The 71727-nt window shown below is 43.9% G+C and overlaps 1 protein-coding gene and 1 long non-coding RNA gene across 3 annotated transcripts; one reads left to right on the forward strand and one right to left on the reverse strand.

Moving 5' to 3' along the window:
* Nucleotides 1-28633: 28633 nt before the first annotated feature.
* Nucleotides 28634-31399, reverse strand: LOC121832395 (uncharacterized). The gene is made up of 2 exons (XR_006076053.2): nucleotides 31112-31399; nucleotides 28634-28993 (listed from the first exon to the last, which is right to left on the reverse strand). It is a non-coding gene; the product is annotated as an uncharacterized LOC121832395 (long non-coding RNA).
* A 109-nt stretch (nucleotides 31400-31508) lies between these two features.
* Klf5 (KLF transcription factor 5) lies at nucleotides 31509-52419 on the forward strand. Of its 2 annotated transcripts, none has more exons than XM_076545455.1 (4): nucleotides 31509-31707; nucleotides 38251-39121; nucleotides 40295-40354; nucleotides 50611-52419. In XM_076545455.1, the coding sequence occupies exons 2-4, from the start codon at nucleotides 38263-38265 to the stop codon at nucleotides 50787-50789; spliced, it is 1098 nt and encodes a 365-aa protein (XP_076401570.1). In that variant the 5' UTR covers nucleotides 31509-31707; nucleotides 38251-38262; the 3' UTR covers nucleotides 50790-52419. The 2 variants fall into 2 exon arrangements, with proteins under 2 accessions (XP_076401570.1, XP_006978067.1); XM_006978005.4 differs by lacking the exon at nucleotides 31509-31707 and adding an exon at nucleotides 35483-36065.
* Nucleotides 52420-71727: the final 19308 nt, after the last annotated feature.

Below are 71727 nucleotides of genomic sequence, written 5' to 3' on the forward strand. Positions count from 1 at the left end.
TTTTAAAGGACTTATTGATTTTCGTTTTGTATGTTTTATTAGTGGTTTTTCCTGGATGCGTGTATGTGTACCACATGCCTGCCTGCCACTCACAGAGCTCGTAAGGAGGTGTCGGATCCCCTGGAGCTGGAATGACAGAAATCGTGAGCAGCCATGTCGATGCTGGGAAGCAAAACGAAGGCCTCTGCCTCAGCAGCAGTGTTCGCCACGGCTGAGCTACTGCCCCAGCCGCAGGCTCGTTTGGTTTTCCAAATATGAACGAGTGAGTATTTCCAAACACACAAAAGAGTAGAGGGCAGTCTGGAGGGACGGGATCACTATCTCAATTACGGTGCCGGTTTTATGGGTGTAAAATCACCAGTGCTCAGTAAAGGGTCCTTGTTTGAGGCGGAGGCCTCTGGGGATGAGGAGAGCTTCACACAGGCCCTGTACCCCTGGCTCACATCCCCAGACCCTAAATTACAACTTTTTTTTTTCCCCAACAGTCTCAGGTAACCCAGGCTGGCTTAGCTGAGGCTAACCCTGAACTCCGGCCTTCACCTCCCAAATGCTGGAATCACAGGCCTGTGCCACCACGGCTTAGATCTCACCTTTTAAAAATGTGAACTATTTTACTCAATGAGGATGTTTTTCAAAAGGAGGAGAAAGTATTTGGGGCAATCACAATCCATCAGGTCCTGACAAAGCAAACGATTTGGGTAACTATTACCAGGAATGCTGGAACAATTAGATAAAGGCTATCAGAGACTCGGTATCACCTGACTTCCAGTCAATCTTATCATCACTGAAAAGGAGCCAACCAGAAATGACTCGGGGTTCGATACTGTCAACTTGAAACCAGCACCTGTAAGTATCCTTGCAAAATAGTTTAAAACCGGCACAAATCGCCGGGTGGGGGGCGGGGCACACATTTAATCCCAGCACCCGGGAGGCAGAGGCAGGGGGATCTCAAGTCTGCAGGTGAAATGTCACTTCCAGTCTTCAGACAGAACAGAAGGCAGAAATGCCGAGTTCGTGGCAGGAGCTCAGTGGTGGAGGGTTGGTTAGCAGGCCCGGGGCCCTGAGTTCTAGCCCCTCCATGCAGAAGTCTGGCTCAGTGCAGCTGCTGTAATCCCAGCACTCTGGAAGTGGAGGCAGGAGGATCAGGAGTCCAAGGTCAGCCTGGGATAGATATGAGTTCCTATCTCAAAAAGAAAAGGAAGGGCGGCGGTGGAGCACGCCTTTAATCCCAGTGCTTGGAAGGCAGAGCCAGGAGGATCTCTGTGAGTTCAAGGCCAGCCTGGTCTACAGAGTGAGATCCAGGACAGGCACCAAAACTACACAGAGAAACCCTGTCTCAAAAAAAAAAAAAAAAAAAAGAATTTACTCAAAAACGAAAGAAAGAAAAGAAAACCAAGCTAAAAGATACTAAGAGGAGGCAGCTTATTAAATACAGACCATGGAGCATTCTGAGCAGTGATAATTCTGATTTTATTTCATTATTTCCAGTCTTTTCCAGTAGGCAGAGCCATGAGATAATGAGGTTGTTAGTTAATGGAGAGAAGAAAATCACAAGTTCCTAGTAGTGTATCCAATCCTAATTGGAACTGAAAAGATTCCAGCTCTTGGGTTTTATATGTGTGCCTCATTTCCTACATGTGAGTTCCCAACACTACCCCAGGCCATACCACCACACACTCCTCCCTAAACTACCCCAGTCGTTTCTGTTCGCTTTCTTTTCCTGTAACAAAATACCTGAGAGAAATCCACTCAGAGGAAGAAAGGGTCTCTTGGCTCCCAGGTCTCAGAGCCCTCAGGCCATGGCCAGTTGACACCGTTGGCTTTGGGCCTGTGGTGAGCCCAGCACTCTGGTGGGGTCACATGACCGAGCCAAGCTGACCACCTCAACACAGCCGGGAAGCAGCGCGAGGGTCGCTATCCCTTCAAGTCCTGCCCTCAGTGATGTGACTTTTTCTTCTACCAGACCCCACTTCTTAAAGGTGCCATTGTCCCCAATGCTGCCACAGGCTGGCGATCAAACTTTACCACTTGACATTTGGGGACTTAAATTTGATGATTCTGACACGCTACTCGCTGTATGAGTGGGACACCTAGGACTTAAAATTTAAGGCATAATTGCCTCCAAGTGTTCCCTCTGGAGCTGTACATGACATTCTCTGCAGCCCTATAACATTTCTTTTTCTTTTCTGTGTTTCCTTTGTTTGAGTTTTGTTTACTTGTTTGAGACATGGTTTCATGTGACTGTTACTGGCCTTGAACTCTCTATACAGCCGAAGATGGCCCCGAACTCCCTGAACCTACGTCCCAAGGGCTGGGGTTATAAGCACTATGTCACCATCCCTGGCTACTTTTTTTTTCCTTAAGTCTTAACTATTTTTTAACTAATATTTTTGAGGATTATCTGGGAAAGTTGAAACCCTGATCAGAATATATTGTATAGAAAAAAAATACCTTCAATAAAAATGTATTTATTCTTTGAAAAGTATATATACTTATAAATAAATATGTATGTATATTGATCATCATTACCCTCTACTCCAGCTCCTCCAGTGTCCTCCCAACATGATCTCCCAACATCATATAATCACAGTTTCCACTGCCTTTCATTATAAGAAATGGATTGGAAAAAATAGAAAAAATACAATCGAAGTAATTATAGGATGAACGCCAGAGGGTCGTGTTTTAATAAATAAAATTCAAACTCTTTAGCCAGGTAAGGTAGACACACCTGTAATCTCAGTATTTCGGAGGCAGAGGCAAAAGGATCACTAGTTTAAGACCAGCCTGGGCTACACAGTTTAAAAACAAACAAACAAACAAACAAACAAAAACCTGTATGTGACCAGACAGACGAGCCTGGCTTTTCCCCCAGCTTCGTTTTTCATTGGTGTAATTACTGCAATCTTATCGTTAAGTTGTCCATCAGTGACAACTTTTTCAAATCATTTACTGTTTGGCCAGTGAACTCTTTTTCGGCAACACTGAACAATTCAATCCTCCCCCGCCAGAGTCGAAGTGCCGGGGGCCTTCAAGGCTCCTGTGCCAGGGAAGCCTTATCCTTCGAAATAAGTCGATTACAGTCATTGTTCTACCGGTCAGCCGGGGTGCTACACACCTGTGATTCCAGAACTCAGGGGACAGAGGCAGGACCGGTACAAGGATGAGGACAGCCTGGGCTACAGTGAGACACTGTCTCAAACATCAAAGCAAGGGCACATGAGATGACTCATTGGGTAAAGGTGCTTGCGGCCAAGGCCGGTGATGAGCTGGTCTACCGTGACCCTGGTGACCTGAATGGTGGAAGAAGAGAACTCTTTTCTAAAAGTTATACTACTGGTTCGTTTGTCAATTGGACACAATCCAGGGTCATCTGGGAAGAAAGAACTAGAATGGAGAAAGTACTTCCTCCATCAGACTGGCCTGTAGGCAAGTCCGTGAGGGTTTCTCTTAATCATCAGTGTGGCAGGGCCCAGCCCACTGTGGGCAGTGGCACCCTGGCATGTGGTTTGGGGTGCTAGAACAAAGCAGGCTGAGAAAGCCATGAAGACAGCAAGCCAGGAATCATGTGCACACTGATTCTAGCACTTGGGAAGCTGAGGCCAGGGGATATTGATTTCTGGACCAGCCTGAGCTACATAGTGAGAGTCAGTCTCAGTAACACAAACAAACAAACAAACAAACAAACAAACAAACAAACAAACTAATAGGGGTGGTGAGGAACCTAGTAATACCAAGATTTTTCAAGCATTATATACATACATACATATATATATACATATATATGCATATATATGGAGAAAGAGAGTATAATTTTCTTTTGTTTTTAAAAATGCTGTCAGACTGCTCTAAGGGAGCACATTCCGGTCTCTTTGAAGTACTAGCTTGCTAACTACACTCCTGCTCAGACTGTGAAATATATGCTCTATCATATGGAATAAAGAAATCATGAGCACGCGTACCAAATGGACTTTGCAGGGAACAGAGTCTTGCATTTAGGCCACGGTGGCCTCAAACTTCCAAACCTCCTTCCTGTTTTCTGAGTGCAGAATTAGAAGGTGCTGGGCCATCACACTCACCAAAGAACGCTATACGCCCACGCCTCTACTTGAGACTGAAGCTGAGCTCCAGAGAATTCAAGATCCGTGCTCTACCTCCGGCCTATAGCCCCCTCCCCTTTGAATTGAAAAAAGAACGTTAGAAATTTGACCACAAAACGTGAGTGTGAGCACGCCTTTAATCCCAGCACTCAGGAGGCAGAGCCAGGCGGATTTCTGTGAGTTCGAGGCCAGCCTGGTCTACAGAGTGAGATCCAGGACAGGCACCAAAACCACACAGAGAAACCCTGTCTTTTTTTTTTTTTTTTTTTTTTTTAAAGATATATTTATTTATTATGTATACAGAAGAGGGTGGCAGATCTCATTACAGATGGTTGTGAGCCACCATGTGGTTGCTAGGAATTGAACTCAGGACCTCTGGAAGAGCAGCCAGTGCTCTTAACCTCTGAGCCATCTCTCCAGCCACCAGAGAAACCCTGTCTTGAAAAAGCAAAAACAAAACAAAAACAAACCCCAAGTATGTGCTTGGCTGTTATGGTAGCAGAACACTTGCCTAGTATATATTTACCGTCATCTGCTTTACAGGCTCCACCAAAAGAGAGACAGACAGACAGACAGAGCTATAAGCCTTGCCATTTTATCTAAATACACTGAACACTTTTCGGTTCACAGAATTTTGGTCAAGCTGAAGCTAAACACAGGTCAGTAAACAGTTTTTGTCATAACTTCCAAAAATATTCATAAAACCCTTTTCACATACATATTTCTTTTATTTTTTAGGGAAGGGACAAGTCCCCATGTCGACCAGGCTGGCCTCAAACTCTTCAAAGCCGAGGATGACCTTGAACACCTGATTCCCGAGCCTCCACTTCCCAGACACTGAGATTGCACGCCTGCACCTCCAGGCCCAGCAGTGGTTATGATAGCGCACGGCAGCCCCGGCTTCCTGAGGGCTGGAATCACTAGAGCATGCTGTCACACTCAGCCTTTTCCTTTCTCTCCAAACAAGTGTTCACACATTTATTGGTAAACCAACCAACGAGGCAGAATGTGGAGGGAAAATCATATTCCCAGTAAAAGACGTCCAACTCTCCAAGATAATAGAGACGGTTTCAGCTCAATATGGGTGGATGGCAGGGGCCCGTGGTAACACCTTTGTGTGGGTAACACCTTTGTGTGGGTGCCCCCTCACGTGCATGCCTGTGGACGAGGCTTGCTTCTCTTGGAGGTGTGCCTGATGTGACCTCTGCTCTTCATCTGCTTCCATCAGGGGATTCTTGTGGAGGAATCCCTTGGGCCTGAAAGTCTCCTGAGAAGGAGGAATAGGGTCATGTGTCCACCAAACAATGGGAAAGGGATGGGCCCTTCTAAGTCTAAAGTGTAAACACCTCACAAATTTACCTTTCTGTTCTTAGTCGGCTCCTTTTTTGTTATCTGTCTTTGTTTGTTTGGCTGAGGTTCTGATTAACAAAAATTTTAGACCAGTAGACACTCTCCTTGGACTCATTGTTTCTGTTTGAAGCAATGGTTAGTATTCCCAATGAAAAGCTACAATGAACTAGTATTAAGGGCTAGCCTTTTTTAGAATGCAAATCGGTAGACAGTCTTTGTTTGGGAGAGCACTTAGCTGGTAGAAGTCCTAACAAAAAAAGTATATCAAACATAAAGGCATGTGTTTGTGAACGCTTGACAGCCACCTCCCAAGAGGACAGGTGCTGGTTTCCCAATATGGGGAACCCAGGTTGTCATGGGGAGGTGGAATAAAAGCTTTCACAATGACCAGCCTCCAGCCACGCAGGTGGAGCTGGGCGTCAGTGGGCACAGTGCACTCTGCCCTAGCTCGCAGCTTTGGACTCCAGGAGACAACCTGCTTTCCAAAACCAAGCCCCTTTCCAGGTCAGCCCCTCTGCGCTGTTCATTCCTTAAACTCCTCAGTCTCTGTTTTCCCTGGGTTCTTCTGCCCCTTCTGCAGAGAATGCCACCCCGTGCCTTCCATCTGGTTTCCCGTGGTCTCAGGCTGCCCTAGCACACACACAATGGGAGAATAGGAAGGACGTAGAACACGTCTGATCAAAATCAGGCTTTACAAAGCACTGTCTCCAGGACGCATGTTGCCAATGCAACGGTTCATTTCCTACAGTTCAGATGGACAGCCCTTCTCCTGCCTATTATCATCTTGGCTCTTGTTTCCTTCTCTTAGCTCACACATAGAGCTGAGCCTGGAGCCCAGGAGGCTTCACTCGAACTGACGTCACACATCTCCACTCTACTACAGCATTAGTTACTTTTCTTATCGGCATGAAGAAACCCTGACAAGGGCAGCCTAGGGAAAGGCTTATTTCAGCTCCAGCTTTGAAATTGTCCTTCACGGTGATGGAAAGCACAAAAGCAGGAGCCTGGGCAGCTGGTCACATTGCATCCACGGTCATGAAGAGGGGTGTAGGGATGTTGGCATGCAGTTCGCTTTCTTCTTTTTACGCAGCCAAGGTCTTCTAATCTCAAAGAACACAGTCCAGACACTTCCTCCAAGACGGGTCCAGGGGCTTGTCTCCATGGTGACTCTCCATCCTACCAAACTGACAATCAAGATGCAGCATCACACCCAGCAACCACTTTCTCCCTCATCCTTCTGTTGTTTTGTTTTGTGTTTTGAAATGGGGTCTCATGAATCCCAGGCTGACCTCAAGTTCACTATGTAACCGAGCGTGACCTTGAACAGAATCCTGCTGCCTCTGTGTCCTGAGTGCTGAGATAACACCTGTTGGATGCCATTCTCGGTTTGGATTTGTTGGTGGTGTTGCTCGCTCTTGCCCAGGCTACCCTGGAACTTACCTGTAGCCTAGGCCAACTTCCGACTCACCTCAGGCTCTTAGTTCTGGAATTGCATACATGAACTACCAGGTCTCATTTAATTCTGATATTTTAATATCCCGCTCTAAGGGATAGTACCTATAATATGCTGCTAAGTGTGGGATAACCCACAGTTCTTGTACCTGAGAAGTTGAATCAATAGGGTCATGAGTTTGAAGGCAGCTTGGGTTATAGAGTGAGGTCAAGGCCAACATGAACTATATAGTGAGACCAAATCCCAATTAACAACAACAGTAAGTATTACCAAAGTCATTAAGTATATGCAAAGTAATAGAATGTTTGCCCAACATATAAAAAGCCCTGGTTTTGTCTCATATGGCAAAGTGAACACCAGTTTTCCTTGTAATTAATTTATTTTTATGGGGTTTGTTTGTTGTTGATGTTGTGGGAATGGAAACCAGGGCCCCCTGTAGTAAGACTATCATTAGGCTACATCCACAGCACCGAAAATAAATAAGTACATTTGCACCCTAAGCATCACTTTACTCTTCACTGTGTACACGTTGACTCTAGGTCTTACGAGGCAAGTGTGGTGGCTCACACCTGCATTTCCAGTACTCAGGAGGTGAGGCAGGAGGACCACTGCAAGCTTGAGATCAGCCTGGTCTATATAGCAAGTATAAGTCCAGACAGGACTATATAACAAGACCCTGCCTCAAGAAGAAGGAGGAGGAGGAGGAGGAGGAGGAGGAGGAGGAGGAGGAGGAGGAGGAGGAGGAGGAGGAGGAGGAAGAGAAGAAGAAGAAGAAGAAGAAGAAGAAGAAGAAGAAGAAGAAGAAGAAGAAGAAGAAGAAGAAGAAGAAGAAGAAGAAGAAGAAGAAGAGGAAGAAGGAAAATTAATTTTAAAAATAGAATTTCTTTATACCATTTACATTTTCTTCCATTACACGGTTTTCAGGAATTCTATGGCATTTCTCTCTCTCTCTCTGTGTTTCTTCTCCATCTCCCCTCCTTTTTTCTCTTTCTCTCTCCTCTCTTGTAATAGTTAATTTTCATTGCTGTGATAAAATGCCATGACCAGAGACAAATTAAGGAAGAACAAGTCGATTTTGGCTTGTGGTTCCAGAGGGACATTCTGAAATGCTGAAGAAGGCAGAGTAGCAGATGGGTAGAGCAAAGCCAAGAGGTCACCTATACATTTGCATGTGTATACCGGAAGCAGAGAAAGTGAACAGGAAGTAGGGAAGGATGGAAACTCTGAACCCCACGCCTGGTGACATACTTCCTTCAGCACGGCTCCCCTTTTGAAAGGTCCCTTAACCTTCTCAAACTGTGCCAACCAGGGACCAGGTGCTCAAACCCTGAGCCTATCGGAGAGAGTCAAGCTACCACACCTCTCTGTATCCCCTCCCCCTTCCCTCTTGGCCTTTCTAATTTTCAAAACATTTACTTATTTTGATTAACTTATAATTATTGTTATTTATTTTATTTTATTTTTTTTTTTTTTTTTTTTTTTTTTTTTTTTTTTTTTTTTTTTTTTTTTTTTTTTTTTTTTGGTTTTTTCGAGACAGGGTTTCTCTGTGTAGCTTTGCGCCTTTCCTGGAGCTCACTTGGTAGCCCAGGCTGGCCTCGAACTCACAAAGATCCGCCTGGCTCTGCCTCCCGAGTGCTGGGATTAAAGGCGTGCGCCACCACGCCCGGCTTTTATTTTATTTTTTGATAGGTCTCTCTATTATGTAGTTCTGGCTGTCCTGGAACTACAAATGTTCCAGGCTAGCCTTGAGGTCACAGAGATCCACCTGCCTCTGCCTCCTGAGTACTGGGATTAAAGGCGTGTATTACCACTCCCAGCATAGTTACTTTAGTTTTTATTACGTGCACATGTGGGTGCAAACACATGTGGGTGTGAATGCATGTGGGCATGAGTGCACTAGCTCCAACACACATGTATGTGGGTGCGAGTGTGTCATGGTACACTTGAGATCAGAGGACAAGTAAGCAAGAATTGGCTCTTTTCTACCATATCGCTCCCCTAAATCCAACTCAGGTCACTAGGCTTGGTGGCATGTGCCTTTACCAACAGATACATTTTACCAGCCACAGTAGTAAATGGTTATTTTAATTAAAAAAAAGTAGGCCTCTGTAGTTAGGATTTTCTTTGGGCTGCCAGCTCACAAATAAAGACACAGAGACTTCTTATTAATTATAAAAGCTTGGCCATTAGCTTAGGCTGATCCCACTAGCTCGTATAACTTAAATTAACCCATGTATATTAGTCTACATTCTGCCACTTGGTGTTACCTCTCTTCCGTCTTGCACCTCCTGTTTCCTCTCTCTGTCTTGCTGGTGGTTCCACCTTTCTTCTTCCCAGAGTCCTGTCTAACCTCTTCCTGCCTAGCTATTGGCCATTCAGCTTTTTATTAAACCAATCACAGTGATACATCTTCGCAATGTAAAGAAACATTCCACAGCAGGCCTCCATCTCTGTTTCCCTTATACCAGACATTGATTTATTATAGAGTTTTCTATATATAATCATGTTTACCCTTTTGAATAATTATAAAACCTTCAAAATATTCACCGAGAAGCTAAAATTAAATTCCTAGCTCATAAATATTGAAAGTTCATAGCATGCTTTGTTTTCTGGATGGTATATATATGGTAGTGCCTTATCAAGAAAGTAATTGTGTAGCAAACTTGTGGCAAGAAGGCCACTAAACACATGGAAGTGTGCTCCCCAACAGGGCTGAGACTGTTAGAATACATGCTTAGTCCATACAGAGTGTGGGCTCTGCTCTAAATGCTGTGACACTGTGTGGACCTTTCGAAGTACTGGTGTGGGTAGAAGACATGCCAGGACAGAGGTTAAGAGCACTTGTTGCTCTTGCAGAGGACCTGGGTTCAGTTTCCAACACCTACACGGTGCTCAAACCTATTTGTAACTCCAGTTCCTAGAGATCCAATACCCTCTTCTGACCTTGGAGGGCACCAGGCATACAAGTGGGATGCAGACATGCATGCAGGCAAAACACCTGTATATATAAAGTAATTTTTTTTCTTTTTCTTTTCTTTCTTTTTTTTTTTTTGCCAGCCTTAAAAATATTTTTTAAGGAAACTTATCTAGGGGCAGGGACTGTAGCTTAGTTGGCAGAGTGGTTTGAGAGTATGCCTGAAGCCCTGAGTTAGGTCACCAACACTGCCTATAACACAGATCTTGGCCAGTGGAAGCAGGAAGATCAGGTGTTCAGGGTCATCCCCAGTCAGCCTGGCACACAGGAGATCCTGTTTCAAAAATTAATATAAAATCAAATAATGAAACAAAAAGCTTATATGGCCTATTACTCCAGGAATCATGGAGGCAGAGTTTAGGAGACTAACAGAAGTCAGAGGCTCTCCTGGTCAGCGTACAAAGTTCTAGGCCAGACAGAGCTACCTAGCAAGACCCTGTCTCAAAAGAAAAAAAAAAAAAAGAAAAGAAAGGCTTATGTTGGGCAGATTGGTGGAGTTCAGGGACCCCCTCAGGAGTTCAAGGACACTCTGAGGTACAGAACAAGTTAGATTCCCACCTGTGTGTACATAAGATGTTACCCCTTCCCACACACACACAGAAAAATAAAAACCTCAGACAATAAAGGACTTCCACCAAATAATTGAAATATTTAGATAATTCCTATTACCTTTAATGACTAAAAGGCAAATTCTATGTTAATTGGATCAAACTCCAGGAGAGAGAAGATTGTGTCTCCTCTGGTGGAGTCCTTGGGGTCAGAGTTAGGACTGGGATTGCTGAGTCAGGTGAGCAGGAGTGGGGACCGTGTTTTCCGTGGCTCTTCTGCAGAATAATCCTCACAACTATGTATTCTAGTTGATCGTAGAACAGGCCTAGAGATGTAGCTCATTGGAAGAGTGTGTGCTTTACAAGTACAGGACTCTTGACGGCTCTATCTCCTGCACCATGCACTCACTAGCAGGAAAAAAAGAGTCAGTTTCTGTGTTCAATCAGTTATGTAACCAAAAGAGCAGAAAAATGTCTATTATATAAGATCTTTAGTCATGGGTTTGTTATTAACTGTTGTTTCAGGAGGGAAAAGTGAAATAAAATTATGTGATTGTTGGAGCAAACATTTACACAAACAGGTAACCAGAGTCCTCTATATTAGTGTTTTTGCTTGTTTTGTTTTATTTTGAATATAAGTTCTCACTTATATAGCTCTGGCCAGCCTGGAACTTGCTATGTAGACCAGGCTGGCCTCCTGAGCACTGAGATTAAAGACATGTACTACCCTGCCTGACCATTTTAAATAATTCTGTATGTACTTTGTTTTAAAGGATCAGAGGCCAATGGTTTGGGCAGAATGAAACAGAATTACAAACTGTTACACTTTCTTTGACATCATAGTTGGCATTAATTAATTTATACATATTAATATTTTTAATTGTGCATTAATATTAATTAAGTAAATTTTCTTCCAGACAAGGTCTTATATAGTGAAGGATAGCCTCAAATTCACTGTGTAAGCAAGGTCTTATGAGTGATAGCATTTTAAGGGTGGATAACATGTCTGCTTTTCTGATACTAGGGATCCAATCTGCTGCCTGAGCTACATCCCTAAGATAAAATTATTTATTTATTTGGATGCTGTGTGTGTGTGTGTGTGTGTGTGTGTGTGTGTGTGTGTGTGTGTGTGTGTTGGTGTGTTGGTGTGGTTTATGCACAAGTGTGTACACAGAATCCAGAGGGGGATGTCTGATCCTCTGCCACTCTCCCCGTATTTCCTCAGCCATCACTTCAGCTCCTATTTCATTTTTCGAGATAGGTTCTCATGAAGCCCAAGCAGGGCTCAAACCCATTTTGGAGCTGAGGATGACCTTGAACTCCTGACCCTCTTGGTTCCACCTATCAAGTGATGGAGTTGGAGGCTTGTACTACTCTACCAAATTTTTTATTTACAATTTCTTGTTTTATTATTTGTTGTTAGAATCTTAAATGGTCTTTTAATAAAAAAAATAAAAAAATAAAAAAAACTGGTACCAGATATTGAGGTAAAAGCTGAAATATCAGAGAAGCAGAGCAAGCCACAGCCACCACCTATTACCTCACTAATTCTACAAATCCTCTGACTGAAAGCCTCTGAGTCCTCACCCGAAGGGTCTCAGTTGAACTCTTTAGTTCCTGTTTCCTCATGCCTTATAATATACCTTTCTCTACCCAGCCATCACTTCCTGGAATTAAAGGTGTGTGTGCTTCCCAGCACTGGAAATAAAAAGTGGCACACACCTTTAATCCCAGCACTTGGGAGGCAGAGGCAGGCAGACCTCTGTGAGTTTGAGGCCAGCCTGGTCTACAGAGCAAATTCCAGGACAGGCTCCAGAACTACACAGAAAAACCCTGTCTCAAAAAACCAAAAAAAAAAAAAAAAAAAAGAAAGAAAGAAAGAAAGAAAAAAGAAAAAAAAAAGGTATGTGCCACCACTGCCTGGCTCTGTTTCCAGTGTGGCCTTGAACTCACAGAGATCCAGACCGATCTCTGCCTCCGGAGGGATAGGATTAAGGATGTTTGCCACCACTGTCTGGCCTCTGTCTAATCTAGTGGCTGGCTCTGTCCTCTGATCCTCAAGCAAGCTTTATTAGGGTACACAGTATATCACCACAATTAGATGTTTGGCTTGCATGTATGTCCTAGGTAGCACATGTGTGCAGTGCTCTCAGAGGCCAGAGAAGTGTTGGATTTTCTGAGACTGTGAGCTACCACGTGGTGTTGGAAACCGAGGCTGGGTACTTCAGAAGATTGGCCAGTGTTCTCAAGTGCGAAGCCATCAGTAGAGACCCTTATTTATTTTTTTAAGATATATTTATTTTTATTTATGTATATAAGTATTTCTCTGCATATGTAGGTGCTGTGAAGGGGCCTGGTATCTTTGCAGAGGCCAGAAGACGGTGTCCCACTCCCAGGAACTGCAATGACAGGCAGTCATGAACCAGCTGAGTTCTGGACACTGAACCTGGGTCTTCTGTAAGAGCAGTGAGTGCTCTCAAAGGCTGACCCATGTCTTCAACACCTAAATTTGTCTGTTTTTTAAAGATTTATTTATTAGTTTTTTTCTTTTGTTTTATCTTCTGAGACAGGGTCTCATTGTGTAGGTCTGCTTGTCTTGGAACTCGCTTTGTGGACCAGTCTGGCCTTGAACTCACAGAGACCTGCCTCCCTTCCCAATGCTGGGGTTAAAGGTATGCATCGCCATGCCTGACTAAGATTGATTTATTTCTGTTTTCTTGTGTTTGGCTCTTTTGCCGGCACGTATGCTGCGAACCATATTAGATCCCTTGAAACTGGAGTTATAGAAGTCTGTTATTGCCTTGTGGGTGCTTACAATAAACCCCTGTTCTCTACAGAGGCTCTTTTGGTTTGGTTGTTTGGTTGGGTTTTTGTTTGTTTGTTTGTTTGTTTATTTGTTTGTTTGTTTTGGAGACAGGGTTTCTCTGTGTAGTTTTGGTGCCTGTCCTGGATCTCGCTCTGTAGCCCAGGCTGGCCTTGAACTCACAGAGATCTGCCTGGCTCTGCCTCCCACGTGCTGGGATTAAAGGCGTGCGCCACTACTGCCTGGCTGCAGCAAGTGCTCTTAACAACTGACTCATCTCTCCAGGCCCTCTAAACTTATTTTTAAATGCCTGTTTTATTCCTTGACTACATTGCCCTACATTTTTTCTCTTTTATTTGCTCTTTGTCTATGGTTCCAAAATAGAATATGTGTTCTATGAAGGCTACATCCCCAGTGCTAAGGACATAAAAATATTTGTTTTTATTCCGCCCCCCAAAGTACCTGCAGTGCCTGGCACGAAACAGTTGCTTTCCCTCTTCTCTCCCCCCAAAACTTGTGAACAATGGTAGGAAGAAAAGAATAAAAAATAGCAATTGCTTTCTGATATTTTCATACTGAATTTTTATTGGAAATGAATTTTTTTTGTTAGAGACGGGGTTTCTCTGTGAAACAGTCCTGGCTATCCTGGAACTCACTCTGTAGATTAGGCTGGCCTCGAACTCACAGAGATCCACCTGCCTCTACCTCCCGAGTGCTGGGATTAAAGGCATGGGCCACCACCGCCCAGCTGGAAATGAATTTTAATAACTCATTAGATAAACCTTTCTTCCATGTTTCTGAGAAAGTTAGGAAGGGCCATTTTTCTCTCTCCTCATTGACAGGTACACAAATACCTCTGTAACTTCACGTCTTGCTCCAAAGTCAAAATGTAATTCTGCTGGGTATGGTGGCACGACCTTATACTCTCAGCTCTGGAGACAGAACCAGTGGGATTGCTGTAAAGTTTGGGGCCAGTCTGGTCTATGTTTCAAGTTTCAGGCCAGCCAGGCCTACGGAGAAACACCTGCTCACAAAAGAAAACAACAACAACAGCCAAGTTTCTCATTTCCAAGTCCGGCCTTACTGAACCCGAGCACTGACTTTGTGCTCAGCTCCACATGGGGGTCAGCTCTTGCTCGTGTCCACACTGGAGGACAGGAAAAGGCCAAGGGGACAGACCACCCCTCCAGTTCTCATTTACCCCTGAGAGCCAGGCCGCTGAAGGGTCTCGTCGTTAAGACAATTCTGCCCCGGCTAGCTGAGGGCGCTTTTTTCGTGTGTCTCACCCCTTTCTGTTCACGCTCCCTTGTCTCCCCAGGCTCGAAGAAAGGGCTGTCCTTCAGGGCCGCACCACGAGCCCAGGTTTGCTGCCTTTTCCTCCTCCTGGTGATCTGTTTGTTAAGTTTTGTGTAAGGAACTGTGTCTGAAGAGTTCTCCAGCTTTCTGCCCATTTCTTTTTCCACAGAAGAACCCTCCAAGTGTGTATACATGTGTGCATATGTGCAGAATGGATAGATCTGAGAGCAACTGGAGGTCCATATGATTGAAATGTATTGTTTTTATGCATGAAATTCTCAGCCGAATTAATTAAAATATTATACTAAAACCACGAAGCCCCATTTGTGCAGGCCTACAATTAATTCCAGCACTTGAAAAGTTAAGGCTGGCTGATTTTAAGTTCGAGGTCAGCTTCAGCTACGTGGTGGAACCTTGTCTCAGAATAAACAGCTAATGATGAAAGGATATGCTGGCTGTCCTTTAATGAGGGGAGGCTAAAATCCTTTTAGATTATGAATTAGTGTATAGAAAAATGTCTGCTATAAATCAAACAGTTAAGAGGAAGATGAATAGGAATCTTACACAACTTAAGTAAAACCTAGCTCTCTGAACAGATGAAGATAGGTTTCTTCTGTATCCCAGAATCTAATCAACATTTATATATATAATTCAGCTATTATTTGGCTTAAAAGGGCTTATTGAGAAATGTTATCATTTTCACTATTTTCTACAGAGAAAATATTTTCCAGTTACAAATAACTCTGGACTTTAGAATTATACCTATTTTTATGCTTAAAAAAACAAACAAAACATTTAAGTGGGGGAAGGAAAGGAAACATACAAGCTTAAGTTGTTTATCTAAGAAAATGTTTTAAGGTCTAAAACGATATTCTTTGGATGGTAATACAAGTTATGATAGAAAGTGATTTAGGTAGAAAACTTTGGACTCATCAAGATAGGATAGATAATGGAGTCTTTTCTCTGAATTTGCCAAATACAAATAGACTAGACATTGTGAATATTAAAAAAATAATAATAAATATACAAATTTCATTTAAAGTTTATTATAAAAACATACTGTAAAAAATAGCTAAATAGCCGGGCGGTGGTGGCGCACGCCTTTAATCCCAGCACTCGGGAGGCAGAGCCAGGCGGATCTCTGTGAGTTCAAGGCCAGCCTGGGCTACCAAGTGAGTTCCAGGAAAAGGCGCAAAGCTACACAGAGAAACCCTGTCTCGAAAAAAAAAAAAAAAAAAAAAAAAATAGCTAAATAAACAAAACCGTGTGTGCAACGTGGCTGCTAGGGTGCTCACCTAGCATGCAGAAAGGCTTCAGCGCCACAGGGCACATAACTGTCACCCCTCCATTTCAGGAGGCCCAGCAGCCCTGGACACATTAGTTCTCTTCTCGATGATTAATTACTTTAAAATAATGTCAAAAGCTTATATAGCCCGCAATCTCAGTGCTTCGGAGGCAGAAGCAAGAAGACTGATGTAATTTTAAGGCAACTTGGTTTTATATCTCAAAATGAGAATGAGAAAGAGGGACAGAGGGAGAGAGGGAGGGAGAGAGGGGGGAGGGGGGGAGGGAGAGAGAACACCAGCATATTCTATTCCATGGAAGTCCCTGCCATTCCTGTTACATCTTACTCACCACCTTGTGACTAGGTAGATAAGTCTAGAACACTGGGGGCAGGGCAGGGAAGAGGATTAAGGCCCATCTGACCTTCACCCAAAACTATGTCCTCCAATTTAGCACTTTCTTCCGAAGTAAGGTGGTATTTAAAACTTGTTCTCTCTTATCTTCCTTATCTATGTATCAGACCCGGCTTCTTTGGAAGAGAGAGGAATAAGGGGATGTACTGAGCCCCTCACGTGGCCACGATTGTAAATACTCTGCCTTTTTTTGTGTGGTAAATGAGATCTCTGTGTATCTTGGAATCTTGATATGTTGAAAAAATGTGTCCTTTACCTTTCCTGGCCCTGAGATTCCTCTCCAGTCCTTGTTCAAACAGAGTGAGCTTGCTTCCTTCTCCCAGAAGACTTCGAAGACTAATGTATTTGAGCAGAAAGTCCTTGTCACTTTGAGAGCTCAGGGGGTATTGGCAAGCTCCAACAGTGAAACTGTATATATTTTTAAGTTCCAAGTATTTTTCTGAACAAATAGGTGAAAGAAATGACTTCTCTACTTATTTTCCTTTTGTGTTTGTTCGGCTTTTGGGATAAGATCTCTCTCTCTCTCTCTCTCTCTCTCTCTCTCTCTCTCTCTCTCTCTCTCACACACACACACACACACACACACACACACACACACAAAATTATTTTGATGTAACTTCACACTTTGCCAAAAGTTGGAAGAACCTCTAAAGCAATGCTTTTCCTTTGGCCTGATCCTCCGAACATTAGCATCCCGTGGTGTTTTGGTTTCCTTGAGCCTGTAGTGAGCACTAATTTACAGATATCATTCCTATTTCTGCTAAAGGTTTTTACTTTCGTACTTTATTAGGTTTTTCATTTATTAGGTGGCTTTTTGTTTTTGTTTTGTTTTGTTTTGAGGGGAGGGCGGGGGCAGGTAAGCACGTCATGGTGAATTCGTGGACACCAGAGAACAACTACGGAATCGGTTCTCTCTGTCCTTTACCTGGGTTCCGGGGATCCGACTAAGGTCATCAAGTTTGCATCAAGGGGTGGCAAATGCCCTTATCCCCCGAGCCATCTCACAAAAGCTGCTGCTGAAAGTTACAATAAACATTTCCTAAAAGGGACATTTTCTTACACAGGCGCGTAGGTGGTTGACATCAGGAAATTAGCATTGGTACAATACTATTATCTAATCAAGATGTTCTTCAGATTTCACCCATTGTCCTATTGATGCCCTCTGTTGCCCAAGAGAACTCCAGATTATTCATGAAAGAGCCTGCCAAGTCTTCCAATCTCTTCTAATCTAGGACAGTTCCTCAGTCTTCCTTTATCTTCCGTGGCTTGTTTTGCAGAGCTCAGATCAGCTATTTTGTAAACTTTCCCTCGGTCACATATCCCTTTGATCCCTCTCCTCCAGTGTTCACTCTGTCTCCTGGAGCTATGTGAATAAAGTCCTCCCCTTTTTATGCCTTCTTCTAGCCTACCTCTGCATAGAAGGGAGCACATGAGCACCCAGCCTTAGTTCTCCATCCTTGAAGAGGGATAATTATACCTACATCACAGGCTAGGAAGAAGATGAAAGCAAGCGCGACATATTTAAAAAGAATTCACCCGATGCGTGGCAAGGTCACCCGTTTCTCTTATGCTTTGGTTTCTCAGTTCTTTTTTTCTTTCTTTTTTTTTTTTAAAAGATTTATTTATTTATTATGTATACGGAAGAGAGTGCTAGATCTCATTACAGATGGTTGTGAGCTACCATGTGGGTGCTGGGAATTGAACTCAGGACCTCTGGAAGAGCAGTCTGTGCTCTTAACCTCTGAGCCATCTCTCTAGCCCCGGTTTCTCAGTTCTTTATTACCAATGGGTCACACTTACATAAAAGGTGTAATTCCACGTGGCTCTAAAACCCGGGCTCTAGAACTCAGGAGACTAGGTTCAGTAATTGGCAACACCATCAAACTGCTCACTACTGCTAACCCTGTGCTCTGTCAAAGCACTTGTTGATCTGTCCCCGCTATATACAGGCTCCACTCACATTGTTCAATCCATCTGCATGTCCGGGGCAGAGAAGTCAAGACACTAGACTTAAAAAGTAAGAGAGCTGGAACCAAATCCCAAACTGATTTTATAGAATAAAAAACAAAACAAAACCTTTTCTCTCTTACTATGGTTCACTTCTGCTCATTGTTTTGGTGGTGGTGTTTGTTTTTTGAGACAGTTTCTCTGTGTAGCCCTGACTGTCCTGGAACTTGCTCTGTAGACCAGGCTGGCCTTGAACTCACAGATTCACCTGCTTCTGCCTCTCAAGTGCTGGGATTAAAGGCGTGTGCCACCCCCACTGCTCATTGTAGATCAGGCTGGCCCAGAACTCACAGAGATCCACCTGCCTCTGCCTCTGGGATTAAAGGCATACACGGCCACATCAGGTGCCTGTCCTTGATTTTGTCATCCCACCAAACTAGCTTTTCTTTCTAGATAGAATTTTGTGTGAAGTGAGATATGGTGGCAGGTACCTGTGATCCTGAGAGTGTGGGGTGGAATACGAGGATCAGAGACTCAAGGTCAACCTCTTCTATTTGGTCCTATTGAGGCCAAGCTGAACTACATGAAACCCGCTCTCAGAAAAACAGACAAACAGAAAACAAAATTAACTGACAAAATAATAAAATGAACTGTGTGATTTTTATTACAAAATAATAAAGTCCTCCTGTGTTTTCTTTCAGATCATGAATAAAAATAATAACAGAACCTCTTGTGAGAGAGAAAAATGTTGACGATTTCTTGTAGTTCAAACTCAATCAATCCCTGAGCATACTTTTCCAAATCACTATAAATAAACTTTATTGGCTTGTGGACTAATTCATCTGTTACCATCTTATCCACAAGAGGAACTGAAGACACTCCGCCCCCTAATACCTCTGGCGTTCCCTGGGGCTACAAGTCTGAGTCCCATTGCAGAAAGGGGGGGGGGGCAGGAAGAGCTTCTCTTAGCTCAGGCCAACTTGTGACTAGTGAACTGATGTTGATTGCTGGTGATTGCTGCCTTTCTTCTTACAAATGCACTCTTGAGGCTGGGAATTAGAGTGGGTGCCTAGCATGAGCAATTTCAGAGCCCAGGGTTCAATTCTCCGTACCCCACACAAACAAAACCCAACTCTTTAACCATCTATTCTAGAAGCTCCCTACAGGTGGACTCAATAAGGGGCAGTTTGCCCAATCTGCTCCCTTCCAGACAACATCCTTGAGCCTAACCTAAGGAAGTGTGTGCTTCTAAGATAGGTGTTTCCTCTAAAGGAGAAAGAAAATTAAACCTAGCATTTATTAACTGTTGTGGTCACTACATTATTTGACTTTTGCCACAATCTATGCAAAAAGATTCTGTCTTACAGATGAGAATATTGTGGTTTGGAAAAATTTAAACTTGAAGCAAATCATGGCCGAACAAACCTGTTGATTCCCGCTCCTGAAATAGGAAGATCGAGAGTTCAAGGCCAGCCGTGGTTCCACAGTGATCGAGGACAACATAGATTACATGAGGAAAAGGAAGGGGGCGGAGAGGGGCTGGAAAAGGAGATGTTCAACCTTAACAAAACAACAAAAGTTCTCAGTGGTGAAACTTACAGTCTCAGAATGGTATTTTTTTCCCCCAAACTCCTTATGCTATAGTATTTTAGGCACTCTACTGTTCTTGACTGTTCATTAGTAGCAAATGCATTGAGGAGAAAGCCAGTTGGCTTTTCCACCTAGCCAAGTGTGCACTGCCTGACCAGAAGGGAACATTCCCAGAGTGTTTTCAAAGCAAACCAGTTCCTCTACTAGCCTCGGGACAAGGTATTTCTCCTGTCAAGTGTTTGACATATGTACATACTGTTCCGTGAGTCTCATGGAGATTTAAAGAGCTTGGACAAAGGAAAAAAAAATTTAACTCTCTTGAGCCACAAAATTTGCTTCACGATGCATATTTAGTATAGGCAATAAAAAGATACTAAAGGTTTTTGGTGGTGTATTTTTTTTTCCTTGATTTTGTTTCATCTTCTTGGTTGTTTAGCGATTCAGTCAGGTTTAAAGATATGAATTCTTATTTAAATTCAGACATAATCATCTAGTGCTCTAGTAAATACAGAAGGCCTCCTCCTGTCCTGGGGTGTCATTGGGAGGCACTGTTAGGCTTGCTGAAAAGTGCAGGCAAAGCTCTAAAAGTTGTTAGGAATCTTCTCGGGGGCCTTTTACCTAGAGAACTTCAAACTAAACACAAATTCCGATTTTCCCTAACCAAAGCCTGTTGGTTTTCAGGTAATGTGTTGTTTGGGGTTTTGCCTTCCATTGTTTCTGACAATTGTCAAACAATCGGCTTTGGGTAAAGGACAGAGCTCTATGAAAAATATAGGCTGACCTCTCTCTTGCAACACTTGGGTTACTAAAAACTGCATTTGTTAAGTTTTCCCCTTCTAAAAAAAAAGCTGTTCCTTAGCATAATTTTGGGAATGGACAGTACGCCTAGATTTGAGCCCTTTGGCGAACCGTCTGATCATGGAGCCCCAAATTAGCCCACAGCCATAGCTGTTTACGTAGTCAAGGTGTATTTGTTCTGTTTGAAGATACTTCAAAAATAACAATTGTAAATGAGATTACTGCTTTGATCAGGGAACCTGAATCTTTTGTTTGACCATGAATAATTGGTCTTTGTAATGTTAATGCCTCTTTTAAGGAATGACTATCAGATCTGTAAATGCAACTTAATTACAGGCAAGAAGTCTCCGAGGGAATCTGTGACGGCATTTTATGGAAGGTCTTCTTTACTTTTCCTTTAAATCTAATTAGAGTAGAAAGATACTTTAGTGCAAGCAAAAAAAAAAAAAAAAAACAAAAAAAAAAAAACTATAATTATTCCCATTGTCAGGCATGTTCATGGAGGTCAGGAGACATCATATTCAAGGATAGGATTAAAATCTTTAGATTGTTTGGCTTTTCTCATAACACAGGATGGTACAAGCCGCACCATCTGCTTGCTAACCTGTCTGCTTTAACTAGGCTGGCAGTTAGAAAGTCTGTCTTCCCAAGACTTCACACTGGAAGTTCCAGGTGAGAACCCATGATTTAAACAGGCACGGGTTCCCATCACTCGTCTTAAAAATCAAAACCAACTAAATAATCTGATCACAGCGTGTGGAATGATGGAAAGGTTTTGCAAACCCTCCTCTGTGGATTTGGAGTCAGCCTGCTGTTTTCGTTGTTTCTGTGAGATGTATGTGGGTACAGGTTAGAGAGATGTTGCTGAGGATGTGAGGAAACTGGCTTGCTACACAGCAGATAGAGCAATGTGAGATACGGGGAAGAGTTTCTTAACCACACCCGGGAGGTGGCATTTTATGAAATGCTGTGTGGGGAAGCCTGGGTGCAGAGTGAGGCCTCTTCTGAGAGGAGAACATTTCAGCGGGTCACATTTGGTCTTTTTCATCATATGAAGTCCATCTTGGACACCAGTCAGCCATCTACTAGGTACTGCCCATTCCCTTTCACACTGGACAGCCTTTTTCTCAATATTGTGTTCACATTTCAACTCACCATTCAAAAGCTCCCCCTAGGGAAAATGGGATCTCTGAGATTTAGATTTCAGCTCTACTGAATAGCCTCACCCACAGTCATGTCGTGTTTTTCTCCCTTTCCTAATTACAGCCACAATTAGCTTTACAGCATGGCATTCATTCCAAGCAGCAGAGAAGAGAAGCAGTCACCCTGTTTACTTGAAGCTGGGAGAGTGTGTGCCTAGCTTTGTTCTCTCCCCAGCTTAATCTAAAAACTCTGCTAGGTGTCATCCCACACACTGGTGTGACTGATCCTGTCTCAAAAGCCCTCCCTCACGGAGTTAATTCAGTTGTCATGGAAAACCCTCTACATTCTATGAGATCAAGGCAAAAGTCGAAATGAGCCATTTTAGACTTAATAAAGGTGGCATATTTCATTTACATTTATTGAGAGGATAGAGTCTTTTTATATATGAATGATTTTTAAAATCTGTTCATTTACTCTGTTAATGTCACAGAGGAAATCTCAAAACTGCTTTGGCTCGTCCTTGCCAATTAGGATGGCAGAGGGGCCCCTTGTACATGGTTCTTTTGCAGTAACAGAGGAAAGCAAATTATGAAATGGACAAGTTAGTTACGTTTGAAAATAAACTGCATCTCACCCCGGGAAATTAGGTTCTGGGCAATTTTGCATTGCAACATGAACATGTCATTAGTTTTAATTTTCCACAACACAGATTTTAGGGTAATTTGCTTTCATTAGAATAAAGCAGTTTCTCCACTTCTGCAACATTATCGTTCCACAGCACTCCTCACCATTATAGGGCTTTAAAAAATGTTTTTAACCTCCGTTTCCCCCTTAATTTGTAAGAATAGCCTTGATTTTCCTAAAAATGTAAATATTATGGTAAAAGATCTTTGCATCCAGCATGAGGACGCCAGGCAAAGGGATCAAAGCCATCTTCCAGCCCAAGCATCCTAAGACCACGGAGGCAAACTGTACCTTCAAGGAGCAAAGCGTCCATATGTATTCCTCTATTGTAAAATGCGGTTATTGTAGAGAGGGAGCAATGTTCAGTTACACATTAACCAGTAGGGTCATTTCTTGTAGCAAAGGCAAGGTCTACTGATCAAGTCATATTTCTTAGTAGACAGGAGGCTCACTACCCAGGGAAGCTCAAGCAGGAAGCCACTGCATTATGGGATGTCCTGATCTGTCTAAGCCATCCACATGCTTAGCATGATTTGGACATCATCAAATGTGTATCTTCAGTTTTTGGGTAATTTACTGACTTTTTAGCTAATTCTCTGCTGACTCCAATGTGCATTCTATGTAGAATTAATCAGTTGTTCCATATTCACTATGAGATAGGGAAATTATTAAAAGAAAATGAACGGCATAGTCACTTGTGTTACAAAAGTGTCTATAAACCAGGTTCCCAGCATGTCCTGTGGTTTCTTTTCAAACTTAAATAACTTTTCTATGTACCCTTATCTCCTGGGTACTTCCTGTAAGCTTCATGTATTATGCAATCGAGCCCATAAATATAGGTAGAAGTTAACTTGAATGGCTCCAGTGGACTTAAGCACACACATGGAGTTAAAGCTTTATTGCCATTTCTGCTATAAACCTCTCCCTTTTCTTAAAGAGATTGGCCAAGCCATCATAAAAATGTATTATGGCCTGTAGCTTTGCGAAACCTGAGCTTCTAAGAAGTGACTTGCCTCCTTAAACATACTGGACTTTGGCTCGGAGTCGCAGCACAGTATGTGAACATGCTGTTTGTTACACGTCAGGATGGTGTGTGCTTGGATACTGTGAGTTACAGGCCTGAGACAGCAGCTCTGTTAATTAACCACACACACACCCCCCCACACCCCCACACACACCCACACCCCTCCACACCCCCCACACCCCCCCACACTCCCCCACACCCCTCCACACCCCCCACATACCCCCCCACACCCACACACACACCCACACACCCCTCCACACCCCCCACATACCCCCACACACCCCCACACCCCCACACACACCCACACACACACCCACACACACACCCACACCCCCACACCCCCCACACACACCCCCACACACACCCACACACCCCAGTTTTTGTTTTTTTATTTTTATTTTTATTTATTTTTGAGTCAGGGTCCCATGTTGCCTGGACTGGTCTTGAACTGGATTCGTAGCTAAAGATGACCTTGACCTATGACCCTCCTGCAGCCACCTCCCGAGTGCTGGGTTTGGCGGCATGCACCACCGGCACCTGCCTCCTGTTCTTCTTCTTTCTAAAAATCATTCTGGAAAATGGACACAGCTCCGTTGATGACGTGTGCCTGGAGGCAGACACAAAACTGTTTAAAACACTTCACTAAGTAAACAAGGAAACGGAAAACAGGTTGTCTTGGGGGCTGACTAGATGGCTCCCTCGGTGAAGGTGCTGGCCACTAAGCCTGAAGACCTGTTTTCCGTCTCTGGGGTCCATGTGGTGGGAGGAGAGAAAGGACTCCCACAAGTTGTTCTCTGACACGTGCACACACACACACACACACACACACACACACACACACTCCTCTACATACATAAATAAATAAATGTAATGATAACTGGATAACTGAAACTTGCCGGGTCTGGTGGTAAAAATAGCAAGACTCTATTTTGAAGTTCTAAATAGTGTACAGAACTCACTGCTCCTCACTGGGGTTTTCTAATGTTAACATATACATAACCGTTATGCAACAATTCAAACCGGGAAAATAGGATACTATAGTTTTCTCTAAACCGTGACCTCACTTGAGGTTTCCACTTGGTTTGCCAATGGACTTTGTCTGGCCCTGGGCCCGATGCAGGGCCCCACACTGTGCTTTACCACAAGACTTTCTAACCAAAGCAATTCTTTCATCTACTTTTGCCTTTTTTGTTTGTTTGGTTGGTTGGCTGGTTTCTTGAGACAGGGCTTCTCTGTGTAGCCCTGGCTATCCTGGAACCTGCTCTGTAGACCAGGTTGGCCTCTAACTCACAGAAACCCGCCTGCCTCTGCCTCCTGAGTGCCGGGATTAAAAGCGTGCACCACCACCACCACCCAGCTCACTTTTGCCTTTTTTAACTTGGCATTTTGGAGGGTCTGTGGTGACTTATAGTATCTTACAGAAATATACCTCCAATAGGGGCTGCAGAGGTGGCTCAGGACTTTGGAGCACTAGTTGCTCTTCTAGAGGACCCAGGTTCAATTCCAACCACCTACATGGAAGCTCACAACTGTCTGCAACTCCAGTTCCAGGGGACCCAAAGTGCTCTTACGACCTCCATGAGTACCAGGCATGAGCATGGTGCACAGACATACATGTAGGCAAAACACTCAGACACATAAAAAAGGAAAGAGAAAGAAAGACATACACCTGCATCGGTGTGTATGTCTCATTTTTTTTCTGACGATTTGACTGAGATTGTTTATTGAGATTCATTTCTATTATTAATGATGTATATGGTTGTTTTGTACGTCTGAGGGTATGTGTGCGCAAATGAGTACAGTTACCCTTGGAGTCCAGAAAGGGTGTCGGGTCTCCTGATCAGGAGTTGCCACGGTTGTGAGCCACCTGGCGTGAATGCTAGGAACCCAATTAGAGTCCTTTGCAGGCGCTTTGCACCCCTTAATCACTGAGCCTCTTAAGCTGCCCTCACCAGCCTGAGGTTATACATTTGTTGTTAGATCACGAAGTGACACTTCATTTTTCTCAGGAGCTATATGATGATATTCACGTTTTGTTTTGTGGTGTTCACCGTATCACTTGGCTGATAAGTGATGCCTGTTATGGTTTTTCACTGAAAATTGTTTTTTTTTTTCCCTTTGCAGTGAATGGGCCTTGTAGGGGACATGGTGAGTCTGGGGGCTCAGTCAGCTTTGATTTTAGGTGTATGACTGCGTTCCAACCCAAGCCAGGAGAGTTCACCATTGACTTGTAAAATGCTTTCTTGGAGAGAAGTAGTTGGTCTAAGACTGGATGTGTTTCTAAGTTCCTCCATGTTGTAGTTTGGGTTCTAAGGCTCCAACCAAGTTTCTGTGTGGAAGGTTTGCTCCCTGGCTTCCAGCACTCTCTAGACTGGGATTAAAACTTGGGGGAGTGGGCCATGGAACAGTAGGTCATTGGGGTCCTGGGGGAGTAGGACATTGAGCAATAGGTCAATGGGGTCCTACCCTTGAAGGGTATAGGGAGACCCCAGCCTCTTCCTCTCTCTTTCTGCTTCCTGCTGCCCTAACTGGAGCGGACGTCTCTAATACATGTTCTCTACTGCTCTATGTTCGGCCTCACCATAGGCCCAGGAGCACTGGGGTGAAGCATGGGCTGAACCCTCTTTTGGGGTCAGAGGGGAGGATGTTGAGACTAGGTCTTTCTTTGTAGCCCTGGCTGACCTGGATCCATGGTGATCGGTGATCCTCTTGTCTCTGCCCCAGAGTGCTGGCAATTCAGGACTGTGCCACCATGCCTGGCTTGGAAATCTCTAAACCGTGAGCCAAACCGAACCATTTCTGGTTGTGATCTGTTGATCTTAGGTGTTTGGGCTCCAGTCCACAGCTGTTTTAATTTGCATCTCTCTAGTGTGAGGGAAGCTGGGGAGAGTCTCATGTTTATTGATCACTTGCCTGTCTTTCTTAGGTGAATCACTGTTCTCTCCCTTCCTCTTCTTTTCCCCCCTGCTCCTTTTCCTCCCCTCTTTTTAAGATGGGGATTTTTGTTACTTTTCACATGAACGTGTAATAACTGTACATTCTCCTTTATCTCCTTATTGTGCTGGTTGTAACACTCAAGGCTTCATACACACCAGTCAGGTGCTCCATTGACCTTACCCCCTTCTTTTTTTAAACCGGGTCTCACTGGATGGCCTGGAACTCACAGAGATCCACCTGCCTCTGCCTCCCAAGTGCTGGATTTAAAAACCTGTACTACCATGCTCCGATAGATTAAGACTTACTTTGTGTGTGTGTGTGTGTGTGTGTGTGTGTGTGTGTGTGTGTGTGTGTGTGTGTGTTTCTCATAGGATAACTTCTGAGAGTCCGTCCTGTCCCAAGGAATTGAACTTGCGTCTCCAGGCTTGTTTGGTAAATACTTTTACCAGGTGAGTCATCTGACTGACCCCTCTATTGAGTTAGAAATGCCCCTCAAGTGGACCTTAGTGCATCCAGTCTTTACACAGCATGGACAAGTCAGGAGTGGATAACTGCACTGGGCAGTTTTCAGCCTGTGTTTCTCCCTAAGCCACTCCAGTTTCCTGAGTGGGTCCCCATTCAACTGTCCTATGTGCTGTTCTGTTTACAGAGGTTTGTGTTCTCCTCAAGGCCCATACAAGTATCCAAGTCCAGTCTTCCCTCATCATGCATAGCTTGCCCCATGGCAGTTACTTTGTATTCTGAGTGTGAGTGTGTGTGTGTGTGTGTGTGTGTGTGATGCTGTAAAGTCAGTGAGACCAGACACTGTTTCTGGAAGAGCCTTGCTGTACTATTGAAAATCACTTCTTCACAGGCGAATATCTAATCCTCCTTATAGATGAATTTCTAAATGGTCTTATACCTTATCTCCCCAACTCTGCAGATTCCAAATGTGCCGACTTCCTGTCTTTATTGCCTTGCTGTTCTGCCCTCTCATTGACTATCTCATTGGCCCAGCTACCTCACTTCCTTGCCACTGTCTGTACAGACCTCCAGGTCTCTATGGTTGGTACTGGGATTAAAGGCGTGTGTTACCACACTTGGCTCTGTTCCCTAGTATGGCCTTGAACACACAGAGACCCTGCCTGACTGACTTTGTTTACTTAAAATGGCTGGCCTTTCCCCCTGATCTCCAGGCAAGCTTTATTAAAGCACAAATAAAATCTCACCACATTTCAGCACACATAAAATATCCCTACACCTCCTTCTCTCAATCTATAGACAGTGTTGCAGATTCTTCCCATTGCGTTTCTTTCTTTCTTTTGGTTTTTTTTCGAGACAGGGTTTCTCTGTGTAGCTTTGTGCCTTTCCTGGAACTCACTTGGTAGCCCAGGCTGGCCTCGAACTCACAGAGATCAGCCTGGCTCCTCATTGTGTTTCTTCAGTCATCTTTGTGCACCTGTTTTTTGTTGAATGATGTCGTTAGCCCCTCAAAGAATTGTGTCTGGAGTTCTCATCTTCAACAATAAAGCTTTGATCGGGGTTAATGATTTAGTTGTTTGGGAAAGGCATCATGGCTCATGCTCAAAATCCCAACCATCTGGAAGCTGAGGCAGGAGGACTACTACAAGTTACAGACCAGTCTGTACACAGGGGGAGACTCTGTCTTTTTTTTTTTAAAGATTTATTTATTATTTATTTATTTATTTATTATGAACACAGAAGAGGGCGCCAGATCTCATTTCAGATGGTTGTGAGCCACCATGTGGGTGCTGGGAATTGAACTCAGGACCTCTGGAAGAGCAGTCGGTGCTCTTAACCTCTGAGCCATCTCTCCAGCCCGAGACCCTGTCTTTTACAAAAAGGAATAAGTCATATTTTCTGAACATTCTTGAGTGGCACAGGGTGATTTTTAGCTTTTTAAGTCGGAAAGGCCACTAAAGCCCAGCTTGCCCCTTGGGGTGTGCTTGAGGTGAGTCCTTGGTTTGGCCTCTCTAACACAATCACCAAGTTGAGTCGTAATGGAAGAACTCTGGCTCTACCCTTTTTCACAATTACAGTGTTAAACCTAATGAAGACTACATTAAGTCTGGAGATAGTGCAATCTATACTTTGCAAGTTCAAGCACAGTCTAGATTACGAGTAGTGAGCTTCAAGCCAGGTCAGGCTACATGGGAGACCCTGCCTCAAATATTTCCTCACTTTTAAAAGACAAGAATGCCACAATGTCCCTTCTGACATTTGATTTAACTGTGTGTGTGTGTGTGTGTGTGTGTGTGTGTGTGTGTGTGTGTGTGTGTGTACAGACACATGTGTACACGTGCTCTTTATTCAGACATGCATGGCAGAGATAGAGCTGGGAGATGACTACATCTGTAAATATAGCAAACATAGATTCATTAATGTGCTGCTTCTGCCTGGGATCCCTCAGACAGCAGCACTTGTACAATAGAGAAACAAAGGAAGGGTCTGGACTGCTTGAGGAAAACGATGCCTTTTAGCAGAGACTCAACTGCTTTTGTGGGTTGCTGATGGTTCTCTTCAACTGAACTGTGATGAATATAAATCTGTGATGTCTAATCCCAGACGGCAGGATCTGATGTTTGAAATAAATCAGTCTTTCTTACTTTTTACTTTTTGTTCTTTTCTTTTTGATTCAAAATTATTTCAAGCCTATGAAAAAAATTTCAAGACTATTATTAAAATTCTGTCATGTGCCTGTCTTCCAAATTCACCAATTAATACCAATTTGTCTCAGTGACTCTATTTCCTTGTCCCAGTCCATATAATGAACACACACACACACACACACACACACACACACACACACACACACACACTCCTACTTAATTTATAAATTAGTTGCAGATTCCATACCCTTTACCTATAAATATTTAAGGGTTATATCCTTAAAATAGAGGAATATTCTTTTTACATATTCAGTTGCATTATCAAGTTCAAACACATAGGATTGCAGCAGTATATATTATACTTACATTTTTATTTCTACCCCAATAATAATTTTTGACCCCCTTCCGTCTAAATGAAACTCAGGACTGACCATTCCTTTAAAAGGGGACATTCTGTAGATAAGCTCTATCTTCTACCACATTACATATCAGTGGGTGTGTACACGCTCATGTGAACGTGGTGCACTTGTGTGTACATGCCTGGAGGCCAGAGTTTGACATCAGGTGTTTCCCTCCTCATTGTTTCTTTTCTTTCTTTCTTTCTTTTTTTTGAAGCAGAGTCTCTCCCTGAATATGAGGCTCACTGGTTCGGCAAGACTAGTTAGTGCCCTCAGCCTAGCTTTTCACTTTACCACTGTGTACGTGTGTGTATTCCAGTGTGTGTGTGTGAGGGGGGAACAATGTGGGTGTGTATGCCAAAGCCAAAGGCTGGCCTTACTCTCCCCTTTACATGTTGGGGGGAGGTGGCTAGCTGAGCATGCTCTTCACTGTTCTGTCATCTGGCCAGCTTACTTGTCCTGATAATTCTGTCCACCTTTGGAGTCTGGAATTACAAGTGAACCTGCCACACCCTCCCAGCTTACACTTGGGCTTGGAGGACCTGAACGCCAGTCCTGACACGGGGACAGCAAGCGCTTTCTTTCCCCAGTAGGGGGCACCGCTCTCGCCCTGGACAGGCCATGCTTTTTACATAGATTCCAGGGACCCAAATCAGGTCCTCATGCGTGTGTGTGTGTGTGTGTGTGTGTGTGTGTGTGACTTTACCAACCACACTGTCTCCCCAGCCTCATGTTAACGTTCTTTTTTTGTTTGTTTGTTTTTTCGAGACAGGGTTTCTCTGTGTAGCTTTGCGCCTTTCCTGGATCTCACTCTGTAGACCAGGCTGGCCTCGAACTCACAGAGATCCGCCTATCTCTGCTTCCCAAGTGCTGGGATTAAAGGCGTGTGCCGCCACCACCCAGCTTTCAATTGAATTTTTAAAATTAAACTAATTTTAAGTACTGGGAAAGAGAACAGGGTCTTAGAAGACAGTGAGTCTTTCAGGATTTCACACACTACCTCTTTAAAGATTAGCTCCACTCTAGCTAGCTCTAGGGGCTAAGCATTTTGTCAAAACCCTGATTGGTGTCTTTGGGGGACATGGGCTCTCACATGGCCAGCTCTGGTTCAAAATGACGGTGTAACTAAGGAAATCTCTGAGTTCGAGGCCAGGCTGGTCTACAAAGTGAGTTCCAGAAGAGCCAAGGCTACCTAGAGAGAGAAAAACACTGTCTTGAAAAACAAAACAGTCTAGCTGAGTGGCCACAGGTGGAACTCCCTTTGTAATCCAGTGTAATCCAGATGCCTTGCATTCACCATCCTCCTGCCTCAGCCTCAGCTTCTCAAGTAGTGGAATGGTAGATATGTGCTCTTTGAGTGGCTTCAAAATCTATTACTTAGTGCTTTTTTCCCCCACCTCAGTGGGTATATGTGTATAAAACCTCTGTTTTTCATTTCCCTCTCCTCTAAACCTCCTTTACTTCCTGTCAAGATTTTTCCCTCTTCCTTTCCTTTTCCTAAAAAATATTTTTTATTATTATTTCAAATTACGTGTGTGTGTGTGCGCGCGCGTGTGTGTGTGTGTGTGCTTATATGTGATATATGTGTGTATGTGTGTGTTACTGTCCCATTGTTGGATATCTAAATTATTTCCAACACTATACACAAGTATATGTGTATAGTATATATCTTCTAGATGCACCATTATCTATCATTGTTTTAGATGGGGGAGGGGTCTTGCTATGTCACTCTGGATGAGCTCAGGTTGACCTTGAATTTTCACCTCTTCTCCCGGCGCTGCCTCTGGGTGCTGGATCTGCATCCGGATGCCCCCAGGCCTGGCTTATCTTCTTCAGGCCGTTCGTTCTTATTTTTTTTTTTTTTTGCCTTCTTCATACATGTTGATAAACGGTCCTCCCCCACAGTTGTCCACACCTCCGTGACCACAGCAGCGCGTGGCGTTGTGGCACTGGGAGTCCAGCACTGTTTTTACCCATTTCACCTGTGGATCCACGTCTGTACGGACGTCTGTTTCCTGTGAACCGTGCACAGAGCCGGGAGCACCCCCCCTCCCCCCGCAGGCTGCACCCCCAGCCTGCTGCCATTACCGCTTTTGTCATAGCAAGGCTGGCAGCTGGCTCATTGTGATGCTGATGAGGTAGCACCTTGACGTTCTAAAAGATTGTTGGGTGTGAGTGCTTCAGGCCAGGAATTGTCTCTTCACCTTTCCTATCACATTTGGAGTCAGAATTCCAATACTGCACAGTTGAAGCTGCAGTATGTCTGGCCGATAACTTGGTCTAAGGCATCCGTATTTGTCATTTTCGTCTGCTTAGTATACTAACAAGGTGGAAAAAGCAGTCCCAGTCCCTCCGAAAGGTAAACCTCTACTTTTTTTTTTTTTAAAGTACTGCTAGTGTTTTAAAACTAGGGTGGATAAATTGCACTATGTAAGTGTACACTGAGAGCCTTGTGAAGTATCCTGGAGAATGCATTGAAATCCAAAATTAAATAAAATTTCTTTCTTATGAATAAGGGGCAAGTGCACAGTTGGGATATTAAATTGTTTTCTTAGGAATAATGTCGTTTTAAATGATACAAAAGTGGGATCTTTAAGATATTTTAATTACATATCTGTCATCACAAAAGAAGCAAAAGAGCATCTGTTCTCCTGTCTCTAAAGCTCTCGAATCAAAATGATTTGCATTTTGTCTCATCTCAGTGGGAACTTCTATTTACTGTGTTACTATCTCAGTAACTTTTTTTAAGCACGTGGCTCCAAGTAGTAATGAAAAGCTAAGAAAGGTTAAAGATTTGAAGTGTTCTGGAGGGCAAAATATCTTCTGTGTGTCCATTGATCCAGATTCTAACAGGGATACACAGTGAATATAAAAGTCACTTTTAATTAAACAATCTTATCCTAGGGCACTGAGTGCTCACTTGTCAGGAGTTAGTTTTGCTTCTTCTTGTGCCTTTTCTATGGTCTGGCATCACTTGGTAATTCAACACTTACTGTATGGAAATGGAATATCCTGGGGATATTCTCTGGGTCAACGTGAGCAAGGTTTGCGTTGACTCCCGGTGATCGGTGATCGCTGAACAACTGACCGACCGAGATGTTTCTGTTGAGTGTTCTTGTGAGCACTGCCCTGCAGATGGCTTCTCACTTTCCCCCTCTCATTCAGAAGCAGCTTATCTATTTTTTTTCCGACTGCCTCTTGCAAGCCCCCGCCCCCGTAGCTGGATGCCGGCTCAGCCCCCACACATTCAGGCCTATTTATTCCCGTAAAGATAGTGACACTCGGGGTTTATTCTAAGACGAAATCCTCGCTGCCCAGTGACTAAGGACCTAAGCATGCACACTGCCCCTCCGCTTACCCTCCTAGCCAGCTTGGCTACTCACCATCTTTCTTTCTTTCCCTCAGAATCCCCTGTTTTGGCACACTGCAGTTCACACACGCCTGCCAGGCCACTAATTGATTTCTGAAACCTGACGTTTGTTTTTTTGTTGTCTCCCATCTTCCCCAGTGGTACAGGACTACTCAGCAGGGAGGAATGTGAGGAACTAGAAAGTTCAGAGTAATTGAGGATCTGTCCATTCACACTGGCTGGCGGCACGCCAGTGTAGAACCTGGAAAATCTGAAAAATATTTGTCAAGTTTTAACCCTTCTTGGGGAGCGGATGGGGCAAGTTGTCAGCAGGGGTGTTTGTCTTGGTTAAACACGTTCTCCATATGTTTAGAAGAGCATGGCACACACCTTGGGCAAGGATTACATTCCAATTTCGGTACTATTGTACGGGGCTGAGCTAGTTATTTTCTGTGAGATTGCTCGGCGGGGGATTTGAGAGGAACCATTACTTACTTAGAAGTGGCAGTCCTCTTTCCTGAATCTTTATGCCAGAAGTGAAATTTAAGTAAATGCTGCCATATTTGAGCAAAAAGTAGATATTCAAGGATTTTAAAAACTGTAAATGCATCAGCTACGTAAACCAGGCCAAAGCCAGGCTCACATAGACATTCTCTTTAAAAAGTGGGAAAATAAAAAGCAGCAAGGCTATAAAACTATGATCTTAAGAGCATGTCAGATAGTTTTGTGGGCTTTTGTTTCTCCAAAATGGAAAGCCTTGTAAGGAGAAGCATGTTAAAAAGCTAGTGTGAAATTTAGAAGGATTTCCAGTAATATAAATGGGTCTCCTTGCATTAAAAGTCATGGCCCACCGAAACTGTGGTGACCAAAAAAAAGGGGGGGGTAATCTAGATAGGTTTAAAAGCAAATTAAAATAAAAATAAATACAAGATGCCTTAACTTTAAATTGGATTAAACTTAAAGGGTAAAAGAAGAAACATTCTGTTAAGAGCTATCAATACCACATTCGGTGGTCTGATCATATTATGAGCATTAAGCACTGAAAGTCTTCCAAAGATCATCTGTTGTTAAAAAGTTAAATCCGACACCAGCTCTATGACCTGTCTCTGAGCTATGTGATCGCATGATTGGGTTTAATAACAGAGAAAAGGAGGCCAGATTTTTAAAGATGAAGGCTGGCCACACGAGATTGCTCACTGAGAGAGAGCCCTAGGTGCAAAGACACTTAATAAATAACACTCTGGTATCATGAACGCACTTGTCACCGTCCTCTGAAAGCGGCAACCACAACTATAAAAATGAATCATTACTAACAGGAAGGAAAAGGGAGAAAAGAAATCGAGTTCACAGTATGATTTTATCTTTGCTGAAGAAGAAAAAGGCACGTGTGACTTTCTGTGCGTATTTTTTTCACTTACCTATGTGCTGGAAAGGAGACCCATACCTCTGGTACACTCTTTGAGGTGCATTTTTCCCCCTAAAAACTTTGAAAGTGATGGTTCACTCTGAAGTAGTCAGTGTGCCCTCTATAAGTACCCTGCTGTAATGTGCTGTCAACATAGGTACACATGTAGTAATAAGAGCACAGACCTTTTTTGTCAATTTATTGTTCCGGCTTCCCAATAAGCCACACAAAGCCATGTACAAGAACACTAAGGATTAAGGAAAATAGTTTCCTTTGGTCATTGCTGGCAAAAATTTTAAAAGTTTTTTTAAAAAACAAAACAAAACAAAAAAAACAACAACTCACCCTCCATTAAAACAACCTAGCAAATGGGTAGCAATATATTTGCCTGTAACGTTCCCAGTTTTCAGAGCCGTTGAGTGTCTGTGAATGTTTGTAGCTTCTTCGGTTCCCGTTTCGTAGGAAAAGGTGCCACTGTATTTATTAGGTAGATGGGTTATGAGTCTCATCTGAAAATATTAAACTCCATTTCCCCCCTCTGGAGACTACAGTGCTAGCAAAAATAAGCCAAAGATGTAATGTCTATTTAAATACCCGGTTGAGCTGGCTGTTGGTTCTCAAATTAGATTCCACGCTCCGGCTAGAATCAACATGGTTTAAATATTAAAAACTTCATAATTCATACGGCCAACCCCACCTCTTCCCCACATACGGCGACGGAAGGTAGAAATGTCTGTGAAAACTTGTAGCTACTTAAATACCGCAGGGGGAAATATGCCCAGGTTGGTATGCAAGGACTTGAAAAAATGCTTGACATTATAGCTTTTATTCAGGCCGTAAGGGATCTGCCAAGGATAGACAGATCCACTGCTAAAAACACAGAAATGAGAACTCTTTTACATTTGCTACTGCGCCGCCCCTTGTTTTCCTCTCAAGTACGTTTTGTATACTTAAAATCACACACTCATTGGACAAGACTGGAAAACCTCAGCCCCCAAGCTAGCCGTCTTCTGTCTTCAGCTTCAGATCCTTGCACAACACCTAAGACGTGCAATACTTTTTTTCGCCCTAATCCTGGCAGAGAACAGTTCGGAGAGATCTCCCTCGGCGCCTCCACCCTGATTCCCCCTCTTCCTAGATTCCACCCGCTCCTCTCTTTCCCTCCGCCCAGCCCTGTGCTCCGCCGGCCCAATCTGTCAGAGAAGTTGTGTACAAACTGCGCCGCAGCCCTGCGCGCGAAGCTCATGGCCCTCGAGGGGTGCGGTCGGCCCGTCGGAGGCGGGACCTCGCGGGACTTCCTTCCCATTGGCTAGCTGCTGGCCCTGGAGCCTTGCTATTGGCCAGCACGCTGCCAGTCGCGTGAGCTGGTCCTGCCTCCCCGGAGTTGGGTGAAATAGAGGCGGGCGTCAAGTGTCAGTAGTCGCGGGGCAGGTACGCGCGCTCGCAGCTTGCTGGTGGAGCTCGGAGGTGGCGGGAGCGGGTTCCGGCGAGCGAGAGAGCTCTGGGGCGGGGCGGGAGAAAGTGGCGGCCGGAGGACCTCGGCGGTGACGCGTGGCCGAGCCCAGGAGTCCCGATCTACGTGCCCGCCTTCGCGAACCGCTGGCCGCCGGCCCAGGGGTTCCCCCCCGCAAGCGGCCCCGCGCCGAGTCCGCCGTCCCGCGCCAGCCCGGGCGAAGTGGGAATCGCGATCGCTCCGTGCCCCGCGCCTGTAGTCCCCCGATCGCCCATGGCCACGCGGGTGCTGACCATGAGCGCCCGCCTGGGACCCGTGCCCCAGCCGCCGGCCACGCAGGACGAGCCGGTGTTCGCGCAGCTCAAGCCCGTGCTGGGCGCTGCGAACCCGGCCCGCGACGCGGCGCTCTTCCCCGGAGACGATCTGAAACACGCGCACCACCACCCGCCTGCGCAGCCCGCGCCGCCGCCAGCCGCCGGCCCCCGGCTGCCCTCGGAGGAGCTGGTCCAGGTAAGCCGAGCGGCCGGCCTCCCTCCCCGGGCTCGGGCGTGTCCCGCCACTGCGAGGCGCGGGCGACAGGGGCCGCTCCAGGCTGGGGCACGCGGGAGCCCGGTGCCCGGGTGGGCAGCCCCGCCCTGCGCTCTCAGACGGGGCGCCGTGGAAGTGGATGGGGGAGCAGGGCGGGGGCCCAGCTCACCCCGATCTGCCCAGAGGAGGCTAAAGACAGCCGCGCGCTCACGCGCACCTTGCCTGTTTTCTTGCGTGGGGATGAAAGCTTGTATCCACGCTCAACTTGACTTAAATTGCTTCACCTTGACCGCTCTTTCCCGATGGCCCTGGCTTAAGAAGTCCACCTGCCTGCGTCCTCTGGGATGAAGTAGAAATGCAGATTGGAGTACTGGGGTTTCATACCCTAGAATGGATTGTAGGGCCCTGTTTGGGAAACTAGAGTCAGAAGATCTAAGGTTGTACTAGAACACTGCTTTTTTTTCCTTAAAAAGAAACACGCGCACAAAAAGGCCAGGGGTGTTGTTTTCTTGGTGTGCGCGTAAATTTCCTCCCGGAGTCGCGTTGAAAGCTGGCAGTTGGCTCTTACACTTGCCCAGCAGCCGAATTAGAGCAAGCGCCTGTTTCTTTCGCCCACGCACGGGAGTCATATAGCCCAGAAAAAACTTCCCGGGACTTTTAGCTAGTCCAAAGGAAAAAAAAAAAAATTGGAAACAGACCCACATGCAAACAGCTGGAAGAGCTAAAATCAGAAACCACTAACCGCCGCGGGAGCGCAGTACACGAAAGGGTTTTAGTTCGGTTTATTTCAAGACGCTTGGTTTAATAGCCTCTTGCTGTATGCGTATTTGCACCCAGCGCCTATTTCGCGGGGTCTGCCAGTGTCGTCGTGCTTTGAGAGGACAGTGGCATTTGTCAGATGTGACTCACATGGCTAGAGCATGAATCTTTATTTTTAAGTCGTGCATATCCGGGAAATCCTGTCCGTCCTCGTCTACAACCAGATCTTAATGATCTGAGGTCCAAGATGGAATTCTTTTGAAATTTAGGAGCAAAAATAATGACTCCTCTTCACCGATTGAGGTGCAGTGGTTTATTGTTTGGTGAACTATTTCATTTAGTTGGGTTTTGTTCTTTTTCTAACTTGCTTTTCAATGTCAAGAGAAATTGAGAGGAAAAATTAAGCTTTCGTTTATGTTGGGAGAGAAGAGAACTGGGAAAGGACCGGGCAGGCCGGAAGCTGGATTATGTTATATTTTTAAACAATCAGGGCCTGGGGGATATTTGGTTGTTTCACTTTGGCAGTTTTCTCTCAGGGGATAGCAGGAGGGTAAGGGATGACTGCGCTTTTTACAGAGGAAGGGGGAATGTAGCATTGGCCCACGGAGAGGACATGATAAATGTTTTGCTCATGACTGTGCTGGCAGTTCAGCAGCCTCTCCCCACCCACGGGCGTCTTAGCACCAGTCTACCAAGGGAGTGATTTTCTCCTTGATAATTAAAGATCTGTTTTAGATAGGGATATGAATAGGAACATTTCATTATTACATTAACCAATTACGAATCTGCTGGTTAAAATCAACATTTACATCAAACGTTGAACCTGTAATTGTTTGCTTTTAGTGGATACGAGGGTTTGCTCCAAAAATTGCAATTTTTGTTAATCAAAAAAGGCACTGGAATGCCCAGAGAACATTTTATATTAGACAGACCTGAGGTACCTGACGCTGCCCACATAAAAGCCCTTTGAAATATTATTTTTAAGATTTGCAAAGGTCCTAGTTTTCAAATAAAGCAAGTTAAATGTAACGGACATGAACAGAATTGAGGTAGTTTGGCAATACTCTGATACTGTAACAGCAGATTTATCCTTCGTGGGCTGGGGTGAAACTTGATTGCATCAGAAAGGAATATGTTTTGTCTTTGCCCCCCACCCCCCCACCCTGTTGCCTCTCACTCTTGTCTGGGGAGGATTTGGGGAGTGATTTTTCTAAAGACAGGTCCTACAGACTTTTGGTTAACCAATAATTACACAATTGACAATAAACTCCTATGTTTATAAGCAACTCTTAGGAGTTGGCCCCAGTACGGGTGGTGTGAGTTTTTAGTAAGCCCTGTTTATTTACCCTTCCTGAATGAATCCGTAGATTCATTGTATATTTGTATCTCTCTCTCTTTTTTCTTTTAGACAAGATGTGAAATGGAGAAGTATCTGACCCCTCAGCTCCCTCCAGTCCCAATTCCAGAGCACAAGAAGTATAGACGGGACAGCGCCTCGGTGGTTGACCAGTTCTTCACTGACAGTGAGGGCCTACCTTACAGTATCAACATGAACGTCTTCCTCCCCGACATCACTCACCTGAGAACTGGCCTCTACAAATCCCAGAGACCATGCGTAACCCAGATCAAGACAGAACCTGTTACCATATTCAGCCACCAGAGCGAGACGACCGCCCCTCCTCCAGCCCCGACCCAGGCCCTCCCTGAGTTCACCAGCATATTCAGCTCCCACCAGACCACAGCTCCCGAGGTGAACAATATCTTCATCAAACAAGAACTTCCTACACCAGATATCCATCTCTCGGTCCCACCCCAGCAGGGCCACCTGTACCAGCTGCTGAACACACCAGATCTAGACATGCCCAGTTCCACAAACCAGACAGCGGTAATGGACACCCTTAACGTTTCTATGTCGGCCGCCATGGCAGGCCTTAACACACACACTTCTGCTGTGCCGCAGACTGCGATGAAACAGTTCCAGGGCATGCCCCCTTGCACATACACCATGCCGAGTCAGTTTCTTCCACAGCAGGCCACTTACTTTCCCCCGTCACCACCGAGTTCAGAGCCTGGAAGTCCCGATAGACAAGCTGAGATGCTCCAGAATTTAACTCCACCTCCATCCTATGCTGCTACAATTGCTTCCAAACTGGCAATTCACAACCCGAATTTACCTGCCCCTCTGCCGGTTAACTCACCGAATATCCAACCTGTCAGATACAATAGAAGGAGTAACCCTGATCTGGAGAAAAGACGCATTCACTACTGCGATTATCCGGGTACGTGGTCTGTGTGAGCTTGAAGCATCAGTGTGTTTCGTGTGGTGGTGTGCTCGTACGCTTTCGTGTGCATGCACACATGTTTGCACCGTTTTGAACCTTAGGCATGAAAATATATAGCAAGGATGTATTTGTGACCGTTCAAAAATAAATCACCTGGTTTCTCTTAGTATTCTAGTTCTGCATTTTATGCTGGCCTATAATTAGATAATAGTCTATTGCTTGTTTAATGTATTGAAAAAAAAATGGCTAGTCAGACATGATGGCTCACGCCTTTAATCCCAGCAGTGAGGCTGAGGCAGGAAGGTCACATGTTCCAACTAGCCTGGGCTACATGATAGTGAGATCCAGTCTCTTAAATAACCATTTCAAAAAATAATTTTTAATGGCTAGACCATTCTAGCAAATTAGTTAACTTGATTTTCTTTCGCTTTAGTAGTAAATAAAACTTGGATTTGGTCTAAGAGATTGTGTCATTAAATTCTAAAGTCTCCTGGAGATGAAATAGGGTGAGAGACAATAGGTGGTAATGAAGTCAGAGGGTAGGTACCTCTTGGCAAGCACAAGGCCACTCACAGGCCAGATCTAAGAAAGAAGGGTTCCCCTTAGGGTGTGCTCACTCTCGCATGAGATACGTGACCCAAAATATGATTTGACAGTAATAAATATATCTCCAAGTTGCTGGCGTAAGAGTTTATGATAAATATAGGTAATAATTTATTGACTTCATGATGTGCCCTGACGTGCTAAATTTAAAAAAAAAAAAATAGGAGTATAGAAAATTATAGCCATCTTGGATAATGACTTAGCGCACTGTCAGCTCTCTATCCACTAAGTTAAAAAGTACTGGGATAACTCTTAAGTCCCTGAAGCTCATGTTATAGTAAAAAGAGCCTACTGGAATCCAGTCACAAATATTCCGTTTGTTGCTTGACTGGACTCTCCATGTTCTTTGATCCTAAAGTGATACATAGGTCGGATCACCTCTGCCTTCTAATAAGATCATCATGGGGGAGGGTGCCTTCAAACTGCTTAACCGAAGCATCCAATACTACATCTAGCACAAGAGATTTCATCTCTAAAGCCAGATTTTAAACACTGAATCATCAAATGTAAAGTTTTCGAAGGGCCCTGGAAATGACAAGCTGTTCCTCCTCTGTTTCTTTATTTTAGGCTGCACAAAAGTTTATACAAAGTCATCTCATTTAAAAGCTCACCTGAGGACTCATACGGGTAGGTAATTTTCTTGTTAATTCTGCGAGTTGTGTAAATAGTATAAGTGGCATTCATCCCTTTAAAAGCCAGCACGTGTTTGATCTTTTCTTTCTTCTGTCAACTTTTATTTTTAATGGCCTACCTTTTCAGCAAGGGCTTGGCTTAAAATTCAGTTCCCCAAGGAAGCCCGGTTGCAGGAGAGCTGATGTCCCTTCTGTGAGACCTTGCCCTGTCACCTCATGTAGAATTAATGACCCCCCAAACGTAAACAACCGTGTTTACTAATGGATTTTAAAACTTTTTAATGGCAAGGCTTATTCCTGTCTTGAAAGGAGGGAGAAAATTCTTGGTAAATCATCTTGCTTGAAGCTAAAAAACCTTGCCGCTTACCGTGCTGGGCGCTGTGTTAACACCAGGGGCTTCACATGTGTGTGTTGAGCGTATTTGCTATGCTTGAGACGGAGGTCTAAAATCTGTAGGGTATTAGAGTGGGGTGGTCAGAATGAAGGGCAATGGTCGAAACTTGACTCCACACCCAACCTCAGTCCTTCCTCGATAGGTTCGAGAGGCCTCATCTTCAGTCTTGAAGCATCCTCTTGGAAGCATGCTTTTAAGTTCAGTCTCTAATTTTATAACGATTTGTCTTGTTAAGTTCACAGCAGTCCTTTGTAGGAGCTATTAATTTTGAAACCTCATATCAAAAAAACATGTTTAACGTGAAATTTGGTAGCATACTTTATTAAAGGGCTCCACATACCCATAATATTTTCAAGTGTCCGGGTAACGTTACTATTGTAATTTTCTTTAAATAAAAAAAAAAAAAACCCTAAAGGAGAAAAACCAGATATAAAAGTGACTGTAGTTGTTCCTCACATACACCCTCCCTACCTAGAGTTCAAAGAATAAGTTTGCTAATAAAAGCAGTGACCTAGCAAAATGTATTATTCCATCATTGCTATGGAAACCAAAGTATTCAACAGTTCCTTTGAATGGGTTGTTGGATTAGTGTGAGGACTTGAATCTCCCTAGGCTAGATGTTACTATGGAAATTGAGTTTTGATAAATGAAGTAGTTATCTCTAACTGCTGCATTAAAAAGTAAAAGCCTTTGAACAAAGGTCAGTGCTGAACCAGAGCCCTGAGAGAGTCTGGTTGCAGGCATTTTGTATGTGTTAGGAAGTAGTGCTTGATATCTGAATGCTAAACACTTACTAAAATCCAAATGGCGCTGGCGATAGCGTGGCAGATACCGGGCCTTTCCGAGAAAAGGCGTCTCTTGCATTTATCTGTGATAGGAATGGATTGCTTGGCCTGAGGTTTTTTTTGTTTGCAGGTAGTCGTAAACAGAATAATCCAGCATATGATTAAAAAAAAACAAAAACAACTCCAATCTTAAGTTTCTAAAATATGATTGATACGAGCCAGAAGATTTCATATACAAACTCTAAAAAACAAACAAACAAACAAAAAAACCAAAACTAAAATATCCATTTTCTGGACTAGTGTTGTGTTAGGGAAACACTGAACTTGGGTTCTTGCCTGAGCTTTTGATCAAGGGGAAATAGAAGTAGCTTAGAAACATTTGAGCTATTGTTCTCTCCCCCCCCCCCCCCCCTTTTCTCTTCTCTCTTTCTCCTCTCATCAGAAGTCCTTGAAACTGGAGAGGAAGGAGGGAATGCGTTTTCTGAGGTTAAAGTCCCATAATAAAGAAGTGTGCAATAGCATATAACGATGTAATCAACTGCTCATTGCAGGGATGTCGTCCGGCCGTATCTAAATAGCCTTTCCACCCTGTCAGGGTTTACTGCTCTGAAGGCTTGGATCTGGGATCCTGGAACCTGACCTGCTGGCAAAGAAATTTAATAGTGGGTAGTTTGAACAATGCCTGCACTAATTAAAAAAAAAAAAGCAAACGGAGGCAGAGGATCTAGGCCTACTTAGGGTCCCATGCAGCGACCTTTTCACTTGATTATAAATATTGTGGCCTTAAACATCTAATAAGTAAGACCATGTAATGTAGTTTAATAAAGTTTTGTTTGATAGTCTTTCAAATGCCTTGGGGAGGGTTTGTAACAGACTCGTTCATCTGGCTAAACCCGTTCTTGGGTAATCATAGAGCGCGGAGGCTTTCTCCTCATTTCTAGTTTCTAGACAATGCCTCTTAAAATTACCTGTGCTCGCCACCATTGTCTCCCCTCCCTCCGTCCCTCCCTCCCTCCCTCCACTCCTGCTCAGTGAGTGGACAGGAAGCCAGCAGAGCTTGTGGGCTGGTTTTTTCTTTTTCCTTCTAATGCCCAGGTCGAGGCAACAGTTTCGTTTTTTTTCTGAATAGTATCTCTGATTTAATAGCTTGTCATGCAGTTCTTTCTGTCCCGTTTCCTCCTACTTGGGAAACTTGTTAGGGGACTTTAAAAACTATATGGCGGCGTTGTGTATTTGACGGAATAAAAGAAATGCTTTTCTAATGGTCGCTGGCAGAATGTGAAGCACCCCAGCATTTCTGGAAAGTAATTGCAGCTGCTTTTAAATGTCAAGTTACCATATGCCTCATCCGACTTAAGCAATGAGAAGAACAGCCTTCATCTGTGTTCTGTTTAATGACTTATTTCTGGGGTTCCAGGTAGTGAGTGACTCTAACTTGGGTTGCAGAGTGAATCTAACCAAATAGCCTGTCAACAAGCACAGCTCATGCTTCCTAAACTGGGACGAGTAAAACTCCAGTCTGCTTTTTGAGTCACAAGTACCATAGCATTCAAGTTTTCTAAGTTCATGGACTTGGATTTCTTTATAGAGAAAATACACAAGAACTTCAAGCTCTTCTGTGTATGGTCACACAGAATCCCTGAGACGTAACTATCTGTGTTTATCTGTGTAACACTTGTGGGTTCATATAGGCATCCTTTATGTGGGTGAGTGGGTGCTTGTGTTATTTGTGATACATGTGCACACATTAATATGCTGTTTAGAAATAGTTACGGCCGCTTCTAGGCAACAGTGTCAATAAGTGGTCTATTCCCAAATCAAAATATTTGTACTTTTAATAGCATTTAAAAGAACATTTCATTGAAATTCTTATGCCTTGTGATGTTTACAAGGGAGGGTGCACGTTGCCATCATTCTAAAATGTCTTCTGACAACCTTTCAAAAAACACATAATTCTGCCCTCGTAAATCACCATGATTGATTAAACTGTCTTCTGTAAACAGCTTACAGTTTCTGTGTTCCTATGCTTAATAAGAACAAGCATTTTAAAGACAACTTTTAAAGACAACTTTCTGCACTCTAGGCTACATGAGCGATGAGCGACACCCCAGACTCCTTCCCAGAATTCCATTGGGAAGATGTAGATCACTTTTCAGCTGTGGCTTTCTGCAGCCAGGTAGAATTAGGAATTGTATTAACAATCAAGAAGCAACTCTCAAGAGTCCATGCATACAGCTTGGCCGGCCAGGGGCTGAAGACGAAAAGAGGCAGTTAGAATAGAAACTCCCACAAACCACCATAGAGAACAAGAGTCCAATGGACCCTTGAGTATTGTACTCAGAATCTCCTGATGGAGATGGACTGTAGCCTGTCTCTCAGTGTGAGGGACAAAGCTCTACCTTGTCCCTTAAACTGCTATGGGAACCAAAATTATCTAGTGGCATTTATTTGTAAGATGTTTCCATGGTACTTTTAAGTACATAATTTAGGTTCCTGCTTTAGTTTGAAGTGGTTACTAAGTAAGGATCCTACGTATAAATGAAGAACCATGTCTTTGCTGGGAACTCATTTTCCATAAGCTATATCAGACATAGTTTTGATAATGTTGACATCGAAGATGTTTTTATTACAGGCATTTTTTTTTCCACTGAAAAGAACAACTAGACTACTCTATGGAAAGGATATGAAAGCCTTTAAAAGAGAACCAGGAAAGATTTCATGTCAGGCCATAATGGATGATGGAGATCGTACGGTTTGGCTCTAGAATAAATGGATATTAGTTAGATGCATAACCTGTTGTATCAGAATATAATTGCATAAGCAAAATATTTTGTAGATATAGTATCTAGTGATTTTCATATTTAAAAACAGCACATTGAAAAGCATCACAATTCAGCATTTGGTTTTAGGCATTGGTATTCTTTCAGTGTTTTATTTCACTAATAGCTTTTTGAAATGTATTTTTACATTGACTTTCAGGCTTACTTTTTTTCTTTTAAGTGGTAGCTTAGAGACTTGTTGGTTTAGACCCCAGGAAAGGTATTTATGAGGAAGAAAGCTTAGAAACAATTTCTTTTTAATGACTCATTGGGAAGACTAAACTTTGCTTCGGGGACGAGTTCTTTCATCTGAAAAACATTTACATAGGAAATTGATCAAACATTGTTTCGGGATGATAAAGCGTATCAAAGGTTAAGTATAATTTAATTCAGCAGGCATTTTTGACTGGTTTTCTGAAGAATCCAAAGAATTAATCTCATTTTACCTTTTAGTTTATAAGCTAGTGGGAGGAGACAGTTCCTATGTAGATGGAATATAATTAATTGTTGGAACTGAGATAGAAGCAGTCAGCCGCGTGAAGGTCGGAGGAATGCAGACAGCAGTATTTAAAAATATAGATTTTAATTACCCAGGAATTTTCCTTTGCTGGGTATTTTTAGTTCTACCTGATGGCCTACATCTTTTCTGGTGAAAGATTAGAAACCAAAGTCATGTCCTACTTGAGGGGAAGAGGCTTGTCTGCCTGTGTAATTCATATTCATGGATATGTAACAAGTCTGATTAAGGACAAGGTACTGATTTAGAAGCACAAAGTGGCCAGCTTTTTTTGCCTAGAAACATCTTCGTGGAATAAATTTCCCTTTGGCAGGTAAGGTAAGCTGTTGGACAGGGGAGCCGGGCGAAGCGCTGGGTATAGGAAAGGGCATCACCCTGTCGAGTGAGTGGATGAAAACATTTCACTGGCTTTTTAGGAGCGGTGGGATGGTCTTTCTGTACACTATGAATATGCGTGTGTTTGTTTGTATGTTTGAAGTTAGTTTAGAACCCCATTAAAAAGAAAACCAATCCGGAGTGGCATCTTTTCGCCAGGAGCTTTGAGAATTTGGTACTTGAACTGTTTGTTAGTGCTTGTTTGGGGCCAAGAAGTAGTCAAATGTGGGACCCACACTGCCTCCCTCAGCCCCCACAGCAAGGTCACCCTCCATTCTACTTTGCTTCAGTAGATGAGTGCTCTCTGGCCCCAGAATAAGGCCCTTGTTGCATGTGACCAGTACTGTAGCCTTTCAGAGCTACGGGGACTATTTCAGTCCCCGTATATAAAAGGACATTTGTGTACAGAGAATCTTTATCCTGTGCACCTTCAGGATAAGTAAGGGATTCCAGTATTTTACCCTGAAGACACTCAAAGCAGAGCTCCGATCTAAATATAGTCAATTACCCCGGTAGTCCTGAGCCTCACACCGGCCTCCTGCCTTTCTTCATCTTCATTATGAAAATAAGTGCTCAGACTGGGCCCAGACATTATTTTCAGAGAGGCAGTGGAGGAGGAATGCAAAACAAAGGGACCGTCAGGCACACACAAAATACATCCCACCGTTAACATTCTCGCCTCCCTGCCCAGGGCTTCCTTAAACATTTGATCCTGGGGACGAAACCACCACCCTGTGCTCGAAAAGCATGGTCTGGACTGCTGAGGCACATCCCCAGCCCCAGTCAAAGCCAGCTTATGTAGTGAAGCTACAGAATGCCGTGGCCATGGTCTCTCAGGTTTTCTTCTAGAGGGAGGGAGCAGAAGGAATTGGGTTTAGAAGAATGTGATGAATTGAGAAATGTGATCAAAGGGGGGGTTCCAGAATATCCTTTCCTCAGATGGACCATTCCTGACATCTAGGAAGGATTAGCTTTGGAAGTGAATCTTTCTCTGTTAGAAGTGTAGGAGACTGCTACAAACCCTAACAAAATCTTGTCATGGAAAAGTACTGGCATGGTTGTATTTTTTAAAAAAAGTCAATGAGTCCAAATCACTGTCACTTCTCCGATATGATGTAAATACTATTTTCCATGATTCCTTCAATGGTTCGTTTGCCCCTTTCGGTTCTTAGAAGCAAATCTGACAGGGAGCCTATTTGAGGATCGAGCTCCCACAAGTCTGTGATGGAGGGAGCCCAGCTATTGGTCAGGGACCAAATCTTCTATCAAGCTAGGTAGGCATTTAGTGCAGGTGGTGTCCTCTTGAGTTAACATTAGTTTTAGTTCTAGTGGTTCGGGGTTTTATCTTTATTATATATTGATTAGACTGTCTTTTCATCATTGAGAAAGAAACATAAATTTACTGTAATAAACCTTAGAGTTACCTCATTTCCTTTGTTACAACAGTCTATGTAGAACTTTCTAGAAAAGGACCTTGGTATGCGACTATTGAATATGTTCAACAGAGCAGAGAAACCTCCCATTCTATTGTAGATTCAGAATCCCCCCATCCCCCCCGTTTGGTTTTTTCAAGACAGGATTTCCCTGGTCTTGGCTGTCCTGGAACTCTGTAGACCAGACTGGCCTCAAACTCACAAAGATCTGCCTGCCTCTGCCTCCCGGGTTCTGGGATTAAAGGCGTGCTACCACTACCTGTTGAGATCATCAGAGAAGAAGAGAGAATGTTTTTTATTGAGGGTGTTTTTTGAATAGTTGGCGAGACAAGCATTCTTGAACCCAGCGGAAGGAGCCTCGTTAAGGTTCCGTCTGGAGATGGCCAGTGCTAGGACTGAACAGCTTCCAGGGTCCCCTAAAAGATGAGGGCTCTGTAAAGGGCTAGTCCACAACACTGTACCCTGACCTCACACAGTCTAGGTTTTAAGGCCTTTTGTGCGTCCGTTAGCTGTCCTGTTCTCTTCACGAGAGACTGTAGAATCTGAGTAGCTTTGAACAATATGTATGTATCCATCCCTTGCATCTTGGAAAGAGTGTAATAGTGTTTGCTAATGGAAGGTTTAAGTGGGACATTAAAGAAAGTGGCAGTCCAGGACTCTTAGTGTGGAGCCGATGGGTCAGCTGCTAACTTCTGGAGTTGTCGGAGAGTGGAAGGAGAGAAGAATTACCTGGCTCTTGAGCAGACATCTGGAGGCGCCGTCAAGCCTTGTCTCTTGCTCTGAGGTGTTTCTAGAAGCTGGAGCTGTTAGCCAGCCTGCTAATAGCTTTATCAGCATGGGGCATATGCGTGTTTAACTTGGACATATCTCCCAGAGATTAGGGGTTCTTCAGCCATCCCTATAGCTTTAAGGGAGAGGAGAAGAAAATGCACACTGTGAGATAAGGCGGAGGGTTTCCACGCCACACAACCGGCCACTGTTTTCACTTTGCCTTTCCATAGTTTGACGCTAGCAGCAGGAGGACTTGGAAATACAGTGGATGTTGAAAGAGCTTAACTAAGTATTTCAAATTGGTGGTATTGGACGGAGGTTCTTTAAAAATCCAATTACTTTTGAAAGCTCTATCCTGTTGAAATATAACTTGGAGGAAGTCAGTTTGCTTTCCCAGAAGTACTGACCGTAGTGTTTCTGGCCGAGGAAGAAAGGCTTAAGTCTGCTTCCAGGCCAGAAATGGGGTACCAGCTTCCTCTGCGATGTTTTACTTGAACGGTGCTGACACTTGAACAAATCCCATAGAAACGGCCCCGAGTGGGGGATAGTTGTCCTTGCTTTATAGGAAGTCTTGGCCCTGGTAACTGCCCTTCCAGACACTGGTAGTATTCTTGGCTGAATAGGCTGTAGATGCCCATAAATTGAGAGCAAAACCTCAAATGTTTTAGGAACTTTAATGGCTACTGTATGTCAACCAATCAGTAAAGTCAACTTTACAAAATATTGGTGCAGTTTATTGCTTTGCAGCCAATAAAAACAGTGAACAAAAAGAGTCCAGTGTCCCCCTGCTTCTAAAGCAAACTTGAAAACTTAGTTCTCTGTACGTAATTATTAAATTCAAAAGGCTTGAATGATCCTTCTTAAACTGAGACTCCCGAGGAAGTTTTTTTTCCCTTGATTTAAACATCAGAATTAGACCTCTCCCCCACGGAATGACAGGAAAGCCGTGTTTGTTACTGTGATTTGTTTTCACCAGACATTTCTGTGTGAAGTTCTTTCTTCTGTTTGATTGACGTCTCTGAGCCGGACAGTTAAAGTCACCACCAGCGTTAAAATCCTTTCTGTGACTCCAGCACTGTGTGTGAATGTAAATAGAAGAGAAATGACTTTTCTGTTATTTAAAAAAGCCCGAGTGTCAGTGTAACTTTCTAGGTTGAGTTTACTATGAGGGAGCAAGGTACACACTTTTAATTCACCCAATTGGGCTACATGGTGAAATATCCACACAAAAGATGTGTGTGTGTGCACGTGCACACACACCTGTGATGGAGGAGAAATCTAGAATTGAGATATGTATTTGACTTGACATTTTTGAAACAGCATCTTGTTATATATGCTTAGGCTAGTTTCCAACTCCTAACTCCCCCTGCCTCAGCCTCCCCAGTACTGGGATGTCAGGAATTTACCACCATGCCTGGCTGAGATGTGCATTTTAAAAACTGGAATGGTTAAGAACCAAAAGGTGGTTAGTTGTGAGTATGCCTTACATCAGAGGCAGAAGGTGGGGGAGCAGAGGGCAGGCTAGGGTGTAAGCTATCCTGAAAGTGAGGGTGCAATGCCATGGGGCCAGTGTCATTCGATTCATGCTGGCCTTTGCTTCTTTGTCCTGTGAGGCATTAAGTAGTTTTGGAAGTTAAGTGGCTGGCAAATTTGGGAGAACATTAGGAATCATACAAATTGTACAGTGGCATTGGCTCAAATATCAGCTCACTGTTTGTTGCAGAAGGCTGGGGAAAACAGAAAAGAAAACAGAAGAAATTGGGCCAGGTTTTTAGATGTCAGCTGCGCTCCCCAAGGTCTGGCTTTTTTGTTCTATTTGTGGTATTCCACAAATTTTTCTATCCTGGACAATTGCCAAATTGTTCATGGAATAAATTTGGTAGAGGTTGAGACACAGGGTATTTCTGAATAGCCCTGGCTGTCCTGGGTCTCACTCTGTAGACCAGGCTGGCCTCGAACTCAGAGATCCATTGGCCTCTGCCTCCTGAGTGCTGGGATTAAAGGTGTGCACCATCTCATAGAGCAATGTTGATAACCTTTGTGGAGCGACACTGGGCGCCACAAAGTTCAGTCTTCGTGTGTGCCAGCAAATGCTAGTCGCTCTTCCTTGACTTACATGCTGAAGGACACAGGTTCAATCCTCAGCTCTCAAAACAAAACAAACAAAAACAAACTGAAGAGGTCTGACCAGACGATGGTGCATGCCTTTAATCCCAGCACTGAGAGGCAGAGAGGCAAGGGGATCTCTGAGTTTGAGGCCAGCCTGGGCTACAGAGCAAGTTCTAGGACAGCCAGGACTACACAGAAATTCTGTCATGAAAGGAAAAAAAAAAAAGTCTCTTAACAATGTGAATTGATCAGTACCAGACTCTGATGTCCTTAAGGAATTTATATCAAATATCAAATGCAAAGACATTTAGATAAAGCAATGAAATTTTAAGTTATCTGGTTTGTTTTGCTTCTGACTGCACAAAGTATGTGCAAATGTGTGTGCTAGTGTGAATATAAAGACAGTGGAGTGAGCCGACCAGTGTGTTAGCACACTCCTGTAATCCAAGCATTTGGGAAGTGGAGGCAGAAACTTCAGGAGTTCAAGGTTTTTCCCACCTAGGTAATCTGAGACCTGTTTGGTCTACATGAGACACTTCCAAAGAAAAAAGGAGTCCACAGCCTGTGTGTGACGGGCTCTATGCCGGGAATCTAATTCAGAGAAAACTAGGAGCTTCATGGTGAAGGTATGATCTGAGCAGCTAGCTCCCTCACTGGCATTAGCCATCATTTTTTACAGTAATTAAGGTTTGGTTATGGAGAATCCTTATTTGTAAGATGACATCATCCAAAGGCACGTGCTCACTTTAAGGATATATTTTGCATTTGCCCCAAAATTTCCATTCTTCAGCCTTCCCTTCACCTCCATCTCAGTATCTTTAGTATGTAGACCAGGCTGGCCCTGGGTGGTGTGAAAGGCGAGGTGGGCCACGCCCAGCCAGTCTTCTGAAAGACGCTTGGATTCCAGGTGGCATCCACTTGGAAGGACTCGAGGATGCTTCTTCGCGGGGCAGCCCTGTTCCGTTCACAGTGGGGGGCTGAGTGTGCTGTGCGCTCTGCGCTTGATCTTGGCCGCGGACCACCTCACCTTGTCTCTTCCTTGCCGCAGGTGAGAAGCCCTACAAGTGCACCTGGGAGGGCTGCGACTGGAGGTTCGCGCGGTCGGACGAGCTGACCCGCCACTACAGGAAGCACACGGGCGCCAAGCCGTTCCAGTGCGGGGTGTGCAACCGCAGCTTCTCCCGCTCCGACCACCTGGCGCTGCACATGAAGCGCCACCAGAACTGAGCACTGCCAACCGCCCGCCCGCCCGACGCCTCGCAGTCCGCTCCGCCACCCTTTACACCGCAGATCTAACTTCATAGAGAGAGAGGAGAGAGAGAGAAAAGCAAAAGAACTGGAAATGTATATTTTGTATATTTGAGGCCACAGGGAATACATTGTATTGATACCAAAGTGTTTGGTTATTTGGAGAACCTGGAAGCTTGCTGTCATGCTCACACCGCTGGCTTTAGTCCAGCAAACTTCATCTCCAGACAGGCAGCCACATCTCAGTATGGGGAACCGGTGGGGGCGCACGGGTGCGTAGGCTGTTTCTATACAGACTGCACACGCAATCATTTGTGACATTTAGCATAAACAAACCAGTTGGCAGGCACCCGGACAGACTCTCAAGATTTTACTTGACGTGGACTTGTTTTTTTTCTCAAGATTAGATTATTTCCATAGCGGAGGTACACGGTGGTGTACCTGGCAATTCACAAATAGCCATTGAACAAATGTGTTTTTGTTTTTGTTTTTTTTTTATATGAGTTGCCTATATTTGCTATTCAAAATTTTGTAAATATGCAAATCAGCTTTATAAGTTTATTACAAGTTTTTAAGGATTGTTTGGGGGGGAATCATACTTCTTTTGAAAATAACTATGAATACACTTAAAGTTAGAATTTGTGGTTAAGATACCTCTCAAAAAAGTTACCAAATCCATTTCTTTGGGGAGGGAATAATCATCCGAATGAGTAAAATGCAAATTTCACTCTGATTGAAATAAGATTGTTTATTTTAAATATGAAAGTTTTTTTTTTATATGAATTTAAACTGAAGAGCTTAAAGATAAAGTTACAATACACGGACATTAAAGTTCTTACCATACATTAAACAGTATCATTTTTAAGTGGGGAAGGACTGGCTGTCATATATGTCCTTGTTGAACTTAGGACTCTGTTTTCACTTGTGGAAGCATTGAATTTCCGGTGCAGTGTTCTTGGACCTGGGACGTTTGTGTTTGCTCATGCAGTACTGTTGGTTAAATGACTATGTGGATTTTTGCATGTAATATCCAGTGAGACACAGTAATTTTATTGAAATTACAGTGCAGTGTAGTTAATCTGTTAATACTGACTCGGTGTCTGCCTTTACTATCAGTGATATGTTGAAAGCTTACCAATATGCAATATCATAGGAATGTGACGTTGATGCTGTTAACCAAAGGGCAGAAATCAAGCAAAATGCCAAAAGCGGTCTTAATTGAAAATTTTAATTTTTGTTTTTAAAATATTGTTTATCATTATTTATTTTGTGGTAATATAGTAAGTTTTTTTTTAGAAAACAATTTTCATAACTTGATAAATTATAGTTTTGTTTGTTAGAAAAGTTGCTTCAACGTGTAAATAGGTGACAAACTGGTGTAAATAGTTTTGTAAGAGGCTTCCAGATGTTTATACGTGGACACATCTACATCAAAAGCGTAAATGGGCTGCTGTTTTGCTTCTTTGTCCCTTATTTTTGTATTGTGGTCACTTCCTATGCAAATATCGGAGCAAGCAGCTGTATAGTTGTAGAATTTTTTGAGAGAATGAGATGTTTATATATTAACGACAATTTTTTTTTTTTTGGAAATAAAAGTGCCTAAAAGATTTATATGGTGCCTTCTTTACCTTCTATAGTAGATTAAGAGCAAATCCTGAGACCAGCTTTTTCCGTGAGTCCACAGAGAAAGCCCAGGGACCTGGGTGCACATCAGGTGCATGCCTGTCATCCCAGCCTCTCAGAGGCTGAATTCAAGGACACAGGGAGATCCTGTCTGAAAAGAAAAAACAAAACACTTTGAATCATGCCTCCTTTAAGACAAAAGGATTTATTTAGCAATTAAATAAATGAAAAAAAGAAAATCAATAAATGAAATTCAGGCTGGGTGTGTATCTCAGTTGGTAGAGTGGATTGCCTAGCTGGCATACACAAAGCCCTGGGTTCCAGCTACAGCCCTACGTCAGCCAGGCAGTGGAGGTGCCCAACTGTAATCTCAGCCCAGATGGAGACAAGAGGATCTGAAGTTCAAAGTTACCCTCTGCCACAAAGTTCAAGGCTGTGCTGAGCTACCTGAGATCCTCTCTCAAAACTATGAAAATAAATAAGACTATAAAGCGTACATTTCTGAGTACCTCACACACACTGTGCCAGTTGGAGCTGCTGACTTAAGCTTGTGTTATTTTGAGAGATTATATTGTCAGGTAAATTTTTTTTTTTTGCTTTGAAACGCTTCCTCTCTGTGTAGCCCTGGCTTTCCTGGAGCTAGCTATGTAGACAAGGCTGGCCTTGAACACAGAACCGTGTGCCTCTGCCTCCAGAGTGCTGGGATTAAGGGTGTGTGCTACCACACCCATCCAGGAATGGATTTTTGAAGTTGTAATTTATTTCCCCCAGTGGAACCCACAGTCTTGTGGAAGGGCAAGGGTGACTACAGAAGTCTGTTGACACCACCCGGGCCAGGTGATCAAGGTCTAGACCAACAGTGAGACGCCATGCTGACAGTGTGCCCCCTGATGAAAGGAAAACTTGCCTCTGAGATCTTAGAACATCTGTCGCCTGTGCCATGAGAGGCAGCAGGCAGTACCGGGGCATCCTATCAAATACTGTGGAGGTAAGGAAAGCACTCTGAAGCTATTGGAGAGGCGTGATAACCCAAAGCAGGGCTGGAGGAAAGACGGGAAGTGGCATGGTGGCTAGGTACCTGATTGGAAAAATGAGGAGGAGGAGGAGGGAGGGCCAAGGAAACTCGTGAAGGATGATGTAATTAGTGTGCCAGTGTTCATTCACTGATAATTCTATCAGTTAATGCATATTTATTGTTACCTTTGTTACTAACTTATACTTTTAATAATAAGGCAAAATGGGGTAGTATAGGAATTTTTATCACTGTTATAAATTTTTTTTCCTTTTGAGATAGGGTCTCACTATATAGCTCTTGGCTATCCCAAGACTCACTATGTAGGCCAGGCTAGCCTCAAACTCACAGAGACCTTCCTGCCTCTGCCTCCCGAGTGCTGGGATTAAAGGCATGCACCACTATGCCTACGATATAAGGCGCTGGATCAAACACAGGCCTCGGACATTCTAGGGAAGCAGTAGACCAGGCTATGATACATCCTCTAGCCCTGGCCACTGGCTTCTTGGAACAAAGACATGGATATTCACTTGTAATTGATAATGCCTTGAATTAGCTACCACCTTATAGCTCTGAACCTTGTTCTTGACTTGGTTCCCAGACCTCACTGGCATTGAAGTTCCCAACAAAACAAACTGTTTCCGCTTCTTCCTGTCACTCAACTGTTCCTCTCTCTTCTTCACAGGCTGCTCTGAAGCAGCTCCTGATGCCCCTGCCTCCACCTCAGTGCTAACGTTCCATCTACTGCCCCTTTCTCTCTTGCTAGCTACCTGCTTGAATTCTTGTCCGTCATTATTGGCCACAGCCCTGTTGTATTTAGAGACATATGACACTCTAGCATTTGAGTGATTGTTCCAATTTGGATTAGTAGTCTTCCTTAGGGGTTTCTCCTTCAGATTTTCAATTTCTTGTCAGAGGTCATTACCACCTCACTGGAAGAATTTACCCATTCCTGTATTACTGCTATCACTGGTTAATAAAGGACATTTAAAAACATAATTACATTTTGGTGCTGTGTGAATTGGCTTAAACCACTGCAGCAATTGAATAAATCTACTGCTGGCCAATTTTCCTCTTTGTGTTGTGTTGTTGATACAGTCTTTGGTGTTGAATTTTTGATAAGGTAGACTCATGTGAAACGAGGGTTGTAATGCAAGCAAACATGTAATGGCCTGCAGATTTTTAAGCTTTATTAGTCTTTAAGGGAAATATAATTTGCAAAAGACAACTTGCTCAACGTATTTTCAAAGCTACGAGGAATTTAATTGCTGGTCACTCTTGGGTGCCCTAAATGATTATCTGGGCTCCAACATATCCCCAGTGTTTCTTCATAAACAAAGGCGGCACATCAGGTTCCAATTGGCCAGGAGGCAGCTATGCGACTTGATTTCAAATCCATCAACCTCTGAGTTTTAACTGTCTGTGGCTCCTTCTCCCTCTCTGGAAGCAAAGTTGGGTTATGTTATCTCCTCTGGTCATTGCATTCTTCCCTCACAGCTTAGAACTTCATGGCCTCCATTAGAGACTCAGATAAGCAGGCCCGGCCTGCCTCTACAGAACTGGTTCACTCCAGCTACGACCTGTTTCCTATCTCTAGCTAAGCCTGCTGGAGCTTTTTAGATTGGTTGGAGCTGAACCTCCATGAGGGCTTTCCTTCTCCATTATTCGGTCTGTTCTCACCAGATCCCGTCTTTGGTGAGATACAGTGCTCCAGTGTAAAACGAATCAGCGGGAGACATGTTTCCCCTTTCCTTTCCGTGACTCAGGGCTATGGCTGACAAAATGCGGGACTTATTTCATGAACATTTTCATGGTGATAATTAAGGGAAAAAAGTGTGTGTGTATTGGTGCATGCCTATGATCCCAACACATAGGAAGCAGAGGCAGGAAGGTTCCAGGGTTGTAAAATTTGTATTCATTTATTTGTTCATTCATTTGGTTGTTTGAGTATAGGTTGGGGGGATATGTGTCATGGGAGGGGGGGCAGGCAGAGGAAATCTTGTGGGATTTGGTTTTCTCCTCTTAAGGTGGATTCCATTCTCTCCTTCCACAGTGAGTTCTGGAGACTGAACTCAGGTCATCAGGCTTGGCACTGAGCACATTTACCTCCTAGTTATGCCACTGGTGCCAATTTGTGCATGTCTGAGGCCAGCCTGCTGTGTTTAGTGAGTTTCGTGCCAATTGGGTATACTAGTGAAATTTCAAAAACAACAACAACAACAAAAAACCAAAAAACCAACAGGAGGGGTTGTGGAGGAAAAAAAAAAGAAGAAAAGAGGGTCATTTGACAGACTCAGCAGGAGGTAAAAGTCACGTGCTGCGTGAATCTGACCATGTGAGGTTGAGCAGAAGGAACAGATCCTGAAGTCGTCTGGCCTCCACACACACACACTATAAAGCATGTGTAAAATAAATTTAAAAAGCTGTTTTTAATGGCGTCTCATATTAGAAAGCTGTAATTATGAAGCAATCAGAACATACAAATGCAAAAACTGATGGTAGACAGGCTAAAGGCTGAAGTATAGGAACATAACGTCACTCATTTAAGAAGGCTCTGGAAAGGACAGTAATTGCAAGCTTGAAAGACCTTTGGCTTGTCCTTCACAAACCAGTGTAAAAGAGATGTGTGTCAGTGTGGGATTTTCAAATTCTGGGGGGCCCAAGACGATGCTCCACTTCCAGAAAGTGTGAAACATTCCCTGCAAAATCAGGTTGAACTGCTTCAGACTTTCATCAGGGATGCTGGAATTGAGTGGACTGAGGCAAGACCATTATTATTCTGAAGAAACATGGTTAAAACTGACTGAGTCACCTTCCCAGTCTTATACACAGATCTTTAATTAAATCTCCAGATCTCTACCTATTGTCAAAATCAGAGGTCACTCAAAGAATCAATAATTTTTTTTTACATATATATGTTTTTAAAAATCAGAGGTCAAACTTTTTCTGTAAAAGAGACAAATTGTAAATGTACTGTGCTTTGTGGACCACATACAACATACAGTTTCTGTTACTTATTCTGCTTGATTCCAAAACACACATAAATAAGTAAATGTATTTTTTAAAAAAGGTAGATGGCATCTGAAGGGACCCAACCTTGACCTCTGTCATCTATACACATCTACCTACACATATGTATGCACCTGTAAGTACACATGCACACATACAGGTTTGTGAATAAAAAACCAACAAAAGCCAAGCAGTGGTGGAACACTTCTTTAATCCCAGCATTGGGGAGGCAGAGAGGCAGGTGGGTCTGTGAGTTCAAGGCCAGCCTCGTCTACAGAGCGAGCTCCAAGACAGCCAGGGCTATACAGAGAAACCCTGTCTCGAAAAATAAAACAAAACAACAAAAAGAAAGAAAACCAATGAAAACAGCCTTCTGCCTTTGCCTCCCAGGAGCAGGACCACAGGTGTGCACCACCTCCTTGGATGGATCCAAGGGCAGACACACGGGTCAGCATCCTGCCGACCGAGCCGCATGTATAACTAACTACTTAGGGTAGTTATATAATGGCAGCAGCATCCTTGGAATGACACTCCCAATGTCTCCAGCTCTCTTTTGGTTGTTGTGAAAATATTCACCAAGTGAGGTTTTTTGTTTTTGTTTTTTTTTTTTTTTTTATAAAATTGAAAGAACCCGTGGAGCATTGAAGACGATCTTCTGATCAGCATTCAAATTATTTCTTTGTTGAAAAGGCTAAGTTTCCTGCCCTGACATTGTGACGGCTTTGAAATTACTGGCAAAGTGAATAATGTTTGGACCAAAAATGAAATGAATGTTTTGTTCTGAGTTTCTTTTTAAAAACCACTTATGATCCCGGGATGGCATCAGATAAGTTGAGTCTGAAGGAGTAAACATTAGAAATAATGCAAGTTAATCCAGCTCTTTGTGGGTAATAAGAGGGAACGGGGCTATGAGGAGTTAGCTGTAAATGGTCAGGCCTTTTTGGTATTTCACGAAGAATTTTTTTTCCCTCTGAGAAATGATATTTTAGCAATGTTATCTTTTTCTATTAATGTCTTTAGAATTTCTTAGTGTCTAAAGGGAAAAAGAATGACCACATCCTCTGCAGGGGTCTCTAAGCACAACACTAACCCAGGAGATGGTGGCTGTGGCTGCAGGCTTTCGGAGCTTTACAAGAAACAGGGCCTGTAGTCTGGATGCGATTCAAATGTGACCTCACGAGTCACGTTCAAGTGCTGTCTCCAGTGAGATGATACCAAGAGGTTGTGCCACCTTTGAGAGGCGTGGCCTGTGGAGCGGCGGTTGGCCACTGGAAGCATGGCCTAAGACATGACTGAGAGACATTTCTTAGAGTTAGTTCAAGAATGTATAAACTAGTTCGTTCCCAGCCTGTGCCTTCCTCTGCTACCGTAATGCCTTCAGCCACGAGTCCCACAGGAGCCCAATAGAAGCTGTCTCTCGGACTTCCAGAACGGTGAACTAAATAAAACACATAGCTCCTCATGTAACCCAGGCTAGCCTTGAACTTACTATGTAGTTAAGGATAACCTTGGAATTTTGATCCTCCTCATAAATGTACACCATTGTGCCCGCTGTTATATGGTGGTGGGCATAGACCCCAAGGCTTTGTGTGTGGTAGGCAAGCACTCCAAATAAACTTCTTTCCAAATTCCCCAACCCGAAGTATTTTATTATAGCTGAAATGAAAATGTACTACTGCAAAAGAAACAACATTATTACAGTCAACACTGAATTCCATTTGTAGCACCAGAACAAAGCAAAACAAAACACAAAGACCCAAAATAGACAAACACAGCTAAAGACCAAGAGACAATTTTAACGTTTTTATTATTATTTATTCTATTATTATTATTTTATTTTAGACAGGATCTCTATGTAACTCTGGCTGTCCTGAGTAAACTGTGTAGACTAGGCTGGCTTCAAACTCAGAGCTCTGCCTACCTCTGTCTCCCGAGTTTAAGATTAAAAGTGTGTGTCATCACAACCAGCAGACAAATTTAAATGGAATTCTGAAGAGGAAAAGAAAACTTCAAACAACCTAAAAGAAGTTAGGAAATGGGAACAGCAATCAGTGGGGAGAAATAGAAACCAAACAGTAAAACAACTGACCTCAGTCTTCCCCAAACGATTCTTACACTAAATGAGAATGGAGAGACAAGCCAGCTACAAGGTGACCCTTTTACTGGTAAGTATTTAAGATTTATTTTTATTCTTGTACAATATAATATAATATTATATTATATTGTACAAGCTTGTGAGGGTAACCACAGCCAAAGTGAGCTCATGAGTGCAATGGCTGTGTCATGTCCACGGGACACTCCTCCCCAACTCCGGACTTTTTCCTGTTCCTTCTGTGATGCTTGCTGAGCCTTGGAGGGAATGATACAGATGTCTTATTTAGGGCCATGAACTCCACGGTCACCTACTGTCTCTACACTGACCCGTTCATTGCGAGTCTGCGTTAGCTGCCTCCAACTTGACAAAGCTTCTCTGATGAAGCCTGAGAGCATCACTAATCTAGGGATAGAAACACAAACTCTGTTCATTTTTGGAGGCTGGTGGTTCCCTGTCTTTGTAGGGAGAACCGCCTCTGGAGAGCACATTTAATTGCATGGATATATTGCAAGGATATGCCCATGGTGCTAGAGGGAAACTGTGGATGTAGTCATCACTACCAATCTAACCCTAGCACAGGGGCAGGGTTTCTGTCATAGCCAGACACCTTTGGGTGGAAGGGTTGGAGGAGCTGGAATGTTGCAGAATCTGGTGTCCCTGTCTCAGATCTTGGACTGATGGTGAACAGAGATAAAAGTGATGGAAACTTTCCTCTGAAAAATCCACCGCTTGCTTCCCTCAACTCTATCCCCATAAGGACCTTATGAAGCACAGCCAACACCCGATAGACAACAGTGTGTCAAAGATCACCCTACAAACTGTGATTCAGAAAAGTAAAGAGTTGTTAGAACTAACAGAAAAGAGACCTTTTTGCCAAAACACTGGTCCAAATGAATCAGACGCCAGGCAGTGAAATCCGATCTTGTTGGATTGGTGGTCACAGCCAATGCATCGGAAGTGAGCCGGTTTTCAGATCTAACAATAATAGAGTGTGCTCTGAATCCACCTAGTCATTAAACACGAGTTACCTGCCTTCCCATGATCCTGCAATGTGTTTACGAGGATGATGATGATGATGATTTAATATTTTAGTCAGGATCTCACTATGTACCACAGGCTGGTCTTGGACTTACAACCCTACTGCCTTGGCCTCTGGAATGCTGGGATTATAAGTATGTGTCACCATACCTGACTCCAATATGTTATGCTTTCTTTTTCCATTTTCATGTGTGTTCATGTGTTGTGCATGAGTGTGTGCATGCAGGTTTTGTATGTTTATGGATGTACATGTGTGAGGGTTCATTTGCACATGTGTTCATATGCTAGTCTTGCTTATGAGCTTGCTTTGAGGAGCCTCTGCATCCTTTTCGGGGGCTGCACTTACAGGTGGCTGCTGTGCCTACCCAGCATTTACATGGGTTCTAGAGGATGTGCACTCCAGTCCTCACGCCTGTGTGGCCAGCAAGCCCTTTACCACTGAGCTTACTCTTCAGCCCGATGGGCTTAATTGTAGTAATTTGATAAAGGAAGAAAATACAAGCCAGTTGAAGTGACTTGTTTTTCCCAGTGGAAATGTAGCACTAGAAAGCCAAACGGTCCAGGCCTTTGATCCCAGCACTTGGGCAGCAGAAGCAGGTGGATCTCTGTGAGTTCGAGTACAGCCTGGTCTGCAGAGTGAGTTCCAGGACAACCAGGACTACACAGAGAAACCCTGTTTTGAAAAATTACAAAGAAAGAATGAAAGGAGAGAGAGGGAGAGAGGGAGGGAGGGAAGGAAGGAAGGAAGGAAGGAAGGAAGGAAGGAAGGAAGGAAGGAAGGAAGGAAGGAAGGAAGGAGAGAGACAGACAGACAGCGAAGTGTTCCAACTTCAGCTCCACAATGATGCACACCTCTTACATGTGTGGGCGACTCCCTATCCTTATAGGGCATCCCATCAAAACCGAGGAACTAAGGAGGCTGGACCCAAAGCCAGCTTTCAGTTCACACACAGGCTTCCTCTGTGTTCAGCAAACCCTGGCCAGCCTAAAGATGTCAGCCCTGAGAAGATGATGGTGAGTGGGTTCATCTGTTTGGAGAAGGAACGGCAGATCCCCACTGTCCCTAGGGACCCATGGAGGACCTGAGCTGTCAGGCAGAGGAACAGACCCCAGAGCTCGGGAGGCCACCCAGGAAGTACTCTCTCCACCAACTGGGAAACATCTTCATGAGACAGAATGACAGGTATGTTTCTGATGCTCATACCTGGAGAAAAGGGCACAGGCGAAGGGGAAGGGAGAGATGTATGTGCCCAGGCCTTTGATCAGCTTCCCGGGTCACAGCTCCTCCTCCCCCACTGGAGACTTCCTGGGGCAGGAAGTGGTGACGTCACCTGCGTTTGCAGGCACTCTTTGGCTCTGACTCATCACCATTGTTGGCATAGCGATCCCTCAGATTTCCAGGCTTTAACAATGGCCAACTCACATCCGACTTCAATTTACCTATCTTTCCACCTGCCTCCTGCTTTCCACCTTTCTATTATTTAAAGGTACCTTTCAACCGCTTTATTATTCCATTCCCAACTATTTCAGTAGGGATGATGAGGATTACTTTAAAAATACCACCATGCCAGAAACCTCTTTGGACTCGGCTTTGGGAGCTGCATGTCTGGCTCAGCACCTGTCTCCTGGTGGACCGCCACCCTTCGATTCAGTGCGAGACTTCTTTTCAGAATGTCCTTCAGGACCCTTGGAGTACCGGCTGAGCTTTGTTGGCATCACCCCGCGTTTATGAGCTCTTTATTGGGGGTGGTGAGGTCATAAGAATAGTCAATAAATGACAGTTCCCCTTACCCACAGCCTTGGTGTTGGATATGACCGTGGTTTCCAATTATGAACCCTCACAAGGCCATAGAAAGTTCTCTCTACTTAGACGCATGTGCCTGGGCAGAGGGCTTCCCAACACAGATCACTAGATAGGGAACGGAGGCAGGCAGCAAGGATTATAAACATTTATGGCTTTCAATTTACATATTTAAAACATTTTTGTTATGAAAATTTCAAACAAATATAAAAGGAGACCGGCATGGTGAACACTTACCCTTTGTATTCAGCTTTAACAATGGCCAACCCTCATCCAAGTTTAAGTTACCTGTCCCCCGCCCTGCCCCCTGAGTCCTACCCCTCTATCGTTTAAAAGCTCATCTCCAACACTTTATTATTCCATTTGTAATTATTTAGGTAGCTATGACAAGGGTTATTTTAAAAATGCCACTACAACAGAAAACTACTTCTGCAGTGAAGCACAGAACTACCTCTGTGCTACAAAAAATAATACAATAGCTTCGTCTTTGTTTGCTTCTTCGTTTTGTCGTGAGACAAGATCTCAAACAGCCCAGGCTGACCTCAAAAATGCTATGTAGCTGAGGATGGCCTTGAACTCCTGATTCTCTGCCTCCACTTCCGATTACAGATACACACCACATTTCCTGATTTTACGAATAGCTAGGGATCAAACCCAAGGTCTCATCCATGCTAGACTAGCACTCTACCACTTGGGCTACATTTTTAGCCTAAAATAATACTGTCTTAAGGAGACCTTGGTGACACATGCCTGTAATCTCAACACTTAGGAGGCTGAGGCAGCTTGGATTACAGAGTGAGACCCTGCCTCGAACAAACAATCCTTAACATCAACGTCATCTTAAGTCTGAACAGATTCTCAGAAATGGTTCAAAACCGGCACTGATCTATCCTTCCACGCACAATACTGCTCTTGAGAGCAGAGTTCTGGAGAGAAAGGCCTAGCTGACACCATCCATGAACACTGAGCCGTGAAGCTGAGCAGACCTGCTGTCACTGAAAGCCGGGCAGGCCCAGCCTGGCTTGCTTGCTTGCTTTTAGCCCTGCTCCAGCAGTCCTGAATAGCAGGAGGACATCAAAAGGCAGCTGTGCCTGTCTCAGAATAAAACAGCTGAGCTAAACAACCAAATCCAAACAGCTGTACCGCCTGTGGACTTAGCCTTACATTTGGACTTAGTGTTACAGTAAAATTAGATGTTTTCTGTCTCCTCCAGACTTTTTTTTTCTGGCAGAAAAAAAAAACAAAAAACAAAAAACAACTGAAGCATTTTCCTTCACCTTTAAATGTTATGTTGAAGTCATTTGCACACAGCCTGAAGTAAAATGTTAGTTATTGTGGGAATCTGACTGATTGAGTTGTCTGTTTTGAGCTCTATTGTTCTCATCATTCAGTGCTACTTCGTTATTTAGGATTTGCCTGTGTGCTCTGAATACCACTTATGATCCAGAAGAGGAGGCTCAGTAGCAAATTTTGTGATTTTTTTTTTTTTTTTTTGTAAAAAGCACTAAAACATTACAATGAATGATTGAAACTTTCTTATTGTCTTGTTGCTGAAGTGTTGGGTGTCGGCTCTGGGTCCCTAAGCTGCTAGGTAGGGGCTCCACCACCGGCCTCTACCCCAAGTCCTTTGTGAATTTTGTGACAGAATCTCACTAAATCTGCAAAGCTAGGGATCCTCCAGTTTCTGCCTCCAGAGCCGCTGAGGTCATGGGTGTGAACTTTGTATGGGACCCTGTAAGGAAGAATTAAAAAACACTCTGTTCTATTTTTTAGCAATGTAATTATTTACTTATTTAGGTTTCTGCAACAGGATTTCACTCTGTAGCACAGGTTGGCCCAGAACCTACTGTGTAGCCCAGGCTGGCCTTGAACACATGACAATCCTCTTGCTGTGCTGATGCTGAGTTGTAGGCATGTGCTCCTATTCATGGCCTGCTTCCCTCCCCCCCTTACTTTACTCAGTTTTGATTACTAGATAATTATCAAGCCGGAGTGGTGGCACACGCCTTTAATCCCAACACTCTTTGAAAGGCAGAGGCAGGTGGGTTTCTGTGAGTTTGGGCCAGCCTAGTTTATGTAGAGATCTCCAAGCCAGCCTGGGCTACATGGTGATTGAACCTAGGACCTCATACAAGCCGGACAAGTGCTCCACCTCCAGCCTATTTAAAGACTATTATCATTATTTTGAGACAGCGTCTTATTATTTAGCCCTGGCTGGCCTGGTACTTGCTTTGTAGTCCAGAGGAGCCTTGAGACTGTGGCACTCTGGTGGCCTCTGTCTCCTAGCTACTGAGATTATGGTGTGTGCCACCATGCTGGGTCTTTTTGTTTTGGAGCCAGGTTCCCACTAAGTTGTCCAGGCTAGCATTGAACCCTGTGACCCACCACAGTAGTAAGAACTGCAGGATCATTCTGTCTTTTTTTTTTTTTTTTTTTTTTTTTAAAAAAAAAAAGCTAATGATGAAGCCAAGTGTAGTGGCACACACCTGTGATCGAAATTTCTAAGGAGGTGGAGGTAGGGATCTTGAGTTTTAGGTTGGCCTGGTCAATGTATTCCTTCTCCAAGGAAGTTTATACGATATGCTAACCTTTTACGCTCGTGAGGGATTACATACATGCTATACCAAATACAGTTAAGCTGAGGGAAGCAGAGAAAGGTTCTTAGAGTTCGATCACTTAGCATTCAGACCTCAGCCTGCTACTTACTCTTTGGCAGGTTCTCCTAGGAAACCCACCATCCCTGTCTGGCCGCTCCCAAACACCTTTGGCGGATTTCGCTGCTTGCTATCTGGGCCATACTTTCTTAATCTGTTCTGTTTCCCACATACGTCATAATAGCTTTCCTATGTCATTAAATATTTCCCTTAAAATAGTTTGTCTGGAGACAGGACCTTGCGATGTAGCCCCAGGCTTGGACTGCGCCTGAGCACCACCACGTACACGGCAATGACTGGCCATCCACAGAAGGGCTTCTGCCTTTTTCTCTAGTCTACACAAGTGCATTTTGTGTTGGGAGACTGGAGCCAGCAAGAGAAAGGATTTGACACCAAAGCGTCTTAGTTCTCTGGGATAAAACACCAGTTCTCAACATTTCTAAAATATTGTGGAGCGATAGTTTTGGGGGGGGGGGGAATAAGAAAATTATATAATACAGGTATTGTCAATAGAATATTAAATATTTTACAGGAGAAGGAAATGAGGGTATGTAACCTTTTCAATTATTAGAAGAACTAACGTAAAATTGCCTTATGAAATTGACCTATAAGCTTGTGTTTATTCTCAATGGATAGGATCTCGCTGAGGACTCTTGTTCACACCACTTGGGAGTTCATCCAGACAGTAGACATATTGTTCTCTTCCATGACAGCCAGCAGTGGAAAGGTTAAGCAATCAGCTGGATTTGCTATTTGAGATTAGAGCCCCAAACCTTCAACTGTCCCTCATCTCCCCCACACAGGAAGGGCCCAGAAGGGGCTCTCGGATGAGTTTGGGGGAAGCTCGTGGTCTGCCAGTGAGATCATCGTACACTTCCACGTTCATGAAACAGTGTGTAGGAGAAGTCTGCCTGTCATTCCACCCTTCCTGCTGCACAAACACCGATTCACTCTTGTGTTCCTTAGGATCAATTCTCTCCAGCAACATCAAGCATCATTCAAACCAGAGGTGGTCGCACATGCATGCCCATACTTCGAGCATTTGAGAAGCAGAGGCAGGAGGATAGCTACAAGTTTGAAGCTGGCCACATATGAGACTTTGCCTGAAAGGAGAAGACAAAGAAGGAGGAAGAGGAGAAGGAGGAAGAGGAGAAGGAGGAGGAAGGCAATGGTAGTGGGCCATGGACGTACAAGCTTGTAATCCCAGCATTTAGGAGGCCGGAGCAGAAGGGCTGGGGCAAGCTTGAGGTCTCCGTGGTTTACACAGTGAGATCCAGGCCAGCTGGGCTATAGAGAGAAACAATGTCTTTAGAAGGTGGGATATCATCTCAACAAAACAAAAGTGGGTGTGATTGAGCTCACAGAGTCTAAGGATAGAATTTGATGAATGCTAGGGTATTGCTGGTGTCAGGGATGTGTACCACACCCAGTGTGGAATTTTAACTTCTGTGTACATCCCTTGATCAAGATAATGAAGCCATCTCCATAATCAAGATAGTGAGCGCATCCACCGCTCCAAAAGCCTCCTCAGGCCCCATCAGAACTCTATTCTTTGAAGCTCCTGTCCCTTCCCCACTATTCGGCAGGCTGCTGTCAGTATAATTTCATTTTGATTTGAAAAGATCTTATGTCAATGGCATCAATTGTGCTCCTGCCTTCTGGCTGCTTGTAATCTTTTTTTTTTTTTTTTTTTTTTTTTTTTTTTTAGTATTAAGCGATTTTTATTTTTTAGATTCATACAAACGCAGTGTGGACCCAGTGTTTGTTCATTTTAGTGCTGACTGGGTTGCATTAAGTGTATAGCCCACAGTTTTGATTTGTTGGATCTTCTTGCTGCGATACACGAAGGTTTGTGAGCGCCTGTATACACATATTCATGTCAATGCAAGCTTTCTTTTCTCTTGGTGAGACACCCGGGGATAAGACGGTTGCGTCAATTCCAGTCATTGCAGAGCAGCGTCAACACTTGGCCAGTCTTCTTGCTGGCGGTCATTCCGCTAGGCATGAAGCAGCATCTCTGGTCTGCACGTCTCTAATGAGTAGTGGCGGGCTCCTGTTAGCTGCCTGTTAGCCACCATCCTTGATGAAAAACCCATGCAAATCCTTTGCTCACTTGAAGTATTCTTTGGCCAGGAGTTGGGGTGCACATCTGTAATCCTAGCTCCACAGAGGGTGGGACAGGAGGATCGCTTCTAGTTCAAGGCCAGCCTAGGCTATAGTGTGAGGCCTTGTCTCGAAAAACAAAAACAAGGGGCCAAGAGGAGGACTCAGCAGGTGAAGGTGCTTGCCACCACCTGACAACCCGAGCTCAATCCTCAGGCCCCACTTGGTAGAAGGAGAGAATAGATTTCACTATTTTTCCTCTCACCCCACTCCATGCAAGTACACACACACACAGCAAACAAACAAAATGTAGGATAAATAAATAAGCAACAATAACCAAAATAAGAAAGAAAAGAAGACATTGTTTAAGAAAGCAATCTATTGCATTATGAGTTCTCCATGTGCTCAGATGCAACTCCTTTATTACATATGTTCTTTGTAGGGTTTTTTTTTTTCTCCCAATCAATCACTTTTTTCATTTTTTTTTTTTTTTTTTTTTGGTTTTTTTCGAGACAGGGTTTCTCGGTGTAGCTTTGCGCCTTTCCTGGGACTCACTTGGTAGCCCAGGCTGGCCTCGAACTCACAAAGATCCGCCTGCCTCTGCCTCCCGAGTGCTGGGATTAAAGGCGTGCGCCACCACCGCCCGGCTCACTTTTTTCATTTTTGATGAATGGATTTGGAAAGCTGCAATTGACTCTGGGTGACTAGCCAGCACTAGTGAGAAAGCCAGGTCTGGAATGGAAAAAACAAGGCCATATAATTGACCAAGGTAGCTGTTGACGCTTCCTCCCTCATCAACAGGAGCCTGGGGAGAGGAGAGTCAGTTGGTTTTATTGAGGATGGACCGTATCTGATCAGTCTCAAGGCTAGAGACGACACTGCAGGCAGGTCTCATGAGCAATCTCATGATGTTGGTATTAACCTCGGGACACACAAGGGAGATAAGAAAAGGTAGAGAATGTACCTGGTGAAAGCAGAAGTCCAGAAACTCAGGATTCCTGAAATCCTCTGCAGTCATTTGTGTGACTGAGGATGTCTAGGTGGTAGTTAGTCGGCCAGGGCTGCCTTCACTGGGTGTCCAGGAAGAGGGGCTGGTTACCTCATGGTTGTAGATACTTAAGGTACTGGTCTCTTAACACCCATCTTCACAGGCACACCTTTCCTTGGGTGTTTGTGACCTAAGTGTTTGCCTCTTTAGTGTGGGACTGGAAATCCAACCTAGGGTCCTGCACTTGCTCATGTCACACACACCCCCTCCTGGTTCCATCACCAGCTTGGTCCTATTCTGATAAGCATACTGGTTATGGTGGCGAGAGCTCACTCTAACAATCTTCTTTAACTATGATCATCTCTGTAAAGACCTGGTCTCAGGGTAAAGTGCAGAGTCTGTATTTCCAGCACCATGTAAATTGGGTCTGGTGGTCCATGCCTGTACTCTCAACACTCAAGAGGTAGAGGCAGGAGGATCAGGAATTCAGCATCATCCCTAGCTACACATCAAGTTTGTGGCTAGCATGGACTACAGGAGACCTATCTCAAAAATAAATAAATAAATATATAAGTAAACACTCTAGCTCTAAGGCTGTGTGTGGTGATGCACGCCTGTGATGCATGGGAGGCTGAGATATGAAGACTGGAGGATCATCACTTGGAGGCTAGCTTGACAATCTCTCATATACATGTGACCGTGGACCGCTGTCTAAATCTACTCCTTAAGAATTGACCTAACTGGGAAAGCCAAGAAGTGGCATGGCAAGAATTATGGATGCTAAGGTGTCCAAGCAAGTGGGAATAACTCCGTTCAGTTTTCACTTTGTGTTTGCGCCTTACCCAGGGTAGTTACTTGATAACTCATTGAAGGATTCTTGAAGAGAATTTGAAGTGGCGATGACACGTTCAAACAAATATTTGTAGAATGTAGGGATTTCTGTCCAGTGGTGACATTGCATGACATTAGGCCTAGTTGAGCTCAACATGGGTAAATCATCCTTCTTTGTGAACTGTACGTCATCCCCTTCTCTTGTCTGCTGAACAATTGATGGAGGTGAGAAGGTAGGCAGCAACTTACCACATAGAAAACACACTGAATAGCAGTAGTTTTCTTTCACTCACTGGGGCATTTCAAAGAGATCATTTACATTAAGTGCTGAGAAAGGGTTCCAGAGCCTCAGCCGTTGCTACCTACCTACTCATCAAATAGAAGCTGAGTTCCGGTTTTGACAGAAGCGCTCTGTAAGGAATGTGGCTGAATCAAAGGTGGCAGTTATGAAAGCAGGATTAGGAATTACTATTGCTGTGGCAGTAGTGGTTACCATTTCCTGTCCCTGTCATAGTTACAGCTAGGGCCTTGTTACCATTTACTGTAGCTGTCGTAGCTACGTGCTAGGGGCCTTGTCTTTATTGATTCACCAGTCCTTCACAAAGATCTTGCACAAATAGATCTTGTGAGTCTCGTGTCATCAATGAGAAAATAGATGGGCGCTGCGGTAAGCTGGGGGACTCCTCAGTAGGTATTCACATATGTCAGTCACATTTTTCTTCTCTTTTGCCCACTTGGAGAGCTCCATCTCATTTTTTACTTTTAGATCAAAAAGCACTTCCCTCGAGGATCTTCTAGATAGCCTTCACCCCCAGCCCCAGACAAGCTTCCTTTGTTTGCCTGATACCGGAGTTCACGACTGTTCAATGCTTACGCTATTGGGACTATGATACTGATGTGCTACTTCTCATTCCTTAGGACATTTTTGTCTTTTTGAAGGTAGGAGCTCTGTCTTGTTTCCCCATGTTCTCAAGGCTCATCACATTGCCAGAATCCAATGAATATCTTAAAAAGAAGTTTCTATGGTCAAGGGGATCGAACTCATTGCCTTGTGTGTGCTAAGCACATATTCTACACACCACATTCCCAGGCCCCTAAATATCTCTTGAGGAAGTGAACAAACGCAGGAAGGAACCCTGGGGCTGCCTTGGCAAGGGATGATGAACTTCCATCCTAAAAGGGATCTAGACACCAAGTTTGAGTAATTCTTTATTTCTACTGTCTGCACTGAGGAGCCATGGGATATTTTTTGAATGTGAGTGAATACTCTTGGGTTCTGGGTTAAAGCTTGGAGGATGGGCCAGACCTGGGGACACCAGGGGGTACTGTAAATAAACACATGAAGACAGGTGATGAAGATCTAAATTGGGTTAAGGCAGAAAATGAGTTAGGCTTACCCATTTAACCATAGGAAATTTTAGGGGGAAGCTAAGTAAACGTGTTATTTGTCAGTCGCTTCCCTGAGCTCCCCAAGGAAACCTAGAGCTTAAATTAAAAATTCCAAGCTCCTCAGGTCTTGGTGCTCTTCTGTAAAACAAACAAAACAAAACAAAACAAAACAAAGCAACAAGCTTTCCATTGCCCCTGGTGGGTTGCAGGCAATTTCAGGGTGCCCTCGTCTCCGAAGGGACAAGACAAAGTGAGCCTTGAACCCATGGCACTTGGAACAGAGCTCAGCCGATGCATCCTACGGCTACGTGTGGAAAGCGCCTCTCAGTCTGGCAGTGTTCAGTTTAAGGTCTGTCTGTAATTATGCCTGTCTTCTTAAAAAACCCACCTCTCTGTGCTCATTCAGAAAACAATGATGAAAGCCTGAAGTGTCTCTTTCCTGGAGCTCACTTGGTAGCCCAGGCTGGCCTCGAACTCACAAAGATCCGCCTGCCTCTGCCTCCCAAGTGCTGGGATTAAAGGCGTGCGCCACCACCGCCCGGCTGAAGTGTCTCTTTCTGGTGCTGAAATTTGGATGCTGCTGCTTGTCTCACCAAATGACACCACTGTACAACTTTAAGGTCAGATTTAATCTAACCTAAGTTTAAGTTTAGTTTGTCCCTTCAAGTTTTTTCCCCCCTTTGGTTGGTTTTCCATGACAGGGTTTCATGTAGTCCCGGCTGCGCAGATCTTGCTATGTAGCTAAGGGTGATCTTGAACTCCTGATTCTCTGGGATTACAGGCATGAGTCAACAAGCCTGGCTCCCAGCTAAATTTAATTCTCTCCTTTCTCCTCATGTGTTTTTGACCACCTATTACAAACCACTTTAACTAGGCCTAAAGGTTAAAGCTATTCAATTGTTCCAGGCCTGCATGTGGCAGGATTCTCCAGCAAGACGGGCTTCCTTTGTGTTTCAGACAGATTGTAAGTAGCCCAGGTTAATCTTGAACTCACTTGTGGCCCAAGATGACCTCATTCAGTAAGCTTAACTCAGCTTGTAGACTGCGTCACTACAGCCAGCTTGATCTTGGCTTTTGAAGTAAATTGTGTTGAGGCTGAGGCAAGATGTCGGCTGCTAGTTTAAGGCTGTCTTGAGCTACGATATGAGACCCTATCTAAAAAAAAATCCATGTCTAAGTCCTGTGTCTTAAATCTGGTGGGTGCAGGGAAACCAGTGAAACATCTATATTTCTGGCTTAATTCCAGCTGAGCTGTTTCAGATTTTGGGATGTTTAGGAGCTCCCCATGGGCTTCAAAGGCCCTAGGAATTTGGAATTTACAAGTGTTCCAGTCAAATTTCTTGGTATAACCCTATCAAGGTAAATTCTGGTAAAGACTGGGAGAAAGACCACGTGCTTTGCCCAGCTCTGTCCTTCACAGTCTTATCTATGCAATTTCTCTCCTATCTAGAGCTTCTTGGGGCTTCCTCACAGGTTGATTCTGGTAGTCTAGAATTTGCTCTATCTATCAAAAACAAGGGTTTCCCATTTGAATTCATTTATCTTACAATCTTGGAATTGCTATCAACCCCAGAGGTCATTCCAAGGGACAGGAAAAATTCGAAGAGTCATCAACATCCAAAGGACGTGCAAGGACATCAAGATCAGCATTGCTGGGAACACTGTATCCTGTGAGATACCTGAGGTGAGAGGGCTGAAGGGGGACACATGGGGGGGAGGGGGGGGACTGCACATGGAAAAGTGGAGAGAATGCGTAGGGAAAATAGTGGAGGGGGCAGACATAGGGTGTGGGAGAGCCACCCAGCACATCGCCCCGAAACAAGAGGGGTTCATTTACTCCTTGAACAGCTGTGAGTCATCCTTTTGGAAGCCTAATCTGAAGTCAGCAGAGTCCAGGCCCTCCATCTAGGGGCATGGTCAGATACTCTTTACAATAGACCGTGATAAACCTAACAATAGAGGGAGGCCCCGAGAGGAACTTCAGAATATGTTAAAATATGCTAGCACCGGGGACATTCGTCCATAACGAGCCAGAGGTTTGGGAGCCCCGACACTTGTTTTTGAACTTAATTTTTTTAATGACATTTATTTATTTATTTACTATTTTTTCATCCATCCATCCATCCATCCATTCATTTATTTGTTGTGTGTGGGGCTGGTGTGCAGTGCACATGTGCCCCGGTGCATAAAATGAGAGTCAAAAGACAACTTGTAGGAATTGGTTCTTTTCCTACTCCACGGGAATCTAGCTCAGGGAATGGTTAGGTTTGTCAGCCATAGCTTGCTTTACCTGCTGAACCACCTCACAGACCCCTTTTCTTTCTTTCTTTCTTTCTTTCTTTCTTTCTTTCTTTCTTTCTTTCTTTCTTTCTTT

This window comes from Peromyscus maniculatus, chromosome 9 (genome assembly GCF_049852395.1).
Source record: "Peromyscus maniculatus bairdii isolate BWxNUB_F1_BW_parent chromosome 9, HU_Pman_BW_mat_3.1, whole genome shotgun sequence".
NCBI classification, from domain to species: domain Eukaryota; kingdom Metazoa; phylum Chordata; class Mammalia; order Rodentia; family Cricetidae; genus Peromyscus; species Peromyscus maniculatus.

What these genes read in the sequence shown, in the direction of transcription:
- Klf5 (XM_006978005.4), top strand. Translation starts at nt 35,829, where the DNA reads ATGGCCACGCGGGTGCTGACCATGAGCGCCCGCCTGGGACCCGTGCCC. An exon ending in CCTCGGAGGAGCTGGTCCAG is followed by an intron (nt 36,066 to 38,250) that starts GTAAGCCGAGCG and finishes TTTTTCTTTTAG; the next exon opens with ACAAGATGTGAAATGGAGAA. An exon ending in TCACTACTGCGATTATCCGG is followed by an intron (nt 39,122 to 40,294) that starts GTACGTGGTCTG and finishes TCTTTATTTTAG; the next exon opens with GCTGCACAAAAGTTTATACA.